At 33.1% G+C, this 72,089-nt stretch overlaps 2 protein-coding genes and 2 pseudogenes across 4 annotated transcripts; 1 reads left to right on the forward strand and 3 right to left on the reverse strand.

Moving 5' to 3' along the window:
• Positions 1–20,637: 20,637 nt before the first annotated feature.
• On the reverse strand, positions 20,638–21,685 carry LOC149575566 (heat shock 70 kDa protein 5 pseudogene; annotated as a pseudogene).
• A 3,022-nt stretch (positions 21,686–24,707) lies between these two features.
• On the reverse strand, positions 24,708–38,398 carry LOC149575567 (jasmonate-induced oxygenase 3-like). Its single transcript, XM_089812236.1, has 5 exons — positions 38,005–38,398; positions 31,978–31,982; positions 31,845–31,921; positions 31,417–31,747; positions 24,708–24,953 (listed from the first exon to the last, which is right to left on the reverse strand). The coding sequence occupies exons 3-5, from the start codon at positions 31,877–31,879 to the stop codon at positions 24,708–24,710; spliced, it is 612 nt and encodes a 203-aa protein (XP_089668362.1). The 5' UTR covers positions 31,880–31,921; positions 31,978–31,982; positions 38,005–38,398.
• A 25,092-nt stretch (positions 38,399–63,490) lies between these two features.
• Positions 63,491–65,527, reverse strand: LOC149575568 (jasmonate-induced oxygenase 4-like). 2 transcript variants are annotated; one of them, XM_089815314.1, is made up of 4 exons: positions 64,938–65,527; positions 64,505–64,835; positions 64,098–64,157; positions 63,491–63,800 (listed from the first exon to the last, which is right to left on the reverse strand). In XM_089815314.1, exons 1-4 carry the CDS (start codon positions 65,393–65,395, stop codon positions 63,555–63,557), a joined length of 1,095 nt encoding a protein of 364 aa, XP_089671440.1. In that variant the 5' UTR covers positions 65,396–65,527; the 3' UTR covers positions 63,491–63,554. The 2 variants fall into 2 exon arrangements, with proteins under 2 accessions (XP_089671440.1, XP_089671441.1); XM_089815315.1 differs by lacking the exon at positions 64,098–64,157 and having other exon boundaries at positions 64,938–65,520.
• Positions 65,528–66,678: 1,151 nt separating this feature from the next.
• On the forward strand, positions 66,679–68,317 carry LOC149575569 (leucoanthocyanidin dioxygenase-like; annotated as a pseudogene). Its single transcript, XR_016360180.1, has 3 exons — positions 66,679–67,206; positions 67,329–67,659; positions 67,836–68,317. The product of XR_016360180.1 is annotated as a leucoanthocyanidin dioxygenase-like (transcript).
• Positions 68,318–72,089: the final 3,772 nt, after the last annotated feature.

Here is a 72,089-nt window from a genome sequence, read left to right on the forward strand (position 1 = left end):
TTAGATTGATTTTAAAGTCTATCCAAAGTCACTAGTATTTGGATCATAGTAGTGGAATTTTAATGCTTTTGCAATGTCATGTGATTGCTAAGTATTTTACTAAAAAGTAGGTGATATTTTCTACAAGTGGTCAAATTGTGATATTGCTATTAGGATTTAACTATGTAGTTTTGAGTCAAATTCATTGACCCATGTTTCATGTGTACTGATTCACATGAGTCCATATTTCATGAGAATAAATGGAACACTTAGCACTCATTGGATCTAGGTGATACTCACAGAAGTAAAGTATTTAGATCTTATAGATCTCCTATCAATAAACATTTAAGTTATACTTATTACATAAAATATTATAGCTTGCTAGTATAGGCAAAACTTCTACCAATCTCTGTGCTTTTGGAAAAGTGGGGGGCCCTATAAAACCATTTTCCTCTATCCTTTTGCCACTCCTATGATTCATTTGGAAAAGAAGTGTTAGAATGTGAAATTTATTTTTCTACGAAGGGCTTAATATGTATATAGATTTAAATTTTGACATTTTTTTCCTCTTTTTTCACCATTAGATTGATGAAGTTTCAACTTCTATAGTTGCGGGTAAAATGGAGTTGTACTCTTTAGCTAGAGGTTTCTTCATGTTTTTTATTTCAATTATAAAGATGATAAGAGATTTTGTTGATGGTGGTACTTGGAGTTGGGATTCACATCCCCTCTCAATGATCCTCCCATTTCCTTACTTTTTCCATTATTTCCAACATGATAAAGTTTATGAGGTTATTGGACTCTATGACTAGAAACACCTTAGACATGTTTTATTTGCATACATTTTAGTTGCAATTGATCTTACAAAATATTTCCTAGTAAGGTCATTCTATAAGAATGATAGATCTTAGTGTTCATTGGTGAACTAGGTGGGATCCATGTTCACTAAAAGCATTATTTTGCTACCAATGATTTGGGTCAATTATCGTGTTTAATAATCTTGGTCTTCTATTTACAAATATCATATTTTCTTCTCTTCATTCTACTATCTAGATTTACTTTCTAGTACATTATTTGCCATACTAAATTTTCTTCTAACTTTCTAGAGACCAAATTTGCTTCTAACACTAAAATGGAAGATATTGTGATCAAAGTTTCTTTCTTTCCTCCCCAACTCATTATTTCTAGATTAAATCAACTTTTTTTCTAAGGTTCATAATGGAATTAAGGATTGTTTTATTATTTCTTATGTTGATACAATTGTCCTTAATAATGCTTTTAAATCTCATTGTATTTTAGTGACCCACCTTCTTCTATGGTTTCCCTAGATTTGTGGTTGTAAAAAAATGTTTCATTTTCCTCTTCACCTAGATCTTTAAGTGTTGATGAAACATATGGTTGGATAGTAGTAGAAAAGAGGAAGGAAAATGTAAATTTGGATAAGGTTATTTTGAATCTAACTTAGTGTAAACTCTTGTTAAACCTCTTGGGTAACTTAAATATTCCCTTTGTAACATGGTTAAAGCCATGTCAAAAACACACTTAGTCCATGTGGTGTGTGTGTTTTCTTGATTTCACTCTAGTCCCTTGTTTAGGTCATTTTTAATACTAAATAGTTGGAGCCATTCCCTATTTATATTATTTAAAACAAAAAATCTACCAGTTAAGATAGGCATATCAATTTGAAACACTTCATGTTTATATATTTAGGAATATTGTTTCTGTACTTTTTTATAGAAGGATTAATTTGATATGAAACATAAATGATTTTGTTCATGATATGTGAAAAAATAAAAATAAATATAAAAGAGATATTATATATATTTATATAAACTTCATGAAATATCGAAAATAACAATGTCATGTCATTTTGAAATTCTTAATAATTTGTTTGTTATGAGTAACATGGAGAATTTTTTTCATATATCATCTCATAATAAATGACAAGCATCCTGATATTTGTCCCAAATATACCCACCTATTTCATACCTTTAAGAAAATCATCAAACTTTGAATATTAAAATTTCTCCTTTTTATCATTATCTTTATACACAAAATATAGCACATTTTACTATATATAAACCTAAATTCTTTGACTCAATCTCTTTTTTTTAAAAATTTATTTGTTTTTGTATCTACCCTTCATAACTTTTTATAATTAACAAGAATATTATATTATCTTAAAATATAAAACTTCTTTATAAAAAAGATATAAAATAGCAATTAATAGAATCCAAACCCTATAACAAAATGTAATGACAGGCGACTACTTTCCTGAGGTAGAGCACAATGCCATGATTTCTAAAAGCACGGAAAACACATTAGAAAAAATGAATTCCCTGATTGACAAACCTATAAACATCCCTTCACAAGGGAACAAAAATCTGTCTAGAAAGTAGACAACGAGCTCTTGCTTACAAGATGCCCGTCACATATTAACTATATATAGATAGATAGTTTATTGGTGTTGATGGTGACTCTTTAGCAACTTGATTATTCAGATTCAGAGGGATTTGAAAGCCTATCCGCAGCTACTGGTATTTCAATTTTAAAGCGTCTGTGCTGCTATGTGTTTGGCAAGTATTTTATTTTATTTTACTTTCTAGAGTAAAGTTGTTTTAGTTTCTCAAATTGTTTCAGATTCTCTGGTGTGATGGTAAATGCAAAACAGTCTTTTAGACCGACAAATAATTCATTCTGATGTGTCAGGTGAGGTGACCATTCATAGCTGGGTTTACAAACTTCAGGGGTCTTGTCTACATATCAATTCTGTATTGTTTGTTTACTATTGCTAACCGGCTTATAAGATTCTAAATTGATATAAATCTGCATTCAAAAAATACAAATATCTATAATATAAAATAATATATATTTATCATATAAATATTATGAAATCATATTTATGTATAGTATTGAATATTAATAAGTTACCTATAACAAATATTGATGGTTTAGTAATAAATTTGCTTGTCATATTGACAGTTATCTATGAAATTAGCCTATCAAACCATACCATACGGTCTTACAATTTTAACTTATCATATACGGTTCAAAAGTGAAAAAAAGGATCAATACGGACATCAAATTCCAGGCCTGATTGGATGTAGCAAGATTTGACCATCACTTTAATGATTATTTTATTTTTTATCGTAAGATTGGTATTTTTGCAATGACCTTTAAGTATTTTTTATTTGTAATTTTTTTAGATAATGTAAAGTTAAAAGCTTTTTTTGATCTGTAAAGGTTCATTTTTTTTAATTGAGAGAAGCAATAATAAATTAGCAAAAATAATTTTTTTTACAAAAATATGACAGTAGATACACTAGCTTATATATACCTCTATATATATTATGCCAGAGTAATCGTTCTCGAGGCGCCTATTTTCATTTAATCCCAAGGTTATTTAAATCACAGTTGGGATTTATGAAAATGAAAATAGGTGCCTCGAGAATGATTACTCTCGGCGTAATATATATAGAGGTATATATAAGCTATGGCAATCGCAGCGCAATAGGAAAAGTATTTTTAATTTTTTTTTCTTTTTTTTTAAGGTAAGTGTTGAATTATTTATTTCTTTTTAAATACAATTGTATAAACTTACTATAAAAATGTAATAGTGTAAACTTACTATAAAATTATTCTTGAATATTTTATTTTTTAATTCTATATATGGTGTTTATTTGCAACACTTTAATTCAGTTTTATTTTAAGCATATTGTTACGTAAAATGTTATATTGAAGAGTAGAGTTATAGTTAGGGTTAGGGTTAGTGTTAGGGTTGGGGCTATTGTTAGGGTTTGAGTTATGGATAGGGTTAGAGTTACGATTAGGAATAGAGTTACAATTAGAGTCAGGATTAGCATTAGGGTTAGGGCTAGGGTTATTTTTAGGATTATGAATCTTGTTAGGGTTATAGTTAAGGTTAGGTTTAGAATTAGAGTTAGAGTTAATGTTAGGATTAGGGTTAGAATTTGGGTTACAAATATAGTTAGGGTTAGAATTAGAGTTAGGGTTAGGGTTAAGGAAAGGGTGAGGGTAAGAATAAGGGTTTAGGTTAAACATATACTTAGGGTTAGGATTAGAATTAGAGTTAGGGTTTGAGTTAGAGGTAGAGTTAGAATTGGAGCTCGAATAAGGGCTAGAGTTAGAGAAAGGGGTAGAGAAAGGGTTAGTTTTAGGGTGATGGTTAAGGTTAGGTTTATATTTAGAGTTAGGGTTGTATATACAGTTACATCAGGAGTTGGGGTTAAGGTTAGGGTTAGGGCTATGATTTTCATCTAGATTAAAGTAAGGGTTAAGGTTAGAGTTAGAGTTTTGAGTCAGGGTTAAGGTTAGAGTTAGGATTAGGTTACGGTTTTAGTGAAGGTTAAACTAAGGATTAGGGTTAGGATTAGAGTCTAATTATGGTAGAGTTAGATTTACAGTTAGGGTTATATTTAGGGTTAGAGTTAGAGGTAGGATTATGGTTTTAAAAAAGTAATTTTTTTTTTTGGCATATTGTAATTTAAAATGTTATAGTCAAACATAGATATATGGTTAGGGAAAAAGTTACCATTACAATTGATGTTAACCTTAGGGATAGAATAAGGGTTAGGGTTAGCATTAGGGTTAGGGCTGGAGTTAGGGTTAGGGTTTGAGTTATGGTTAAGGTTAGGGTTAGAGTTACGGTTATGGTTATTGTTAGAGTTATGATTAAGGTTTGGGTTAGAGTTATGTTTATGGTTAAGGTTAGGGTTAGAGTTATGGTTATGGTTAAGGTTTGGATTAGAGTTATGTTTATGGTTAAGGTTAGGGTTAGAGTTATGGTCATAGCTAAGGTTAGCGTTAGAGTTATGGTTATGGTTAGGGTTAGTGTTATAGTAAGGGTAGGGTTAAGGTTTGAGTCAAGGTTAAGGTTAGAGTGAAGGTTAGGGTTTGAGTCAAGATTAAAGTAAGGGTTGGGGTTAGGGTTAGAGTTCAATTATGGTCATGTTAGATTTAGGGTTATAGTTATGCTCATGGTTAAAGTTAGGGTTAGGTTTAGGGTTATTATAGGGCTCGAGTTAGGGTTATTGTAGGGATAGGGTTAGGGTTTGAGTCAGGGTTAACGTTAGGTTTAGGATTAGGGTTAGGGTTTTAGTTAGGATTAAAGTTAGGGTTAGGGTTAGGGTTAGGGTTAGAGTCTAGTTATGGTAGAGTTAGATTTAGGGTTAGAGTTAGGGATAGAGTTATGTTTATGGTTAAGTTTAGGGTTAGAGTTATGCTCATGGTTAATGTTAGGGTTAGACTTATGGTTATGGTTAGGGTTATAGTAGGTCCAGGGTTAGGGTTAGGGTTAGGGTTAGGGGTTGAGTAAGGGTTAAGGTTCTAGAGTTATGGTTAGGGAAAAGTTTTGAGCCAAGATTAAAGTTAGGGTTAGGGTTATGGTTAGAGTCCAATTATGGTAGAGTTACATTTAGGGTTAGAGTTAGGGACAAATTAATGTTCATGGTTAAGGTTAGTGTTACAATTAGGCTTAGGTTTAGTGTTAGAGTTAAGGTTAGGGTTAAGGTTAGAATTAAGGTTAGGGTTAGTGTTAAAGTTAGGGTTAGGGTTAGAGTTAAAGTTAGGGTTAGCATTAGGATGAAAATTAGGGTAAGGGATAGGGTTTGAATTAGAATTAGGGTTCTTGTTAGGGTTAGAGTTATAGTTAGGGTTAGAGTTAGAGTTAGGGTTAGGGTTAGGTTTAAAATTAGAGTTAGAGTTGGGATTAGGGTTAGGGTTAGAATTAGGGTTAGAAATATAGTTAGGATTAGAGATACAATTAGGGTTAGGGTAAGGGTAAGAATTAGGGTGAGGGTTAGAATTAGGGTTACAAATATAGTTAGGGTTAGTGTTAGGGTTAGAATAAGAGTTAGGGTTAGGGTTAGAGATAGAGTTAGAATTAGAGTTCGAATAAGGGTTGGAGTTAGAGTTAGAGTTAGAGTTAGGGTTATATTTAGGGTTAGAATTAAGGTTAGGATTAGAATTAGTGTTAGAGTTAGGGTTATAGTTAGTGTTAGGGTTATGGCTAGGGTTAGCATTAGGGTTAGGGTTAGGGTTAGTGTTAAGGTTATGGTTAGGATAAGCATTAGGGTTAGGATTACAATTAGAGTTAGAGTTAAAATTAGAGGTAGTGTTAGTGTTAGTCTTCATATAAGAGTTAGAGTTAGAATTAGAGTTAGAGTTAGGGTTCAAGTTAGAGCTAGAGTTAAAGTTAGAGATAGAGTTGTGATCAGGGTTAGATTAGGGTTAAGGTTAAAGTTACTTGATTAGATTTAGGGTTAGGGTAAGAGTTAGGGCTAGGATTAGGATTAGAATTAGGGTTAGTGTTAGAATTAGCATTAGATTTAGGATTATAAAGGGTTAAGGTTAGGGTTAGGGGGAGAATTAAAGTTAGAGATAGAGTTAGAGTTAGAGTTAGGGTTAGGGTTAGGGTTAAAATTAGAATTATCTAGTTAGAGTTAGGGTTTGTGTTATTATTGTTGTTAAGATAATTTTTTGATTACTAATCATATTATAGCTAATAAAATTATAATTAATAAATACTATTACTCTAAATTATAATTATAATTTAGAGTTAGGGTTAGGGTTAGGGTTAATTGTAATCACACTCTCTCACACATGTCCCATTCTATAATTACCCCCCCCCCCCCGCCTCAATAATGTATACCCTTCTCTACATATATATATCTCTCCCTCCATAATTATTGTCATTGTCTATCACTATTTGTCATACTCTTCCTCTCCCCATCATTGTCTACATCTCTTTTGGGCCTTATATATTCTTTTTCTTATTTAGCTCATCTCTCCCTACTCCCCTTCTATATATCTACATCTCCTGCCCCCTCTAATCATCTCTCTCTCTCTCTCTCTCTCTCTCTCTCTCTCTCTCTCTCTCTCTCTCTCTCTCTCCCCCCGCCCTTGCCCCCACTGCATTATTTCTCCCTCCTTATTTTTCACTACATCTATCTATGCCTACCTCATGTCTCTCACTCTCTCCCCCTTGTCTCACTCTTTCTCTCTACCACATCACCTCATGTGATCTCTCTCTCTCTCTCTCTCTCTCTCTCTCTCTCTCTCTCTCTCTCTCTCTCTCTCTCTCTCTCCCCCCCCCCCCCCTTGCCCTTGCCCACCCCTCGGGCACCCCCACCCCACTCTTTCTCCCTCCTTATTTTTTTACTACATCTATCTATGTCTACCTCATGTCTCTCACTCTCTCCCCCTTGTCTCACTCTTTCTCTCCACCAAATTACCTCATGTGATCTCTCTCTCTCTCTCTCTCTCTCTCTCTCTCTCTCTCTCTCTCTCTCTCTCTCACACACACACACACACACACACACACACACACATCATCTTCATGTTTATATATCTCTAAAATGCTCTATGTATGTCTACCTCATTCCTCTCACCCTCTTCCCCTTCTCTCTCTCTCTCTCTCTCTCTCTCTCTCTCTCTCTCTCTCTCTCTCTCTCTCTCTCTCTCTCTCTCTCATGGCCTCTCTCTCTCCACCATCTCCATCTCCATCTATTTTGGACCCTTCTTATGCTTTTTCTCTCCATGGCTCATCTCTCCCCCTCTCCCCTTTTCCTTCTACCCCCTCTAAGGTTATCGTCTCTCTCTCTCTCTCTCTCTCTCTCTCTCTCTCTCTCTCTCTCTCTCTCTCTCACACACACACACACACACACACACACACACACACACACACACACACACACACACACACACATTGCATCATGTTATTTATCTCACTCTTTCTCTGTATCATGTCGCCTCATGTTAATTCTCTCTCTCTCTCTCTCTCTCTCTCTCTCTCACACACACACACACACACACACACACACACACACACACACATCACCTCATGTTTTTTGTCTCTCTTTAAATTTGACTTCATTTCTAAAGTTTGTCCCAATTTATAATTTTTGTTTGTATTTATATAATATAAAATCAAGTGCATTTAATAGAACTTAATTATCTTTAATAGTTTTTTATATAATCAATAAATTTAGGTAAAATTTTATAATTTTTATATTTGATTTAAGTAACAATTTTATTATCTTTGCTTTCTTTAATATAAATATTATGTTAAAATTCATTTGTAAAATCTAAAATAATTTCTAAACTTCAATATTTTACAACCTCCAAAATCTTATTATTTTAATAATAAAATAAAATTACGTATATAAAAATATTTATTTTTAAGATTTGAAAAAATAATAAACTTTCATATAAAATGAAAATTGCAAGCGAAACAGTAACCAAAAAAGATTTATAAAAAGTTTTTCCTTTCTACTTTACAATTCATTACCAAAATAATAGCAGATTGTCAAAAGAAAGAGAATATTTGTGAAAATAAAAACTTTCTGCAGTTATCTCAAACTGTTATTACTAAGTTTTCCTAGATTTAGTACTATTCTCTGGATGAACTCAGAGATATTAATAATCAATATTTGTAATAATAAAATTAAAAACAACATCAAGACTAACAATAATTATAAAAAAATTAAAAATAGCAGCAACAATAATAATAAGAAAAGAGTAATTTCTTTTAGTCTTTTGTCTCTTCCACGCACCATTTAATCTAATAGCCATGCACCAATTCACCGAATAAGGAAGAGAATGTAACATGTAGTTTTAACTTTGAGTTTTTAGAATCATGAATTTACGCATGAAATAGGGAGAATCAAGTAGTTATAAATTATTAATCACAAGTTCTACAGCTGTCTATGTTTGTTATAACAACAGTTACATAGGAATCTTGGGCCAATCTCATTCGATAAAATTAAATTAAATACAAAGTTAGTCTTGATTGTAGTGTAGTTAAATAAGCATGTGAAAGTCCATATGAGGCATTTATCAATATAAAATATGGCAATTGTAATCTATTTTAAGCAGACGAATTAATACAAAAATTGAATTTTTTTTCTCCATTCTCGTTTTGCTGTAGCAATTGTGTTTTTGATATTTTTGATAAGTGTTGTAGCATGTTATATTTAACATTAAATTAATCTGTATTATTATATTTAATAGTACTTTCAAAAATTATTAAAAAGACTCTAAATACAACCAAATCACATAATCTAAGAACTAAAACATAAGTACCCATCACACGAATAGTTAGAATGCCCAAAATTGCTAAAATAATTGCACCTGCAACTGCTGTTACAGAAGCAATTTTGTTCCTCCAATCTGTTATCTTTCTTAGACTAAAGGAGTACAAGAAAAAGTGAGATTGATATTATGAGTTACAAAAGAAATTTGAATGTATTTATAAGCATTTCTGCTCAGAGATTTCCTATAACATTGTGTTAATACCAGATTTCCCTTTTTTTTCAATTGTATTGCTAAGAAAATCACCATGACCGCACTCTATATCCAGAGAAATTATCACATTGGACAAGTCATTTAGCATTGAAATAATTATCTGAACCATTTTCCAATGAAGAATCCCATCAGAATGCCACACGCTAGACATTGTGACAAAATTACAAACCGGTGGGAATGAACCAGAACCTCTCAATCAGCACTTAACCAGATTAAACCACCGAAAGAATAGGTAGCAGGAAGGAACCTATAAATTGGAGCCGCAACAGAGCCAATTCCAAATGCATATCCAGATCCAGAGTCATTCGTTTACATTTAATCCATTCACATTCAGTCCCAGCAACGTGCTAATAGCATCAAGAAGCTCCATGCATGAATCTAAAGAAAATGGATAGATCTGGTTAGGAAAGTACATATTGGACCAAAATATTTCAAAAATAAAAAAGAAGACACCCCTAAAACACTCCCATCAAGCACCATTAACGATGAAAAGTATTATAAAATATATAAATAAAATAGATTTTGAATACAAATCTAAATCTAAATCAAACATGCAAGACTAAACTATTAAATGCAAGCCTAAATAGTTATGAACAGAATTCTAAATCTAAATGAAATTAATTAAAATTGAAATCTAAATCAAAGTAGAATATTATAACTAATTTTGAATTTTGATTTACATCTACATCTAAATCTAAATGAAAATGTAAATAAAAAATAGAAATCTCACCTGCAAAAATGTTACTCCAAAACTTCAATCTACTCCTATTCAAAAACTCCAATCTAATCCTCCAATAACCTCCACCTCTTCCTTCCTGCAAAAACATAAAATGAAAATGAAATGAGGAGCCTTGGTTTTATAACTTCTAAGAGGCTTCTCATATCCCCCAACAGACGTCTCTTCACATTCCACAAATTTGTTTCAAATTCCTCCACTCCCTGCAAAAAATAAGCATGAATGTGCATGTAAAATTATATTTAACAAAAAAAACAATCATATTGAAATTATTTCGCCCCTTTTTTTTGGGTCCTACTTTAACGAGCCCTATTATTTCAGGCCTATTATTTCGGTCTCCATTTGGCTTCCTATTATTTCGGCCAGCTATTATTTCGGGAATTCTTTTTTAATATTTAATTTGGAAGTTTGTAATCGCTCCCAATTCTTTTTTATTGACAAAGAATCTTGGCATATTCCTGTGCTGTGATTGTATAAAACGCCTCTCGGCATAAATATATGATAATTTAGAAGGGCTTTCATAGTATTTTTTATTCTTATTATCAAGGAACAAAATAACAATATATGATCATTTATAAGGGCTTTGATAGATTTTTTATTTTTAGTATTTAGGAAGAAAATTATGAATAACATTCTTTTTAAAACTTTATAAGATTTTCATAGTCATTTTGATTTTTATTATAAGGAACAAAAATTATGCATGACAATCTTTTCTAAAATTTATATTTGTTGGATGCATAAGAACTTTTATAGTCTATTTGTTTGTACAGAAGATATTTAAAATGAAAAAAGTTTGTATTATCATTTTTCATAATATATGTTAATCAATTTGTTTGAATCTATAATTATCCATTTAAATTACAAAAGTATTAATGTATTGTTTGAATTTTTTAAAATAAATTTAAATAAAAATATGTTAAATCTTTCATTTTATTTTCTTAAAAATTATAATGTATAATTGAAGAAGTGATACTATATTCATGAAAAATTAAATAATTTGTATAGAAATTTATAAAGAGTAGTATATTAATATATAAAAACTAATATACTAAAACTTCAAAAAACTAATAAATTAAACAAAAATTTCAATAAACATCTTAATTATAATATAATTAAACAAGATTTAAATTTTAAAGTTTTTTAATATTAATTAAATATGTATAACTAATTTTAAAGTATATTTTTAATTAAACAAAAAAATAATCTCAAATGAAATGACATTGTTAAATGGAGAAAAATATATAAATAAATATACTAATACTTTTAGAAATTTTATAATTTTAATTACAAAATATATATAATAGATTTTGATAATGTATTATCATTTTTTATTAATATTATAGTAAACTAAGATGTGAACTAATATTGTTTAGGGTTGACAAAACTTTAAACTTTAATCCTTGTTTAATTATATTCTAATTAAGATGTTTGTTGATTTTTTAAAAAAATTATTAGTTATTTGAAGTTTTAGTATATTAGTTTTTATATATTAATTGAAACAATACATTAATACTTTTGTAATCTAAATGGATAATTATAGATTCAAACAAATTGATTAACATATATTATGAAATTTGATAATACAAACTTTTTTCATTTTAAATATCTTTTGTATAATCAAATAGACTATAAAAGTTCTTATGCACTCAACAAATATAAATTTTAGAAAAAGATTTTCATTCATAGTTTTTGTTCCTTATAATAAAAATCAAAATTACTATGAAAACCTTATAAAGTTTAAAAAGCAATGTCATTCATAATTTTGTTCCTTTATAATAAAAATAAAAAATACTATGAAAGCCCTTATAAATGATGATCATCTATTGTTACTTCAAATATTGTTATAAAAAAGAATGTCATTCATAATTTTGTTTGAAAGCCCTATGAACCTTTACAAATAAAAAAACTATTAACCTTTACATTATCTAAAAAATTACAAATAATTACAAATATACCAATCTCAAAATAAAAAATAAAACAAGAGCTCTTTGTGAGCTGTAGTCCCCCTTTGGGTAGATTGGTATTTTTTGGAATGTTACAAGGCATGAAAGTTGGAAAATAGATTGGTATTTTTTTTGGAGGTGTATTGCTAAAGAAACATGTAGTTATTTATGAACCAATGAACATGCAATTATTTTATGAACCATCTGATCTAAGTTTGGCTTAAATTGATAGTTGAAATATAAATTATCAATCATTCTTATTGTTGAATATTTTGGAAAATATTTATTTAGATATTATATTGCTTCAATTTTATTATAATAGTTTAAAAAATTAAGATATTATTATTACTATTGTTCACATAGTTAGGTTAAATAAGTAATAGTTTAATTTGGAAATTTTATTAACTTTATACCATAGTACTTTTATATATGATTTTTTACATTATAATTTTATTTTTCTATACATGATATGAATTATTTTTTATTATTTCTAATATTTAAAAAAATAATTATTTCAATATTAAATTTTATTATAATAGTTATTTTCTTCTTGAAGTAAAACATCACAAACATTATAAGTTTAGATTTTTATAATTCTTCAAATTAAAATTATATTTTTGTGATTCTTCAAATGTAATTAATAATAAACAAAGGAAAATGAAAATTTGAAAATATAAGGTGCACAGATCAAATATCTAATTCCTAAAATTTGTTGGGTGCACAAATCAAATGTCATTAATAAAGCTTGGTGGGTGCACAGATCAAATATCTAATTCCTAAAAATCATTATGGTATACTAAAAAATTAAAAATCATTTCATAAGACTTGATTAGTCGAGTCAAAAAAAAAAATTCAAGGCAACACAGTTTAAGTGCAAAAACCGCTTGTGCTGAGAATGCCAAGCTGCAAATAGATTATTCCAATGGATGAATAACAACGAAGGGAACACTTTCATTCCATGCTACGGATATCGAGTTTTCAGGCTATAGATGTATCAAATACATATGCCATGTGATTAAAGATTTAAAGCCACAAGAAATTGCAATCAGTCATGAATTAAGGGTGAAGTACTGAAAAAGTAATCTTCAAAGTTCACATATATGTCCATTAGATTGTTGCATAGAATCAAAACTGCTCTAGTCAAACAAGAAGATATATGTATGATCCTGCCTTCAAAATTCATTACGCATCATATCTTTCAAACATAAATAAGAAAAGGCATTGAAAACTGATGTGGGTATGATTGTAACAACACATAAATGTGATCACATTTTTCCTATAGAAAAATGAAGTAAAGATCAAACTTTTTTCCTTCACTTGGTAACAACATCATCATCTAAATTGTAATAAACTATTCTCTCTTGTATTCTGAACTTCTCATCAATTCTCATATTTGCACTTTCCATAATAGTCTTAGTTCTCTAATTATAACATCTATGAGCCTTGGTTTTCAATGAATAACCAAGAAACATACCTTCATCACTTCTATCATCAAACTTACCAATGTCATCATCTATCTTTATGTAACACTTACTTCTAGATATTCTGAAATACTTAACTATAGGTGAGTGACCAACCACAATTCACAAGGTGTCTTGTTTGTGTCTTTCCTCACTTGTACTCTATTCATAGTGTAAACTTCTATATTCATAGCTTCTCTCCAAAATGTCTTGGATACATCATTCTCTACTAACATAGAGCTTGCTACTTCTATAATAGACTTGTTCCTTCTCTCTACAATGCCATTCTGTTCAGGGGTTCTCAAAGCTCATATCTGTCTTTTAATTCCATTTTCTTCACAAAACATGTTAAACTCATTTGAAGTGAATTCTCCTCCTCTATCTAATCTCAAACATTTAATCATCATACTAGATTCATTCTCAACTCTATTTTTGAAAATTTTAAACTTGTCAAATGCCTCAAATTTCTCTTTAAGAAATGCAACCCACATCATTCTAGAAAAATCATCAACTAGAATCATAAAATACCTCTCACCATAGAATCCTCTAGTCTTTGTAGGACCGCTAAGATCTGTGTGTATAATCTCCAACTTCATTGTGGTAGTAAACTTCTTGCTAGAAAAAGAAATTATGTTATGCTTTGCAAAAATGCATTCCTTGCAAATTGTGTTAGTAGGCTTTACAATCTTCAACAAATCTCTAACAACAAACATTCTACTAGCCCTCACAATACTATCAAATTTTACATGATAGAATCTCTTATGCCATAACCAATTGTCATCTACCTTTGCAACCAAACATGTCATTTCAATATGATTCAACTAAAATGCATTACCTCTAGATTTGGTTCCTATACCAATTACCTTTCCATCTTTATCTCTAATCATGCATGTCTTTTCTATGAACTACAACTGATAGCATTTGTCTACTAGTTGTCCAACACTCAAAAGATTGTGCTTCAAACCATCAATAAAGTATATATCCTCAGTATTCATTTTACCACCAAGAGTTATAGATGAAATACCTTAAACTTGGCATGTTGCATTATTTCCAACTCTAAAAATTCCTCCATACTAACTTTTGAAGTCAACAAACTTGTTCGTATCACCAATCCTATGATGTGAACAACCATTGTCAATTATCCAATTAGATTTCTTCTCAACCTGTGATACCAAAGCTACCTCCTCTGTACTTTCTTCTTTAATTGCCACAAATCCAATTTCATAATCACTAGCATGTAATTCTTGTTCTTTAGAATCATTATCTTCATTTGCAAACAAACAATCTCTATCTTTTCTAGGCTTATGATTTCTTTTATACTTTTTCTCTATTTTACGACACTTAGATGCATAATGATCATATTCATCACAAGTCCAACATTTAAAGATTTTCTTACCCCCTTTTTCTCTTCTTACTAGAAGGGCTACTCCTTCAAGCTTTGTCTTCCTCAGATCTACTACTGCTAGCAAAATCTTCTCTAGCACTTGTGCTCCTTGATAAGTTAGGTCGAATATTCAAGGCACTGAAAGTTGTTTCTATTTTGGTCAATTCTTCAGATTGTCTAAGTTTATTCTCAACTACTTCAAGTCTTCCAAGAAATGTCTCCTTTGTAAAATATTTGGTACATGATATCAACAATTTTATCATCTAAACTACTGACTTGAATGATGCCCATAAGATGATGTACTAATATGATGCCCATAAGATGATGTACTAATATAAATATTCCTTGTTAGAGGATGGACCCTATTAGGATTTGGTTACAACATTTAATACAATGAGTCCCTGTTAAGAGACTTTGAATCCTTATTAGGAGATTCCAACCCTATTAGGAGTTGTCTTGTAATCTATGCAAGAAGAGACCACTACCCAAACATGCAATTTCAACTATAGGAAGAGCTCACTGCTCAAACAAGTAATTTACTATTATCTTCTTCTTTCCTCTATCCTATCAACTAGACCAATCAACGTCAGACATTGTAGACTAGCTCACAAACCTTGAATCCATATACCAAACCTTGAATCACTTAGCAAAACCTTGGCAATGAAGTTTCCTTTGCCTCCACACTACTCTGCTCAACATCGCATTCCATACTCTCTACTTGTTTCCAAAATTCCAAATTCTTGCATATGATAAAAGAAAATGTCCTTCCTTTATATCAATTCCATAAAAAAATTCCCCAATTTAATTGCTAGACCTTATCAATTAATTATTATAGGAGCACATCAAGAACATGTTACAATCAGTGATAACCTCAATCTTTTGCCTTGCAACTTGAATAACTTTCCGTATACACAATATTATGATGAGTGACCTTAGACATATCATTCTCAACATGTCTTATCCATGTCCTCAACCTTGATCCTCAAGATATCAAATCTACTAAGAGATATGAAAAGTTTACCATAACATGCCTTTGTAAACTCTATCTTAGAACAAACATCACCAAAACTTACATAACTTCTTCTAGACTTATCCTATATTCTTTTGACATTAACTTTATAGACTAGATACTCAAAAGTATCTCTCATAACCTCAGGTGGTTATCATGCTCAACTAGTCATCCATACCAACTTGATTTTTCCACTATTCTTATGTCAGATAACACAAAAAATTGCTATGTAGAAATAAAACATGCTATGTTGACATCAATGGCAAACTTAGTCATGAATGTAACATATCATCATATTAGTACTCCCCCATAGGAATATCATCAAAATTCATGCTTCTAACCAATCTTCTAACATTAACATCACATTTGACAATAATTCTTATGATCCTAGGGATAAAAATCTTATATGCCTTTGAGGTTTCATTGTACCCAACAAAGTACCCCCTGTTCGCAATCTGATCTAACTTGGTACATGTATCACTTGGAATACGATAATATGATAAACTCCCAAATATTCTAAAGTGGCCAACATCTAGCTTCTTTCCTATGAAAGCTTCCTCTAGTGTCATCTTCCCTAGCACCTTGTGTGGAACCCTATTCTAAATTTAGATTGTTGTACTACAGGCCTCTACCCATAAGTAGTGGGGCACATCCTGATCATGTAGTATAGCCCTTACCACCTCTGTATAGAATGGTTCTTCCTCTTAGAAACACTATTCTACTATGGATTGTAAGGAACAATCCACTCTCTCTTGTTTCCTTCTCTGGTACAAAACTCCTGGAAGTTATTTCCTTTGTACTCGCCTCTATTGTCTAACTGAAGAATCTTTATCTTCCTTCCTCTCAAGTTCTCCACAAGAGCCTTGAACTCTTGGAACTGACTTCAAACCTCATTCTTGGTCTTTAAGAACTATATCTAGGTCTTCCCAGAGAAAATATTGATAAAAGTAACATAGTACTCATATCCTTTGAGATAGTTTGTTGACACTGATCTAGATACATCTAAATATACTAGATCAAGAACACCTTCAGATCTAGTGTCACTCCTTGGAAAAGATGCTTTCATAAACTTTCCCAACACGCATCCCTTACATACATCATCATGCTCTGTGATCACCTTTGGAACATCTATCATGATCTCACAAAGCAATTTGAGTTCTCCATGATGAATATGGCCCATCCTCCTATGCCATAGCTCTCGAAGATCTCTAGAATCATTGTTGCTCATGAGTGCATTAGGAGAATCAAACTGCAACATATAAAGGTGACCACTCCTAACTCCAATAGTTATGGGTGATTTCCAATCCTTGTGATTTATCAGTACATGTGTCCCTCTAAAGAGTGTATTATACCCCTTATGTTGAAGAATAGATACAAAAATCAAATTCATGCCTGATCATGGCACATGCAAACATCTTGAACTAGAATTATCTTTCCATTCTCCCTTTGAAATTGAACAATCCCTTTCCTAACTAGGTTGAGTTTGGACAAGTTTCCCATAAAAATATGAATATTGGTGTTCTCCTTATAACTCTTGTCACACGAAATGACACCCCACTATCTATATACCAAATAGTCTATGAGGTTGAGCTCACCATACAATCTATAAGTGCAAACTCATCTTCTGTTCTATTGGAGAGTTCTTTTGCACTTGCTGAAGCTTCCACCTGCTTCTTTGCCTTCTTCCTTTCTAGAAAATTATAGACATATTGACCATACCCATGACATCCAAAGCACTTGACCTTACAAATGTCCTTCTTCTTCTTCTTGCTTTATGAATTTGATTCTTTTCTTGACCCCTTCTTTTCTTTCCCTTTCCCTGATAGGGCAACATTTTCCTATTTCAGCTCACTTTTATGACTGTTGTTGGCCCCATTTATAAGACTTAGTCTAAACTCCTGTTGAGAAAAATTAGTCCATAATCGATCCCAACTCGGTGAGGTATCTCGTCCACTAAAAACTTGAACAAAGACACTCCATAGTTTAGAAAAACCATGTAGGGCTATTCTCACTAGCTTATCATTACTGGGACTATCTCCAATAGTTGCTAACTCATTCTTGACAAGTCTAAGTCTAGTGAGGTAGCTTGTAACGTCTTCTCCCTAGTTCATCTAGGTATTCTTCAACTTCTCTCTAAGAATCATCTTCCTATTGGTGGTAGCATTCCGGTACAAATTTAAAATGACATCCCATATCTTCTTTGCTATATCTAGCTCTAAGATATGTGAAACAATATGATCCTTAACACAATCAAGGATAATCCTCCTCACCTTGGCATCATCCTTCTTATATGTTGCAAGCTATGTTGTATCTATTGGTACAAAGTACTTGTAACATAATCCTTGATACCATTCTCTTCCAAAAATAAATAAATTCTAACCTTCTAGACACCAAAATTCAAGGGACCATCCAATTTGTCCTAATCTCTCAAACCAGCTAAAGCCGTCTCAAGGGATTAAAGCAATAATAATTTTGAAGAGATCAACCCTTAATTCTTTGCTAGGGAAAAGCTTTTCTACCCTCAACACTGCTCTAATACCATGTGAAAATTTACACTATTGTAGACATTGATTATTAATCTTTAATCGTAAATGATTATTAAACTACCAAAAAAATAATTTTTGGGCCAATATAAAAAATAAGACAACTGCAAGTACACCAATAAAATAAGGAAAGAAATTCACAACACAAAGAACACAATATTTTTGGACAAATTGTCCCTAGAAAAAAACCTAAGGGAAAACTAGTTTTGCAGATGGAAAATATATTAACTTCAACAAATCAAGAGATACAAAATTCCTTGCCTCTCACTGGTAGAATTCAGACAACCTCTTAATTTCTCCTATTAATATTCCCCATTGCTATCCCCAATACTATCACTGTGCCCTTGCTAACACTGTAAGACTATTTTCTATCACTACAAATGCTTTTACAACTTATGTTCCCCTGCTACTCTATTCACAAAATTCCTCCCTTGACCCCCCTTTGTATTCTACCTAACCAAGAGGGTTCTAGTTGCTTCTTGATTTAGACAATCTAACCAATAAGTTTCTAGTTGCTTCTTGATAACAACCTAATGAAGAAGTTTCTAGTTGCTTCTCGATTGAAACAACCTAACCAATAGGTTAGTAGTTGCCCCTAGAAGGAGTCAATTAATTAACAAATATTTGCTAATTAATCACTTATGGATGAATAGTTGTCCAATCTACCTAAAAATAACAAGGATTAGGGAAAAAAGTTATGGTTCAAAGAGAGAGAATGAAAAATAGAAAACATTGACTTCAACTCGCAAACTCTAACTTTCCAACCTTAACTTTTGGAAAGTTAAGGTTGATAGAAAGAGAGAAGGTTTTTCTACATGGAGAGAGAAAACTTTAATACATAGAGAGAGAGAGAGAGAGAGAGAGAGAGAGAGAGAGAGAGAGAGAGAGAGAGAGAGATAAGGTTTTAGTATGGGGAGAGAGAGAAATTAAGCACTTCAACTCTACTCTCATTTCCAATTTAACCTTCCCTTAACTTTTTAGGTAAAAATATCAAGGTAACAAATAAACTTTATTTCTAGGTCATATAAATAAAAGATAGCAATAAATGCTTAAGCAATGAATTTTAGATTACAAAATGAGATAATGAAATCTTGGTTTTCTAGCTCTAAAATAGCCAGATGGATGAAAAAATTATATCTCAACAAAATAAGAAGACCCTATTAAAAAGGATATATGGATGATTTACATTTAGATACTATCACAACTCAATAAAGAACAAATACTACATAATGGCCTTCATTTGGCGTAAGTTATAATAGTTTAGCATTAAAAATTTTAAAAACTTAATAGAAGTTTTAATAAAAATATTTAATATAATTTAATCAAATTTGATTAACATTAGAAATTATCATTTTGTTGGTAAATAGATTTTTCACAGTAGAATTTTGCCCAATGGAGTGTGTGGCAAACTATTCACAACAGTTGGATAGGTCCTTGGTATGCGACCTTCCTCTACATTTAGAGGGGCAGCTCCCTCATATGATATAATTTTGAAGATTTTCAAATAAAATATGGAATCAAACTTTTAAAGATGAGAAAGCTCATGATGACGAATGCACCACACAACTCCAAGGCTTTCCCGAATACTAAATTAAAACCACTAATAACAACAATCAAGATCTACGCTTGAAAACCATTACTAGCACAATGCTGATCCACAGATTCATAAACATCTACACCATACCGTGAGAATGCTCACTACAAAGAGAATCAACATTCCTAACAATTTAGATTTGGAAGAAGAGAACTCAAATTGTAGTTTCCTTTATTTTCTTGCACCAAGAACTCAAGAGCAATTTCTGATTACAAAGACAAAATTTGTACATGCTTTCCAAATATCATCTCCTAATCAAAATTTTAGCATAGTGCTCCCTTTCTCCAAAGCCAAAAAGTCCCTTTTACAAAGCCAATAGGTGTCCTTATATAGACATAGAGGTTAATAACTACCTCTTCGTGGTTAATAACCACCTCCAAAATACATAATTTTGCAGAGGTTAATTAACCTCAATAAAATTAACCTATACAAGGAAACTTGCCAAAACAAAACTTTAGCTAGAGTTCCTAAAGATGTTTACATATACAATCACTAATCCTTCTAGCTACTAACTCTATCTATCTAGACACAATTGATCTATCCCGAAAAGCCCTGTAAGTATTTAGGATGATCATCATTGATTCATAGTTCAAAATGAGCACATTTCCGTCCTAAGTTTGGCTATGAAGTATCTATCTTGAATTTCTTCTAACTCGTGATCCCTTTTATGCAGCTGATTTGTAAGCATGGGAGATAATAGGACTACAAACATTTTCTAGTTCATGCAACTTCTGTTCATACTCACAAGAATCTGCCAGCTGATTGGCATCTAGCCATTCAATTGTACTCTTTATATTTTTTTGTATTTTGTCCCTATCACTATAACAGATCGTCTTACTGAACTTCTCATCCTTGATAGTATTCCTCATGTTGTAGACATAGTTCTCCAAAATGTAAATAGCATTTGATCTCTTTTGCACATGCTCATTTCCTTCCTTGTATTTCTCTTCTTTCTCCACCATTCTCTCAATCTCAACTTTTCTCAGCCTGCCCTTATCATTGTTAATGGTGATGGTATTCTTAATCCCTGCAGTCTTGTCTTCAGCCCTAACATTCAGGATTCCATTAGCATCAATATGAAAACATTCATATCTCTAAGCCTCTTCACAACCAAAGATTCACCTATTTCAAGCACTGCCTTGTATGTGCTCCCAAAGTTTTCTCTTCCAAGAAGCTCTATAGATGCCCTGGGCAAATCATCAATATTGAAACTAGGGAGATCTAACCTTGATGTGAACACCATCTTTCCCTTATTCTTTAGCTCCACTTTAGTCCCCAAAGAGCTAGACTAGAATGTTTCCGTTATCTCTGCATTTTTTTTTGCATTTGTGGGGAACCTTTTGAAGCTTCTTTCTTTGCCTTAACTATAAGCAATGATCATTGAAGTCCAGGAGACGATACTTCAGTGGCACATTTTGTCAAATACTATTCGAGCATCTTTTTTTAAATTTCCACATTTAGTATACATATGTAAAAATGCACATGCTATGAAGACATTTTACTCAAAACCAACCTCAGTTATGTCACCATGAACCTCCTTACCATGTCCTAGAGCTACCATCTTAGCGCAGATGGGTATCGTGCTAGAATAGTTGAATTGATTGGGTTGGATCCCATTTTGCTGCATTTTAAATCTAAGTCTTCTTTACCAAATCCATACCCAGCATAACTTGATATCATGGTAGTCCAAGATACCACATCCGGTCGAGGCATTTCTTTGAAGATCTTTAAAGCTTGATTAAGATCACCGCTCTATGCATATCCTACAATCATTGCATTCCATGAGATCACATCTCTTTGAGACATTTTGTTGAATAGTTGACATGCCATGTCTAGACTTCCACATTTTGTGTACATATCCATAAAAGTACTTGCAAAGAGAACATCTGACAAAATCCCTTCTGCAGTGTTTAAAAACTTCTCTACGGTTTCCTTGAAGTAGTCCACGAGTTTGCTTCTCAGGAGATAAGTTGTAGAAGGGAACAATTCTCCGTAGAAGGTCCTCAAAGAGATGATCTTCTTTTCAGGTTCATCGCACTTCTTTCAGATAATTCAAATGGATTAATTCATGAAGATTTTCATTTAGAATATCTTAAAAAGTTCAACGGCATGATATATATATATATATATTAAAGAGGGAAAAGGTGGTGATTTTTTGTTTAAGCAAGTGAACATACTACTTCTGCTGCTCTCTCATGGTTTTTCTAGCTTCTCTCTTCTCATCCAACCGCGGAGGATGCCATTCACGCTAAAATCTTACATGTATTGGGTAAGAGATCATCACAACCGACAAGTGCTGATGAAGAAGAGGTTAGTTTCAGCTTCGAAGAGTTGAAAGATAAGAAATATCTACATGCTGCTTTGCATGAGTCAATGTGGCTTTATCCTCCTGCGCTACTGACTGAGAGCATTTTACTAGCAACAGCAGCTCACATGGCATTGTTGCCATCCTCGAAACCATCAACCTCAGCTTAAAAATTGTCGGGTATTAAACCATCAAGAAGGGGATAAAAGATAAGTGAAAACATTTATTTCTAATTGCTCCCATTGATACGTCTGATTTCTTATGGAAAATTTTTAAATAGGTTAATAATTACTTCATAGAGGTTAACAAATACGCATTTTTGGAGAGGTTAATTAAAAGTTATCATTAATCTATTTGATAGGTTAAGAAATATGCATTTTTGAAGAGGTTAATTAACCTACTCCAAAATGCATGATTTGAAAGTTATCATTAACTTGTTTGAGAGGTTAATGGTCAATGATAAACTTGAAAACACGTAATTAGGGTCTCTCCATTAACCTGCAATAACTTGTGGCTCAGAAGTCAGATTTTGAAAATTTCAAGTGCTGGGTGGAGCTGGAAACAAGCCGAAGACATGAAGATTCAGAAACTCACAAAAACTCAGAGATAAAATGACCATTCCAATGATTGAAATGGGACGTATTTCACACATAACAGGGGATTAATAGGTTCAAAAATTGAAACACTTTATTACCAAGTAACACATTTAAACGATATACATGTTTAAATATTAGAGAAATAATATTTTTTAATATAAAATATTTATAATTTTAAAAAAATTAATTTATCAAATTAAGTAAACATTAAAAAATTTAAAACTTAAAAATATAAATATAAATATTTATAGTTGAAATAACTAAGATTACTCACTAGTTTAAACACAAGTGATTAGCCTACATTGATATGACATCAAATGAATTGTGTTCCTCTATAATTAAAATAATAATAATTTATCATATGTTACTATGATAAGTGAAATATTATGGGTTTCCTATTTATATATATTTTATCCTCAAATATTGACTTTACAATAGTAGTGGTTCATCTATAACACCCAAAACTTATGAGCCAATTGAACAAAAGAAAAATCTTACATATAAAATTAGAAAAATTGAAACTTAAAATAAATAAATAAAATAAGAACTATCAAACTATATTATCTAATAATAAATGTTGTTGAAAGTTATAATTAAACTAGATATTTAAAAAGGTGAACACATGTACCTAGTGGCATGTGCTTGCCCTCATAGTTTTTATACTAATTAGAAATTAGAAATAAAATATTGAATTTAATATTTCAATTACAATATTGTATTTTTTTGAAAAAATTCTATATAAAAATACCACCTAGACTTTACACTCATAATTTCATTCTTAACTTTTAGCAAATAGTAATTAGATATATTATTTATATATTTTTTTTAAAGTGAGATCAATGGGATGTCACTACATAAAATTTAAAAAATTATATAAATTTTCTACTTAGATAAGTTGAAATGGTACAACATGAAGGAAAAATAATTTGTGATGTCTTATAAATATGAAGGAAGCCTCCTTGAAGAATGATACCTAATGCCCTTAGATTAAATTTACTTTTTAGATTTTCCACATCTTGAAAAGGTTGCCTTTTTAGTAATCTAGTTGATTGGGATTTTGTGTTGGAACTTTACTTTGTTAAAGGACAAGTTAATGGGTCAATGATAGACTCATGACACCTTGATATAAATTTACTCTTATATGTAAGACCTTCTAGTTTAAAAGTTTGTTTGATGTATAGTTATGTATTCTATACTTGAAATCTATGATACTAATAAATATCTTGCTAGGTTGTCATGTAACAAAATTATAAAACATTGCTGTCACACAACAAAATTATAAGAACATTGTATCTTGAATAAAATAATTGACATTGAAACAAATAATAAAATAAATATATAACCATAATTCATTATTTTATTTTCAATACATTAAATAATTATATATTGATATTGATTATTCTACATAACAATCCAAACTTGATAGCTAAATAATATCACATGAATATACTAAATACTTTTAAATACTAATATATAACATCAAACCATATAAACTAATATTTGATCAATTAAATAGTAAATTTTATATTTTATATTTTAAATTAGATAAGATTAGTTTATAACCAAGTAATGATTTCATAATAATCAAACATAAATGACCAAAACCAAAATGAGTACATAGATAGAAGTATCATATATAATTAAAAAATGCCTTTAGTGATAAGTTGTGACCAAGGATAACTAGGAGTCCACAATCCAACAAAACGTCAACATACAGGAAAAGAGCTCTTCAGAGTTCTAAAAGCTTTTCCACCATTATTGTGCAGCCGACTCTTATTTACTAAGTCTTATTTTCTACACATTTACAGCCAGCCATGGGGAATAATAATGGAGATTAGTTTTTTTTTAGCTCTTGAACATGGCCCTTTCCATCCAAACCTTTGCTAAAAAACTTTTGCAAATACTCTTTCCAAGGTGAACTTCCATAAACAATGGGATGGTCTTTGTCAATCAGTGCTGAAAGAGGCGAAATAATGACTTCACCATGTGGAATACCAAGGAGAGCCCATGACAACCTTGCTCTATCCTTGTGAACTAAACTCCTGTGCTCAATGCTTTTGTATATCCCATTGCTTATTACCTGTTTGTATTCTTCCAATTCAATATCTTCAACATAAACCAATATCAATATAACCTAATGAATTGCTTATTATCTGTAATTTCAATCAAATAACAATTGTATTCTTATGATTTGATATCTTCAACATAAACCAATATCTATAAAATCTAATGAATTGCTTATTGCATGTAATTTCAACCAAATAACTATTATATTCTTATGATTTGACATCTTCAACATTAACCAATATCTATATAACCTAATGAATTTCTTATTACATGTAATTACAACCAAATAACCATTGTATTCTTATAATTTAACATCTTCAACATAAACCAATATCTATATAACCTAACAAATTGCTTATTAACTACACTTTCAACCAAAGTATTCCTTATACTCTTCATGATCTAAAATCCTTGGATCTAATAATATCTAATAATAATTCTTAGACAAAATTAAAAGTTTGTGAAAAGAGGGGTAAAAATTTATTAAGACAGAAAGGAATACAACAAGGAGAGCTCAACAAGGAGCTCGATCCTGAGCTACAAGATCATCAAATTCTTGCACCATCTCAAAGGATAGTTGTCTCCTATCCATAATATTCCAACTCGGATCATGACTAGAAGCCCATTTGGCTAAACAATCAGCAGCTCTGTTCTATTCACAGCTCTGTTCTATTCACGAGGAATATACGTGAACCTAATGAACTGAAAAGAGGTAGAGAAGAGAATAATCTACTTAACAATAGTGGCCAGCTGCCAACTAACATCCTCAAGCTCCTGCGAAGAAAGCATGTTCACCACCACCTGGGAATCAGACTCACAGATAATCTTACTCCATCCCCACAAGAAACATTGTTCCATGGCATATAAAATGGCCTAAGCTTCCATGAAATTGTTAGTGTAATCACCCTTATGAATTGAGAAGAAAAATTTAACATCCCCAGAACTACAACGAGCCACTCCCCCAATACCAATAGGGCCAGGATTCCCACGAGAAGAACCATCAGTGTTAATTTTTAGAACTCCACAAGGAGGAGGAGTCCAATGCCCATCTCGGTTAACTCAACCCTTCCTCTGATGCTGAAGGTGCCTGGACACAAAAGGAAACCTTTGAGCTATAGCCCCATCCTGAAGATGAAAATTGAGGCGATTATAGATAGCAAGATCAACCAGATCCATACCCCCATCAAGCTCACACTTCACATGAATAGTTTCCTGAAGAGAATGTGATATCTTCCACCAAAGATGCAAAACACCAAGCCGAACATCTTGGAATATGTGACGATTCCTCTCCAACTAGATATGCCAAAGCATGAAAGATGGGCCAGCAATCCAAGTAGAATGGAGAGAAGAAGACTTGGAGGGAGCACTGCCCAAGCGGGCCCAGAACTCAAGCAAAGAGGAAGTATGCCTACAAGAGCAACCCCAAGTGCTCCACCAAAGGTGCCATATCTGAGTAGAATAGGAGCAATGGAAGAACAAATGGGAGACAGACTCCTCTCCATTACCACTCAAAACGCAATAAGAGGGGCCCTGAAATCCACGTTTACAAAGATTATCCCAAGTAAGACAACGGTTGTGAGCCACTAGCCACATGAAAAAATTGCACTTGGACCAAGAAACTTTATTCCAAACTTGCTTCCACCAAGGGACCTCAGCATCCCCAAATAATTGTCTAGTTATCTCCTGATACCCAGCAGAGACATGATATTTACCAGACAAGGTACCGCCCCAAGCCAAAACATCTGACCAAGCAAAGAGGAACACTCTCTAGAGGCCAGAGTTTGAGAAAGCTCTTGACAATCCATGTCTGTACCTCTAGGAGGCCAATCAGAAGAATGCTTCCATCTGTAACCAACAACAGGTCCCAATTGATAAGGAGTCTTGTAATGAGCCACTTTATCCCATCTAGCAGCAAGAAAAGAGTCACAAAGAGACTGAAGATGAGGGTACATGGATAAAATGGAAGGGAATCCATCCCAAGCATCAGACCAAAACAAAGCCTAAGAACCTCCTTTACATATCCAGAACAAACCCCTCTTCACCAACATCGCACCTATCTTCAAAGTATGCCAAACCATTGAGCCACGACCTTCAAGAGGAAGTGCAGAAATAGAGCAAGGATCAGCACCATGAAAATATTTATGAGTGATAATACGAGCCCAAAGTTGATGTTGTCCAAAGCACCATTGCCAATAAAGTTTAGTAGCCAAAGCTTGACTACTCAAGAGAGCAGATCGAAGACCAAGACCACCCTCCTTTTTAGGCCTACAAATAGTTGCCCAACTAACCAAGCTCCATTTAGTACTATGCAAATTACCACTCCAAAGGGATTTTCGGGAAAGAGCATCAAACTCCTTGAGAAAGTAAATAGGAGTAGCCTGAAACATGCTTCTATAAGTAAACAGAGCTTGGATAACAGCTTGAAGAAGAGTAACCCGGGCAGTAGTAGAAAGCCATCTATGAGTCCAATGATTTAGCTTATCCTGAAGCTTGGTAATCAAATTTTTCCAGAAGAGACATGGCTACCTAGAAACAGCAATAGGAATGCCAAGATAAGTCAAAGGAAGTGACCCAATTTGAAACCGTAGGATACCAACAATCTTGTGTTGAATAGAATCAGGGGTGTTAAAAAAGTAAATGGAAGATTTGTGCTCATTAACTTTCTGGCCTGAAGTTGCCAAATAAACATCCAAATCATGTCGAAAGGCTTTAGCTTCCTTGATCCTAGCAAGACCCGCAAGAGCAGAATCATCAACAAATTGAAGATGGGAAAGAGAAGGTAAGCCATTACCCCACCGCCAGCCTTGAATAGAATTCTGGGACACTTGATACTTAATGAATCTGCCCAAGCCTTCAACCATGATGATGAATAGATATGGGGAGAGAGTGTCACCCTAGAAGAGGCCTCTAGAAGCACAAAATAGTTGAGAAGGTTGACCATTAATAAGAACAAAAAAAGAGGCAGAAGTAACACAACTCATAGTCCAACTCACCTAGTCAGAGCTAAATCCAAAAGAAAGAAGAATACTCCTTAGGAAACTCCATTTAACTCTATCGTAGGCCTTAGCCATATCCAACTTAACAAACATTTCTCTCTCCTTTGAAGTAGCCATAGAGTGAATAGCCTCAGTAGCAATAACCACCCCATCCAAAATTTGTCTGCCAGCAAAAAAACCACCTTGTTCTTCTAAGATAATAATGGGAAGCCACCTTTTCATTCTCTCAGCAATCAACTTAGTAATAACTTTGTAAACCACATTACATAAGACAATTGGTCTGAAAAACTTGAATTGATTAGCACCCTCTCTCTTAGGAATAAGAGTCAAGAATGTAGAGTTCAAAGCTTGAAGCATCTGCTTGCTAGCATAGGATTCCTTAACTACCTCCAACAAATCATGATTAATGATGTCCCAAAATTCCTAAAAGAATTCAACTGGAAAGCCATTAGGACTAGGAGCCTTCCCCTTAGGCATGCCAAAGACCACCTCCTCTAGCTCTTCCAAAGAGATTGGATGCATGAGATAATCATTCATTTCCTGAGTGATAAGGGAAGGAATACAAGATAAAATAATATTTTCTTCATTATCAACAGGAGGAGAGTCCTCAGAGAAGAGGGTAGAGAAGTACCAAGTAGCCTCCTGGAACAAAGCTGGCAAGGAATTTAGCTGGATACCTTGAGAATTAACCAAAGAAGAGATAGTTCTCTGATTCCGATGAGATTGCACTGTTTTATGGAAGAAGGCAGTGTTTTGATCACCTTCCTAGAGCCAATAAACTCTAGCCTTTTGCTTCTAAAAAAATTCCTCTTGAAGTTCCCATTCTTCTAGAGCTCTAGAAGCAAGGGATTCAGCCTTGCCAAGATCCTGTGAGAAACCTCGATCTCTAATTTCTCCCTTGTGATGACATCAAGATCTTCTTGAGAAAGCTTCTTCATAAAGTGAAGGTTCCCAAAGTATTGCCAATTCCATATCCTGAGCTTCCTTTTAACATATTGAAGCCTTTTAGAAAATGAGAACATTGTAGTACCATATGCAGGAGCACCATCTTTCCACCAACAGAAAACAAAATCACCAAGAGAGGAGTCATGAAGCCACATCAACTAGAACTTAAAAGGAGGATGCTTCAGAACACAAGCCCCTATAGCAAAAAATTTGATTGGCTAATGATCTGAACCCCTCCAATCAAGGATTTTTGAAGAGATAGTAAGGGTGCCACTAACCCAGAAGCAAGAAACAAGAAATCTATCCAGACAGGGAGATAGCAGCAACACCAATCCTACAATTATTCCAGGTATAGAGACCATTAGAAGGCTTAACATTAGAGAGATGCAAAAGAGATATATGTTGCCAAAGAAGAGCAAAAGAAGGCCCCAATCTAGCCAAACCACCATGCTTCTCCTACAGACTTAAAACTGAATTGAAGTCCCCTGCTAACACCCAAGGATGATAAGGGTGACAATTTCTAACATATTGAATATGTTCCCAAAGTTCCTCCTTTCTCGCAAGATCAATAGGTGCATACACATTAGTAACCATGATTACCTCTCCTGTGTCTAGAGAAGAAGCTACCATAGAGAGAGCTGAGCGAGAAGACACCCAGCCAAAGGGAGAAATTTTTTGAGGATCCCAAAATATAGCTAAACCACCAACACTGCCTGTTGCCCCAACACACTGGCTTTGGCCACGAGACCAAATACTAGAGGCATGTTGGACCATAGACTCCACAGAGAGCTTAGTCTCTTGGATACAAAAAACATTAGGACTATGATCAACCACCAAGTTATGAATAGCCTTTTGTCTAGGGATGTTATTCAACCCCCTAACATTCCATGAGAGAATAATCATCATTAGGTAGAATTGGGAAAATGAGAATCCAAAGGTTTCACTGAACCAGACTCAATCAATATATCTCCTATGAGTTTAATCTTCTCTTGGTCTATTTTGCGCCCACTCCTTAGAGGGGGAGAAAAAGAAAATCGCTCAAAGGGTTGAGGCATCAACCCCAAGGGTCGAGGAGATCCCTTGCCCTTACCTGATGGTAGCACATCCTTAACCAAGTCAACCAGAACAACATCATTATCCTCCAACACTGTAGGAGTCACCAGAGCCTCTATCACAGGAGCTATAGGGACCTCACAATTCTGGTATACTACAACTTGGGATGCCCCACAAGCGTCATTAGGAATAGATCTAGGTGCTCATCTGGGAAAACTAGATCAAAAGAGATAGGAGGAGGAATACCCTCCTCTAAAACCATACTATCCAGCACCTCAAAGTGGTTAAAACTTGAATCAGATAATCTTTCTTTCAAAGGCCTCTTTTGACCATGTCCCTTAGCTCATGGGCAAATAGGGGTAAATCCATCCTTATTCTGCATTTGAGCCTTACCCTTACCTATAGCATCTTGTGAATTCATCCCCTTGGTAGTATTAGCCATCTGAGATTGTCCTTTCCCTGTAGTATCTGCCAAACCACCAGCATTGCCAGCTGTAGAACCATCCACTCTTTTGGAAGTCAAGTTACGAGGGCACTGACGTTGTAAATGACCATACTCATGAAAAATCCGATAGCAGAAAGGGAGGGATTCATAATCTAACTACTACACCCAAGAAGAAGCCCCAAGACAAATTTCCAAAGAATCTGGTAATGGGTTATTCAAATTAATTTTAACACAAATTCTAGCATAAGAAATAACCTTTTTATCGAGGGATTGATGTGCGATCACAGTTGGCTTCCCCAACAAAGCAGCAATTTTTTGAAGGATGTCTTCCCGCCAAAATTCTGAGGGAAGGTGAGGCAAGCGAACCCAAACTAGCATTGTTGAAGGGATATCCTCAACAGAATTAAATCCTGAATGCCAAGGTTTGACAAATAACCACCCATGGTTGTAAAAATAAGGGCCTCCTTCAAAAACATGATCACAATCAGACATGCAAGAGAATACAAAAAAAAAAAACTATTCCCTGCCAACATAATCTCCATATTGCCTTACACCTGCCATGAGCGGCAGATCCATGCCTCAAGAGTGGATAGGGAAATTCGGATTCCAAGAAATTTGCATATCAAAGCATGCTTGGTCCAATATTCAATGTCCTCCATTACAACCATTGGAGGAATAACCAGAATAGGGCAATCATGGCTACGTGGAAAACAACCATTAACTTTTTTCAACTTAGAGTTCTCCCCTGAATAAAATGATTCAGATCGCATTGCATGCGTAGTTGGAGAAGAATCATCTATTCTCACCAATGCAGAAGAAATCCCAGGCCCTGTAATGCAAACAATAAAAAACCCAATCCAAAATTGACTGCAGAAGATTTCCAAAAATACCCACGCAAACTATGTCCAGCAACTAGCAATCCAAACAGAACAGAGAAAAATAGTAAAGATCAAACAACAAGAATAGGCTAGGGGAAGAACCCTAGCCCAGTCGACAGCCAAGGCTTCTCCAAACCAAATGCATATATATTTGTTTACCTCAAGCGTATCAGCAATGTTAACAATGAGGGTGCCTGGAATACTTTGAACATCAACCCAATTTCCATCCTTTTTGATTTGTAGCCCTGAGGTTTCATCATGTAGAAGAAACATGAGAATGTGGGGATCAAAGTAAGGAGAAATTCCAAGTACCATTTCTAGCTGAGGACAAGGTGGACAATAATTCATTCTGATGTGGATTTCTTTCTTTTCTCCACCCACTGCCTCGTTTAGTACATTTTCATCTTCCAATCCTAACCCTCTGCTCAAAACCTTCATCAAAACCTCCCACAATTTGTACATCTCTTTTGAATATTCATCCATAACTTTCCTGCAAATAACAAGAATTAAATACCCATAAGAATTTGTTACACATAAGAATTATAAACCTCCACAAAATGATGTTTGAAGAGATGTAAATAGTGTACATGAAATCAGAAGGCTGTTTGGGCCATTTAGACATGTTTCTTCTGTGGGGAGGCAAGATAACATTGTAATAGTAATCCTGTTGGAAAATTAAATGCAATGGCCATTTCTCCCTGGAGCTAAACACTCACCTACCCCCCGACGTTTAGAATAGATAGAAAGATAAATACGGTGGGTGAGATTTTTTGAAATCAGAAATGACGGGGAAAATGGAATGTGACAAAAGGGAATGTTTATACATTCATTTTAATTTTTAGTTAGATTATTTAGATATTCAGTTCAGTAGAGCAGAGAAAAGGAAGAAGAAGAAAGTGGTCAGCAGATCCACTTGTTGTAGAGACAAAAAGAAGTATGTTCAGTGTCTCCAGTTGCACGTGACTCCTCTATTCATTCTATGAGTTAGTTGTTTTATTTTGTCCTGGTGAAGCAGTGACTACTCCAAGCACCATTGTATGCAGCCATTAGAGCTGCAAGTTTAATGGTTTATTGAAGTTTGAAGTATTATCAATTTAGGGTTATTTTAGGGTTTTCTGGTTGAAGCTGAATGCTCCTAGATTTTGTAATGGTTTAATCAAGTTGAATAGAAGGAAAGCAACATACTTGAATCCATTGCTCTTCCCTTTGTTTATTGCATTTGACAAATTTGTTTGGAAGTTTCAAGTATTGGCTCTCTAGTTTTAATGGTGAAAGCATTCACGTTGAAATTTTATAAGTTATAATATTTTTTTAGTTGAACAGAAAACTCGGCATCCTCTTTCTCAGTTGGAGCCAAGCTCACTCGGCATTTATTGTTGCTAAGCATTCACTTTGTGTGCCGAGTATCCTGTCACTTAGCACCTGTTGCTTGTCACTCGGTACCATCAAGTGTCGAGCAATCTATGATTCTGCACCTTCATGCACTGAGAAAATTGCCACTCAGTGCCTTCATGTCCCAAGCAAAACTGGCACTTGACAATAGCTTGTGCCGAGCAATTTTTTTAGCTTTAGGGTTGTGAGTTTATGATTTTGATTTCTATTTTCTCACATGGTATCAGAGCTTTGAGGCTCCACATCCCCAGTGAGTTAGGATATTTGTTTTCTTGGGATATTTGACATGGCAACAAATACAAGAAAGATATGGCAGCAACCACCATCCTTTAATGGGAAAAATTATGATAAATGGGCAAAGAAGATGAAGACCATTATGGTTGCAAATGATTTATGAGAGTTTGTAGTTAATGGGTTCAATGATGTGATAGACCCAAATCAATATGTTGCACTCAAATATGCACAAAAGACTCATTTGAAAGAGTCACATAGGAAGGATGCTAAAGCATTAAGTTTGATTGAAGCAGCAATTACAGAGACAGTATTCCCCAAGATTGCAGCAGCAAATTATGTAAAGGAAGCTTGGGATATCCTTGAGACAAACTTCAAGGAGACTGATAAAATTCATACTGTAAAAGTACAGAATATAAGGAGAGAGTTTGAGAGCTTTCAGATGAAGGAAAATGAATCAGTTGCAGACTTTAGTTCAAGGACCTCCAATGTGATTAACCAATTGAAGTCAAATGGAGAAGACTATCAAGAGCAGAGGATAGTGGAAAAGATATTGAGGAGTTTACCTCATAAATATGACAATTTGGTCATGACCATAGAAGAGGCAAAAGACTCACTGTTTTGACAATGGATGAGTTAATGGGTACACTTCAAACCTATGAGCATAGGATCAATAGATCTACTTCTTCATCTTCCCAAGAGCAAGCATTCAAGGCTCAGTCAAATCCAAGAGGAAGGGGGAGAGGAAGAAATTTCTCAAGAAGAAACTCCAAAGGTAGAGGCCAAGGTAATGGAGGACAAAGAAATGCTACAGCAGAAAGTTTAGGAAGGGCAGATGGAGCAAGTAGCTCACAAAATACTTCAAGAGGAGGTAAGAAAAACTACAACTCAAATAAGAGTAATGTAGAATGCTACTACTATCATAAATATGGGCATTATGCAAGTGAATGTTGGAAGAAGCAAAATGATCAGTCAGGACAAGCAAATGTGACTAATGTGAACATGGGAAGTGAAAACAATGCCACAGCTTTCATCATGTGTAATGTTGGTAAAGAAAGAAGCCCTAAGGTTTGGTATCTCGATAGTGGATGTAGCAACCACATGAGTGGTAATGAAACTTTTTTTTCATTCATTGACAAGAGTTTCAAATCAGAAATTAGGATGGGTAACAATGGAACCCTACCAATAGTGGGCAAAGGATCTATTATGGTCCGCACCAAGAAAGGTGAGAAGAAGGAAATACAAAATGTGTATTTTGCCCCTGGTATGAAGCACAATTTGATGAGCATTGGTCAGCTCATTCAAAATGGATACAAAGTGCTGATGAAGAATGACACGTGTGTCATTCATGAAAAGGATGGGAGCAAGAACTTACTTGTAGCAATTCAAATAACAAAGAATAGAATGTTTCCTTTGAGGATAGAGACATGTTTCTCATCTCAAGTTGGTGTTGCACCTCACACACAATCAGCTCTAAGGAGTGTGATTCAAGACCCCTCATGACTATGGCACCTTAGGTATGGTCATCTTGGCTATGCTGGTTTAAATTTGTTGTCAAATAAAAGAATGGTAGAAGGTTTGACATGTATAGAAAATTCATGTGACAAGTGTGAGGCTTGTATTTTGGGTAAGCAACATATGCTTCCCTTTAATTTTGAAAATTCTAGGAGGGCTAGATATCCATTAGAGTTAGTGCATACTGACCTAGTAGGTCCTATGCAAGTTACTTCTATTGGGGGGAGTACTTATTTCATGACATTCATTGATGATTTCAGTCGTAGGATGGGTGTATTTCTAAAAAAATAAATCTGAAGCATTTGATAAATTTGTAGAATTTAAAGCCGAGGCTCAAAAAGAATGTGGACACTATATCAAGGTCCTAAGATCAGATAGAGGAGGGGAGTATACCTCCAATTTTTTTATAAATTTTTGTAAAAAACATGGCATAAAGAAAGAGCTCACAACCAACTATACACCACAACAGAATGGAGTGGCTAGAAGAAAGAACATGACAATTGTTGAAATGGCAAGGAGCAGTATGAAAGAGAAAGGTCTCCCAACTAAATTTTGGGGAGAGGCTATGGCAACAACAGTTTACCTAATTAATAGGTGTCCTACAAAGGCAATCCATGATAGAATTCCAATGGAAGCATGGTCATGAGGAAGATGGACAGTTGAACACCTAAGGGTGTTTGGATGTGTTGCATATGCACATGTGACTAAAGAGCAAAGGCAGAAGTTGGATGAAAAAGGTGTAAAGTGCATCTTCATAGGGTACAACTCAGAATCAAAGACATACAGGTTGTATGACCCATTGAACAACAAGATGACTCTTTCAAGAGATGTGGAATTTCTTGAAAATCAGTCTTGGTATGGCCCAATTGATAAGTCGCTGAGCACTTCAAGTAAAATGTCAATTATGAGTACCAGTGAAGACTGAGCAATGGATTAGGCCTTCTATTCAGTGTCGAGTACCAGTGAAGACTGAGCTAGTCGACAATGCAGCAATAGTGAAGATTCTAATCCCACACTCTCCTCCCTATTACCAAGAAAGACTAAGAGTCTTAGGGAGATATACCAAGATGAAAGGTATGAAGATTATGATGAGAGTGTTAATTTTGCATTATTTTCTCATAGTGATCCAATATATTTTGAAGAAGCTATTAAGGAGAAGAAATGGTGTAAGGCCATGGATGAGGAGATAGATGCTATAGAAAGAAATGAGACATGAGAGCTAATTGAATTGCCTCCCAAGAAGCAAGTGATTGGAGTGAAATGGGTTTATAAGACCAAATGCAATGCTGAAGGCAAGATTGATAGGCATAAGGCAAGGCTGGTAGTCAAGGGCTACAAACAATAGTATGGAAGAGACTATGATGAGACATATGCCCTTGTTGCAAGAGTGGAAACCATGCATGTTGTCATAGCAATTGTAGCTCAACACAAGTGGAAGGTATTCGAAATGGATGTGAAGTCCACCTTCCTAAATGGTGTATTGAAGGAAGAAGTATATGTCGAGTAGCCACCTGGTTATGAAGTTGTAGGTGAAGAGAACAAAGCATATAGATTGAAAAGAGCTCTTTATGGGCTCAAGTAAGCTCCAAGGGCATGGTACAGTAGGATTGACTCATATTTGATGAGCAATGGCTTTAGCAAAAGCAATGGTGAGCCCACTCTTTACATCAAGGCAGCAGATGGTGAAGTATTGATTGTTGTCTTGTATGTAGATGACTTAATTTTTACTGGAAATGAAAAGAATCTAATTGGTGAGTTTAAAGAGGCCATGAAAAGTGAATTTGAAATGACAGACCTAGGTCTCTTGAAATATTTTCTAACCATAGAAGTAAAAAAAATGCATGATGGCGTCTTTGTCTCTCAAGAAAAATATGCAGGGCAGATCCTGGAGAGATTTAAAATGTAGAATAGTAAGGTGGCCCCCACACCAATAGCAGTAGGTCTGAAGTTGAGCAAAGAAGACAATAGAAAAAGAGTGGATCTAACACTATACAAGAGTATGGTTGGAAGTTTAATGTACTTAACTACAACTCAGCCAAACCTAATGCATGTAGTAAGTTTAATTTTCAGATTTATGGAAACACCAAAAGATTCCCATTGGCAAGCAGGAAAGAGGATCCTAAGATATGTGAAAGGTACCACGGGATTTGAAATTTTGTATACTACAAATGATGATTTCAAGTTGGTTGGATACACAGATAGTGATTGGGCTGGAAGTATAGATGATAGGAAGAGCACTTCTAGATACATGTTTCATATGGGATCGGGTGCAATTTCATGAGCATCCAAGAAGCAACCTATTGTTGCTCAGTCTATAGAAGAGGCTGAATACATAGCAGCAAATGTAGCAACATGTCAAGATATTTGGTTAAGAAGGATCTTGACAGATTTGAATGAAAGGAAAGAGGATGGAACTACAATTTATTGTGACAACATCTCATCAATTGCATTGTCCAAAAATCTAGTCTTCCATGGAAGAAGCAAGCATATTGAGATTAGATATCACTTCATCAGAGAGTTGGTGGAGAATGGGGATATCAAGATGGAATTTTGCAAGTCTGAGCAACAACTAGCAAACATCTTTACTAAGCCTTTAGGCATTGGATCTTTTGTACACCTAAGAGAGTGTCTTGGTGTAATTGATTTGGATCAGCACTGATCCTTGTTTTTTTGGCTTGGGACAAAGGGGAAGTGTTGAAAAATTAAATGCAGTGGTTGTTTCTCCCTAGAGCCAAATGCTCACCCACCCCGCTAATGTCCAAAATAGATAGAAACATAAATACAGTGGGTGAGATTTTTTGAAATTAGAAATGAGGGGGCAAATGGAATGTGACAAAAGGGAATGTTTCTACATTCATTTTAATTTTTAGTTAGATTATTTAGAGATTCAGTTTAGCAGAGCAGAGCAAAGGAAGAAGAAGAAAGTGGTCAGCAGATCCACTTGTTGCAGAGACAAAAAGAAGTATGTTCAGTGTCTCTAGTTGCACGTGACTCCTCTGTTCATTCTGTGAGTTAGTTGTTGCTTTGTTTTGTCCTATTGAAGCAGTGATTGCTCCAGGCACCATTGTATCCAGCCATTAGAGTTGCAAGTTTAAAAATTTATTGAAGTTTGAAGTATTATCAGTTTAGGGTTATTTTAGAGTTTTTTGGTTGAAGCCGAATGCTCCTAGATTTTGTAATGGTTTAATCAAGTTGAATAGAAGGCCATGAATCCATTGCTCTTCCCTTTGTTTATCGCATTTGACAAGTTTTTTTGGAAGTTTCAAGTATTGGCTCTCTAGTTTTAATGGTGAAAGCATTCACATTGAAATTTTAGAAGTTTTAATATTTTTTCAGTTGAACAGAACACTCGGCATCCTTTTTCTCAGTTGGAGCCGAGATTACTCAACAACTATTATTGCTGAGCATTTACTTTGTGTGCCGAGCTTCCTGTCACTCGGTACCATCAAGTGCCGAGCAATCTATGACTCAGCACCCTCATGTGCTGAAAAAATTACCACTCGGCAGCTTCATGTGTCGAGAAAAACTAGCACTAGACAATAGCTTGTGCCGAGAAAATTTTTTAGGTTTAGGGTTGTGAGTTTATGATTTTGATTTCTATTTTCTCATAGTCCAATTTAGCATCTTGGGTGTATCCTAATTTGCTTCTATAGCCAATAGAGCTCCCAGCTTGTTCATTTCTATACACTTCCTTTTCTTCAATGGGAAGATTGAAAAAAACTTTGCCCACTTTTTGTAATCGAGAGATCAGGGAGTTTGGGACTCCATGATGGATGATCTAAAAGAAACCACTATTTTTTGTAGCTTTTAAGATTTCTGCAATGGTTTCTTGTTCTAAATGTGAGGCTCCCAAACCAAGAAAATCAATGACTGGAACATTGGTGTTGTGTGGTTTGGAGGGCTCAAGATTAGGTCTCACATATTGGAGAGGAAATTTTTCAATCCCACTCTCTGACAATGTTTGAACTCTTGGTAAGCTTCCCAGTTCACCCATTATCGATGCATTCAATCTTCACAATTTGAGAGATTTTGTGGGTATATTCAGAACTTAAATCTTATTAAAGATCTGTCTTGTCAAAGGGAAAGTTTGTATTAGACATCTGTCTTGTCAAACAGAAAGTTTCTAGCACTTTTGCATTTACTAACAAACCGTTACGGGCCTACTATAAAGAAAGATAGATTCTTTCAACTTTCTTTATATCAATTGTATCTCACCATCAATCAACTAGATAGGAAAATATGTTCCATAGATATACAAGATGTCTAGATGATAATTATAGTATATGTTTATTAAAACATTAAAATAACTCGTTGATACAAAATAACTTAACTTTAAATACAAAATTCGTAACAGAGTTAAAGTAATTAACTAAATGAATATATATTTTTTATATTCTTCATTATGTGTACATAATGACATAAGACTTAACTTTAAATACAAAATTCTTAACATTCAAGTTAAAATAATTGCCACATATAATCTAAGAAATAAAGATTAAAGTATTAAAAAATGCCACCGTAGAAACTGAAATTTTAGTTTTAGAAAATTCAAAAAACAAAGAAGATAAAAGTGTTGTCTACAAAATATGGAATCATACCTTGATTTAAATCCACGACATAAAATAGATTGATTTAAATTATTTAAAACTCGAATACATTGAAATAGAATGATACCTAACATGATAGAATTTAAAATTTTGAATTATTATCCACATCAGAATGAATTATTATCCACATCTGTCTTCTCAAATGAAAGGTTTGTTGGTCTAAAATACACCCAAGACTTTGTTTTGCATTTACCATCACACCGGGGAATCTCAAACAATTTGAGAAACTAAAACAACTTTACTCTAGAAAAGTAAAATAAAATAAAATACTTGGCAATCACACAGTAGTACAGACGCTTTAAAATTGAAATACCAGTAGCTACGGATAGGCTTTCAAATCCCTCTGAATCTGAAAAATCAAGTTGATAAAGAGTCACCATCAACACCAATAAACTATATATATATATAGTGAATGTGTGACAGGCATCTTGTAAACAAGAGCTCGTTGTCTACTTTCTAGACAGGTTTTTGATCCATTGTGAAGGGATGTTTATAGGTTTGTCAATCAGGAAAATCAATTTTATTTTTTAATGTGTTTTATGTGCTTTTAGAAATCATGGCAGTGTGCTCTACCTTAGGAAAGTAGTGGCCTGTCATCATATTTTGTTATAGGGTTTGGATTCTATTAATTGTTATTCTATATCTTTTTATAAAGAAGTTTTATATTTCAAGCTAATATATTATTTTTGTTAATTATAAAAAGTTATGAAAGGTAGATATAAAAATAAATAAACTTTCAAAAAAATGGATTGAGTCAAAAAGTTTAGGTTTAAATATAGTAAAATGTGCTATATTTTGTGTATAGAGACAATGATAAAAAGGAGAAAATTTAATATTCAAAGATTGATGATTTTTTTAAAGGTAAGAAATAGGTGGGTATATTTGGGACAAATATGAGGATACTTGTTGTTATTATGAGATGATATATGGAAAAAAATCTCCATGTCACTGATAACAAACAAATCATTAAGAATTTCAAAATGGCATGACATTGTTATTTTCAATATTTCATGAAGTTTATATAAATATATATAATATCTCTTTTATATATTTTTTGGTTTTTTCATATATCTTGAACAAAATCTTTTACATTTCATATCAAATTGGTCCTTTTATAAAAAAAGTAGAGAAAAAGAATTCCTAAATATATAAACATGAAGTGCTTTAAATTGATATGCCTCTCTTAACTGGTAGATTTTTAGTTTTAATTAATATAAGTAGGGAATGGCTCCAACTCTTTAGTATTAAAAACCATCTAAACAAGGGACTAGAGTGAAATCAAGAAAACATACACACCACATGGACTAAGTGTGTTTTTGACATGGCTTTAACCATGTTACAAAGGGAATATCCAAGTTACCCAATAGGTTTAACAAGAGTTAACACTAAGTTAAATTCAAAATAACCTTATCCAAATTTACATCTTCCTTCCTTCTTTCTACTACTATCCAACCATATGTTTCATCAACACTTAAAGATCTAGGTGAAGAGGAAAATGAAACATTTTTTACAACCACAAATCTAGGGAAACTGTAGAAGAAGGTGGGTCACTACAAATACAATGAGATTTAAAACCATTATTAAAGGCAATTTTATCAACATAAGAAATAATAAAGAAATACTTAATTCCATTATGAACCTTAAAAAAAAAGTTGATTTAATCTAGAAATAATGAGTTGGGGGGGAAAGAAAGAAACTGTGATCACAATATCTTCCATTTTAGTGTTAGAAGCAAATTTGGTCTATAGAAAGTTAGAAGCAAATTTAGTATGGAAAATAATGTACTAGAAAGTAAATCTAGATAGTAGAATGAAGAGAAGAAAATATGATATTTGTAAACAAAAGACCAAGATTATTAAACATGATAATTTACCCAAATTATTGGTAGAAAAATAATGGTTTTAGTGAACATGGATCCCACCTAGTTCACCAATGAGCACTAAGATCTATCATTTTACTAGGAAATATTTTGTTAGATCAATTGCAACTAAAATGTATGCAAATAAAACATGTTTAAGGTGTTTCTAGTCATAGAGTCCAATAACGTCAAAAACTTTATCATGCTAGAAATAATGGAAAAAGTAAGGAAATGGGAGGATCATTGAGAGGAGATATGAATCCTACCTCCAAGTACCACCATCAACAAAATCTCTTACTTGTCTTTATAATTGAAATAAACAACATGAAGAAACCTCTAGCTAAAGAGTACAACTCCATTTTACCCTCAACTATAGAAGATGAAACTTTATGAATCTAATGGTGAAGAAAGAGGAGAAAATGTCAAAATTTAAATCTGGATACATATTAAGCCCTTCATAAAAAAATAATTCTCACATTCTAACACTTCTTTTCCAAATGAATCATAGGAGTGGTAGAAGGATAGAGAAAAATAGTTTTATAGGGCCCTTCACTTTTCCAAAAGCACAAGGATTGGTACAATTTTTAGCTATACTAGCAAGCTATAATATTTTATGTAATAAATAAAAATTAAATGTTCATTGATAGGAGATCTATGAGATCTCAATGCTTCACTTCTATGAACATCACCTAGATCCAATGATTGCTAAGTGTGTCATTCATTCTCATGAAATATGGACTCATCTGAATCACTACTTATGAAACACGGGTCAATGAATTTGACTCAAAGCTACATTGTTAAATCTTGATAGAAATATCACAATTTGACTACTTGTAGAAAATATCTCCTACTTATCAATAAAATAGTTACCAATCACATACCATTGTAGAAGAATTAAAATTCCACTACTATGATCCAAATACTATTAGCTTTGGATAGACTTTAAAATCAATCTAAATCTAAATAATCAAGTTGATAGAGTCACCATCAACACTAATGATCTATTAGAAATAGGGTAAAAGTACAAAGCTATGTCACCTTTCAAGCTGACTTGTTAGAATGACTAAATTTGAGTATTTCTATCCAAAAATCAATTTTTATCAAACATATTGTCTATGATAAATTTATTCTAGCTAAGTTACATATGGTCTCACACTTTTCCAATTGGTAATCTCTATTAAATGCATGTTTTATACTAGTTTGTATCCAATTACTAAAGAAATATAATTATTTAGAAAACTAACATTTCAACAACTCTTATTATTTTTTATGAAATTTTTTTAATAACTTATCAACACCATTTTATAGAACTCAAAGTAAGAATATTCTCATATAGAGCTTATAGTGTTTCAATTAGATATATTATATTGTAATTAAAAAAATTCTAGAAGCTCGTATTTCAACACTCAAAAAATATGTTGATTTTGATAAAGAAAAAAATATTAAATCATATCAAAAAAAATTTAAAATTATATGATGTTCTAGAGGAGAGAGTCCTCTTCTAGGATGTATAATTTTTATTCTATTCAAAATAGATTTATTTTGAAAAATGTGGTGGGAGATGAAAACTATCAATTTCAAGTGAGTTGAAATTTGAATTATTATAAAAGAGAAAATATAGGTCTAAAGCCAAATTTTATTTTTGAATGTTCTAGATATATATGCTATCGATAACATAGTATGAGATCAAAGTGAAATAAATTTATTTCCATATAGTTTTATGGTGGGAACTAGACCACTAATTTTCAACATTTTTCAGCAACTAAAACATTATCTATAAAAATTATGAAAATATATCAATTCTTATTCCAAATAATTATTAGAAATTATAATCCTAAACTTGATCAATTTCTACACATTTCATTAGTTTACTTCATTTATAAATTCTAAAGAATAATACTAGTTTTATATCATTGAAAGTGAACAACTATACTTTTGTTAGCCTTTTCATTTACAAAAGGGTGACATAGGTTTGTACTTTTACCCAATAGTAATTTTTACTTGGAATTAATCATCCATCATTAGATGTTTCTAGATTTTTAGGTTTAGGTTGTGTCAACTGAAGTATTTTCCAAAGGTTTTAGTCGACTGTAGTATTTTTCAAAAATTTGTAGATATTTTGTCTTGTCAACTAATGCTAGATTTCTCTAGAATATTATACACTTTCCTATAAAAAGGTACTATGTATTCATTTGAAATCATGATGAATGGAATATAATATATTTTTATTGTGTTGTAGCACATTGTGTTTGGTGTTCTCATTTTTTCTTGTGCCTCTACCCATCCATCAAATTAGTATTAGAGCAAGGTTAAGAAGAGGAGTTTTAAGGATTGTGCATAAGGAGGATTGTAGCGGAGAAAGGGGATAGAAATTTATAGTGAGATTTGTAAGTTTCTTATTGCCTTATTTAAGGTTTGTTATATCTGTGAATTTTGTTTATGAGTTTCTATCAGGCATGGCTTTAGGGAGTTTTCAAGCTTCAATTTTAATATTTTCTAGAAAGAATTATGATGATTGAGCTTTTAGAATGAAGCTTATATTTGATTCCTATGCATTATTAGATATAATCTTAAATGGTTATGCTGAACCTATAGATGAGTCTACATTAAATGCTAATCAAAAGAATTTTTTTGATGAAAATAGGCTGAAGAGTAAAAAAGCTTTGGAGATTATTGGACAAGCAATTAATGACTTTTTTCTTGGAAAAATTAAGTAGCTATTACAGCCAAGCAAGCTTGGGACATTCTTGAGACTACATATCAAAGTACAAGTAAGGTAAAGATTGTTAAATTGCAAGCACTTAGAAGAAAATTTGAGAATTTACAAATGAAGGATTCTAACTCTATAGAGAAATTTTAAAATCATGTTATGAATGTGGTTAATTAAGTAAGGATTAATGGTGATGAACTTACTGATTAGAAAGTTGTAAAAAATATTTTTAGAATTTTGCCTCCTAAATTTGATAATATTGTGGTTGCAATTGAAGAATATAAGGATTTAACAACATTATCCATAGATGAGGTGTTTGGATCCTTGTATAATCATGAAGATAGGTTGAACAAGTGTAATGGTAATTTACTAGAGAATGCATTCAAAAAAAAAATGGCATTTGGTAGAGGCAGAGGAAGAGGAAATTATAAATTTAGGAGAAAACAAAGAGACAAATATAATTTTCAAAAAGAAGAAGGAAAGAGTCTAGATCAAGGAGGAAGGAGAAATCAATACTTCAACTCAAGGGGATGCAATAATAGCTAGACATCATAGAGGTATGATAAAATAAATGTTCAATGTTATTGCTAAAAGAAGTTTCCGCATTTTGAAAATTAGTGTAGAAAGAAACAAGCTGAAATGAGTAAGCAAAATGCAAATTTTTCTGAGAGTAGTTCTGAGAGTTTGTTCATTACTTGCAATGTAGCCCAAGAGAGTTCAAATGATTTTTGGTTTCTAGATAGTGGCTGCAGCAATCATATGACAAGAAACAAATAATATTTTTGAAAGCTTGGATAGATCAATTAAATCAAAAGTAAATTTGGGAAACAATGAGATAGTGGAAGTAAGTGGAAAAGGTGCAATCAATGTCATAATAGAGCATGGTAAGAAATCTATTTTTGATGTATACTTTGTGCCTAGTTTGAAACATAATCCTATAAGTGTGGGGCAACATAGTAAAGAGGTCATAAAGTTATTTTTGAGAAAAATGTGTGCACTATATTTGATATGCCTGCTAGTAACTTGGTGACTGCAAGGGTAGAAATGACAAATAAAAAAATGTTTCCACTTTAGATGAAGAGCAATATGGTTGATGAAGTTGCAAAAAGTTTCAAGGCAACAAGTCAAGATTAGGCATGGATATGGCACTTGAGGTATGGTCATCTAAATCTTAAAGGATTATCTTTATTGCAAAGAAAGTAAATGGTAAGAATCTTACCCCCCCTGAAGCATCATTAAGTCCATGTGAAAGGTATATTTTGGCCAAACATCATAGAGAGAGCTTTCCAAAAGGGATGTCATATAGAGAAAGGGTACCTTTAGAAATTGTGCATTCAGATATATGTGGTCCAATGAAAATTCCATCATTAGGAGAGAGCATTTATTTCTTAACATTTATTGATGACTTTAGTAGAAAGACATGGGTTTACTTTTTTAAATACAAATCTGAAACTTTTGACAAATTTAAAAAATTTGGGACTTTTGTTGAGAAAAAAAGTGGTTTACCTATCAAGGTATTCAGATCTAATAGAGGAGGAGAGTATAAGTCAAATGAGTTTTAAGATTATTACAAGGATCACACACCATAGTAAAATGGTGTTGCAGAGAGAAAGAATAGGACAATAATGAAGATGGCAAGGAGCATGTTGAAAGGTAAGAATCTTCCTAATGAGTATTGGGCTGAGATAGTTTCTTGTGTAGTTTATATCTTCAATAGGAGTCCAACAAAGATTTTGAGGGACATGATTCCACAACAAGCATGGAGTGGTAAGATTTATAGTGTTTCTCATCTCAAAGTATTTGGTTGTATTGTGTATACACATGTTCCTAAAGAAACTAGAAGTAAGTTAGATGATAAGAGTGAGAAATGGATTTTTGTTAGCTATGATGAGCAATCTAAAGCATATATATTGTGTAATCCTATCACCAAAAGACTCATTGTGAATAGGGATGTTGTATTTAAAGAGGATAAATCTTGGGATGAAAATATAGATAAAATAGTTATAGGTGCTACAGGAACTATGAATCATGGCATTTTGTATTCTACTTTAGATAATTTTCAATTAGTTGGATATACAGATAGTGATTTTGTAGGAAATATTGAGGATAGAAGGAACACATCTAGATATACATTTCATCTTGGGACAGGTGTTATAGCCTATGCATCAAAGAAGCAACCTATAATAACTCTCTCATCAACTGAAGCAGAGTATGTAGGGGGAACAACAACATGTCAAGCAATATGATATGAAGAATTTTGAAAGACTTAATGCAAGTTGAAAATGGACCTACTATAATCTATTGTGATAATAAATCTGCTATTGCACTTTCAAAGAACCATCTGTTTCACAATAAGACAAAGCACATTGACACAAGGTATCACTACATTAGAGAGTTGGTTAATAATAGAGAAATTAATCTACAACATTGGAGATCAGAGGAGCAACTTGCATATATCTTCACCAAGGCTTTAGCACAGGAACAATTTCAGATTTTGAGGGAAGCATTAGAAATTGTAAATATTTTTTAGAAGTTTGAGTTGGCTGTAGTATTTTTCATAAATTTTTAGATATTTTGTCTTGTCAAATAACGCTAGATTTCTCTAGAATATTAAACACTTACCTATAAAAAGGTACTATGTATTCATTTGATATCACAATGAATGGAATACAATATACTTTTATTGTGTCACAACACATAATGTATGGTGTTCTGTTTCTTCCTATGCCTCTACCCATCCATCAGATTGGTATCAAAGAAAATGAGTGTAAAAAGAAACATGCTAATATGAGTAAGAAAAATGCAAATTTTTCTGAGAGTAGTTCAGAGATGTTGTTCATTACTTGCAATGTAGCCCAAGGGAGTTCAAATGATTTTTGGTTTCTAGATAGTGGTTGCAGTAATCATATGACAAGAAACAAAAAGTTTTTTGAAAGCTTGGATAGATCAATTAAATCAGAAGTGAAGTTGGGAAACAATGAGATAGTGGAAGTAAGTGGAAAAGGTACAATCAATGTCATAACAAACCATGGTAAGAAATGTATTTTTGATGTATACTGTGTACCTAGTTTGAAATATAATCTTATAAGTGTGGGGCAACTTAGTCAAAAAGGTTATAAAGTTATTTTTGAGAAAAAAGTTATAAGGTTATAAAGTTATCAAGCATGGATATGGCACCTGAGGTATGGACATCTAAATTTCAAAGGATTATTGTTATTGCAAAGAAAGGAAATGGTAAGAGGCTTACCCCTAATTAAAGCACCATTAAGTCCATGTGAAAGTTGTATTTTGGCCAAACATCATAGAGATAGTTTTCCAAAAGGGATGTCATATAGAGCAAGGGTACCTTTAGAAATTGTGCATTCAGATATATGTTGTTCAATGAAAAGGACATCATTAGGGGGGAGCATTTATTTCTTAACATTTATTGATGACTTCAATAGAAAGACACGGGTTTACTTCCTTAAATACAAATCTGAAACTTTTGGCAAATTTAAAGAATTCAAGGCTTTTGTTGAGAAACAAAGGGTTTACCTATCAAAGTTTTGAGATCTAATAGAGGAGGAGGGTATAAGTCAAATGAATTTTTAGATTATTGCAAGGATCATGGAATCACGTAAGAACTCACATTGGCATGTAGGAAAAATAATTTTGATATATTTTGCAAGAACTGTGAATCATGGCATTTTGCATTCTATTTCAGATGATTTTTAGTTAGTTGGATATACAGATAGTGATTTTGCAAGGAATATTGAGGATAGAAGGAGCATATCTTGATATGTAGTAACTCTCTCATTAGCTAAAGTAGAGTATGTAGTGGGAACAACAACAATATGTCAGTGGGAACAACAATAGCATGGAAAGCAGTGTGGATGCAAAGGATTTTGAAATACTTAATGCAGGCTCAAGACGGACCTACTACAATCTATTGTAGTAACAAGTCTTCTTTTTCACTTTCTAAGAACCATGTGTTTCACAAGAGGACAAATCACATTGATACAAGGTATCACTTCATTAGAGAGTTGGTTAATAATAGAGAAATTAATCTACAACATTGTAGGTCAAAGGAGGAACTTGTAGATATCTTCATCAAGGCTTTAGCATAGGAACAATTTGAGATTTTTAGGGAAGCATTCGGAATTGTAAATATTCATGATGTAGATAGTAGAAATTAGGGGGTGTTGGTGACGTAGGCTTCCAGCTATCCATTAATCTTCCCTACCCTTACCTACTCCAACTACTTTATTTATTTTTGTCTTCTCATCGAGAGTTCTAGATCTCTCATTTTAAACTATACTTCTAGATTATTAGGTTTAGGTTTAGGGTTTGTTCCAAAGGTTGAGTCAACTGTAATATTTTTCCAGAAGTTTGTAGATGTTTTGTCTTCTCGGCTAATAGTAGATTTCTTTAGAATATTGTATGCTTTCTTATAAAAGGAAGTTTGTACTCATTTGAGATTATGGTGGAATGAAATATAATACAATTTATTGTGTGGCAACACATTGTATTGTTCTGTGTGTTTGTTATTTTTTGTCCTCTGCCCATCCATCAGATTGGTATCAAAGCTATAGAAAATCTAGGCATTTTTTTATGGGTAGATGTCATTGTGGGTGAAGGGCAAATGAAAGCAAAAAGATCTAAGGAAGAGATCATAGTTTTTTTGTGAGGAAGGAAGAGAAAGGGTTTATAGTTGTTACAAGTTAGAAAGCTTTACTGTTAAATCATGGCAAGAACTAGGGGAAGTATTTCACAGCCACAAATTCCAACTTTTAATGGCAAAAATTATGATTATTGGAGCATCAAAATGAAAACACTTTTTCATTCTCAGGATGTTTGGGATTTAGTTGAAAGTGGGTTCCCTGAACCAACAAACTAGGAGGCATATCAAGCTCTTTCACAAGCTGAAAATGATTTATTAAAGGAAAATAGGGAAAAGGATGCTAAGGAATTATTCTTTATTCAATAGGTAATGGAGGAAGCAATATTTCCAAAGGTAGCTGCTGCCACAAGCTCAAAGCAAGCATGGGACAACTTGCAATCAACATACTAGGGCGCATCAAAGCTAAAAACTTCAAAGTTACAAAATCTTAGAAGAGATTTTGAAAATTTACAAATGAAAGATTCAGATTCAATAGACTCATTCTTCACTCAAACAATGGGGATAGTAAATCAAATTAGATCATATGGAGAAACTCTTGGGGATCAACAAGTTGTAGAGAAAATACTTAGAAGTCTACCAAATAAGTTTGATTCAAGAGTTGCAACCATTGAATAATCTAAGGATCTCTCCTTGCTAACAATAGATGAGTTAATGGGTTCTCTCTTATCACATGAACAAAGGTTGAATCATTCGGGAACTTCATCATTGGAGAATGCTTTCAAGACTCAACTTTGATTTGGAAGAACAAGAGGAAGATCAAATCATAGTAGAGGCAGAGGACATTTTACACCAAGAGGAGGAAGAGAAAATCCACAGTTTGACAGTAGAAGGCCGACATCAAGCACACAAACCAATTTCACATCAACAAGACGATCTAACATCCAATATCATTATTGTAATAAATTTGGGCATTTTACATATGAGTGTCGAAAAAGACAATATGACATGAATAGGCAAAAGAAACATTTTACAAATGAAAGTTAGCCCAACACTAGTGAGCAAAACACTATCTTAATAACATACAATGTTGCACAAGAGAGTTCTAAAGAAGTATGGTTCTTAGATAGTGGTTGTAGTAATCATATGAGTGGGTTTAAGGAGATATTCTCAACAATAGATGAATCAGTAAAATCAAAGGTTAAGTTGGGGAATGATCATCAAATCTTAGTCATGGGAAAAGGGTCAATTAGCATTAGAACTAAGAAAGGTGAAGAAAAGAAAATTCTTGATATATATTATGTTCCTGGATTACAACACAATCTCATAAGCATTGGACAACTAGTACAAAAGGGATATAGAATATATTTTGAAAATGGTGAATGTGTGATTCTAGATAAAAGACCAAGCAATAGGCTAATTGCAAAAGTTGAAATGACACAAAATAGAATGTTCCAACTTAAAATCCAAAGTGAATTATTCTTTGAACCAAATGAATTGCAAAAAGTAGCTGAATCTGCATTCAAAGCTTTACACAAAAATGAATCTTGGCTATGGCATTTAAGGTTTGGTCATTTAAACTTTAAAGGGTTACAACTCTTATATAAGAAACAAATGGTCTATGGCTTGCCATCAATAGAGCCACTTAAGACAACATGTGAGAGTTATATTTTGGCAAAGCAACATAGAGAAAAAAATTTAGTTGGAAAATCTTATAGAGCAAAACATCCACTTGCAATAGTCCGTTCAGATCTTTGCGGGCCAATGCAAACACCATCCTTAAGCGGAAAACTTTATTTCTTGACATTTATTGATGATTTCAGTAGAAAAGTTTGAGTTTATTTTGTGAAGTATAAATCAGATGTATTTTCTATTTTTAAAGAATTCAAGGCAAAAGTTGAGAAAGAAAGTAGACACTCTTTTAAAACATTAAGAACCGATCAAGGTGTAGAATACATATCAAATGATTTTTTAAATTTTGTAAAGAAAATGGCATATGGAAACAATTTATAGCAAGGTACACTCCACAAAAAAATGGAGTAGCAGAAAGAAAAAATAGAACAATTATGGAGATGACAAGGAGTATGTTAAAGGAAAAACACTTGCCAAATGAGTATTGGGCTGAAGCAGTTGCATGTTTAGCATACATACTAAATAGATGTCCAACAAAAATAGTAATAAATAAAACACTAGAAAAAGCTTGGAGCAAAAGGAAGCACAATATAACACATTTGAGAATATTTGGTTGTGTGACATACTCATTGGTACCTCAAGAAGATAGACAAAAATTGGATGATAGAGGAGAGAAGTGCATATTTGTGGGATATAGTGAACAATCTAAGGCATATATGCTATACAATCCCATCACAAAAAAGTTAATAATAAGTCGTGATGTTGAGTTTGTAGAAGAAGAAGCATGGGATGGTAGCTTGGATAAGTCAACTATAGTTGCAACTAGTGTTCCACAAGAAAATGAAGAAAATGAAACTCAAGATGTGCATTCTACAACACAAACAAATATTTCTAAAACACCTACAAGGGAACCTACGACTCAAAACACTACTACTCCAGCAAGCACTAATAGTAGTGAATCATATAATCCAACACTTGTTTCATTAAGATCAAGATCTATAAATACTTCAAGGAAGACACGAAGTCTTAGAGACATATATGATGAATTACAAGAGGCTGAAAATGATGATTTATGCATTAATTTTTCACTCTTAGCACATGCTGATCCAATTTATTTTGAAGAAGCTATTAAAGATGACAAATGGATTTCAGCCATGGATGAAGAAATTCAGTCAATAGAAAAGAATGATACTTGGGATTTAGTAGATCTTCCTAAAGGCAAGGATGTGATTGGAGTTAAGTGGGTATACAAAAAAAAATATAATGCTGATGGAAAAGTAGAGAAACACAAGGCAAGACTAGTAGCCAAAGGCTTCACACAACAACTGGGTATAGACTACAATGAGACATTTGCACCTATGGCAAGATTAGACACTATTAGAATGATTTTATCCATTGCAATGCAAAATAATTGAAGGTTTATCAAATGGATGTGAAATCAGCATTCTTGAATGGCATTTTAGAAGAAGAAGAGTATATAAAACAACCACCGGGATATGAAATTTTGGAAGAAGAACATAAGGTATACAAGCTGAAGAAGGCACTATATGGCTTGAAGCAAGCTCCTAGAGCTTGGTACAACAAAATAGACTCTTATTTTGTGAATAATGGTTTTAGTAAGTGTGGCTATGAACCAACTTTTTATGTCAAAGTGGACAATGAAGGAGAAATATTGATAGTTTTCTTATATGTAGATGATTTGATATTCATTGGTAATATGTCAATTAATAATTTCAAGGCAGCCATGAAAAATGAATTTAATATGACTGATCTAGAACTTATGAGGTATTTTCTTGGGATACAAGTAAATCAAAATGATCAAGGCATTTTTATTTGTCAAAGTAAGTATGCTACTAATTTGTTGAAAAGATTTAAAATGACAAATGTGAATTCAACCCCTACACCAATTGCATTGGGTATAAAACTTAGTAAGAATGATGAAAGTCCTAATGTAGACACAACTTTATTCAAAAGATTAGTTGGCAGCCTTTTATATTTGACAACTACAAGACCAGATATAATGCATGGAGTTAGTCTCATTTCTAGATTCATGGACAAACCAAAAGAAACTCATTGGAAAGCTGGAAAGAGGATTTTGAGGTATATAGTTGGAACAAAGAACTTTGGGATCTTATATGCACATTCAAATCATCACAAGTTGATTAGCTATATAGATAGTGACTGGGCGGGTAGCTTTGATGATAAAAGAAGCACTTCAAGACATATCTTTCACTTAGGATTATAATGTAGGTACGCTCTGATACCACTGACGAAGGGCCACACCACCCTTACCAACTCACAACCAATAATGCAACAATATGAAGACAATTTTATTATACCTAAAAATTCAATAGCAATTACAATAACATTTTTCCAAGATCTCTCAAGATCCAACCCAAACCCAAGCTAGTCCAGATCCACACTCTGGTAGAAACCTCTGAGATCTCAACTTGTGCTCGCAAACCATCAAGCAACCTCCTTGTTTCTAAACTGCAGTCACTAGCTCTTCTCCAACCTTATCCAAGATCCAAGTGTAAACTGCCTCACATTCAGCGCTCTGTCTACACACTCACAATTCCACCATAATCCTGCTGTAAACTGCCTCACGTTCGGCGCTCTATCTACAGACTTAGGAAAAAATTCTCCTCACTTCCTCCTCTTTCACACTTTCCAAGCTTTCCTTCCAAAGCTTCTACTTCCCAAGCTTCTCCTTCTCAAGCTTCTCCTTCTCAAGCTACTCCTTGAGCTTCTCCAAGCTTGATTTGAAATGCTCATATGCCCTGCTTAAATAGGCACTTACCACCCCATGCATGGCTTATCCACAACCTTCTAGAATTCCTCCACAACATTCTACAAATTCCATAACCTTCTACAATATCCACAACTTTCTACAATATTCATGACTTTCTAGAATTCTACCCACACACCTCGATAAACGAAATGACAACCATTTATTATTTTTTATTTTTTCTATTATGCCACCTATGCACCTCGAAAATAGAAATCCTCTTTTCCTTTCTTTTCTCCTTTTCCCCTTTTTTTATTTTTTTATTATTTCTTCTTTAATTTTCATCACTTTCTCTCTCCTCCAGATTTTTTTTTTTTTTTTCCAATTTTTTTTTACCAATAATTTTTTTCATGCAAGATGCTCCTGCATCAGACTCCCTCGGTAGATACAAAAGTGTGTCCCACACTTTGACGCCAAAAGAAAGATCTACCACCATCTTCATCTTCACCAAAGGCTTCCACCTCAATAGGGACAAAAAAACCACCATGCAAATCTTCCACATCTGCATTACTCTATCAAACACTCGAATCTCAACCATCCAATCAGCATGCTCACCCTTAGAAACAAACTGAACATAATGCTTCATTACCAAACTTCCATTCACATCAACAACTAGTGAATCCATACCAGCAATAACAAGCTCTACATCAGCATCAACATGTAGATCTCCATCAACACATTCCACACTCACAACATCAGCAACCTCATTGCTCACAACAAGATGCTCTGCAACATACAAGTCACCACCAACAACAGCTGGTTCATCCACAACCAAGTGCTCCACAATCTCCATGTCAGACTCAACCAACTGATCATGAAAACCAACCTCTATCCCAACATCAACAACATTAGGAATATCTTTAGCAACAACCTCTAGTTGCTCTGCAGGTTCTACATCAGGCTCCACAAACTGATCAGCAAAACCATCCTCTTCCACCTTGACCTTCTTAGCTTGATCAGCCAATCTAGCATCCAACCAAGCAAACATCTTAAAAAAATTCCTCTCCACTATATCATGGATTTTCGCAATCATCTTAGGGTCCAATCCTCTCGGAGCCATCTCCCAAGATCTTCGTAAACCCTCTGCAACAAATCCTTCCCACACTCCTTGTGACAACCAAATTATTTGCAAGTCAGATCGCAACCTGCCACCTTGCACGAACAATCAGGAACCAAATCACAAGTCTAGGACAACGGATTTGTAATCCACAAGCTCTGATAAACTTTGCACAACCAAGGTCTTGGTACAAACTGCCTCACACTTCGGCGATCTGCTTGTACACTCAGGAACTCCTACTCTGATACCACTAATGTAGGTACGCTCTGATACCACTGACAAAGGGCCACACCACCCTTACCAACTCACAACCAATAATGCAACAATATGAAGACAATTTTATTATACTTGAAAATTCAATAGCAATTACAATAACATTTTTCCAAGATCTCTCAAGATCCAACCCAAACCCAAGCTAGTCCAGATCCACACTCTGGTAGAAACCTCCGAGATCTCAACTTGTGCTCACAAACCACCAAGCAACCTCCTTGTTTCTAAACTACAGTCACTAGGTCTTCTCCAACCTTATCCAAGATCCAAGTGTAAACTGCCTCACATTCGGCACTCTGTCTACACACTCACAATTCCACCACAATCATGCTGTAAACTGCCTCACATTCGGCGCTCTGTCTACAGACTTAGGAAAAATTTCTCCTCACTTCCTCCTTCTCTTTCACACTTTCCAAGCTTTCCTTCCAAAGCTTCTACTTCCCAAGCTTCTCCTTCTCAAGCTTCTCCTTCTCAAGCTACTCCTTGAGCTTCTCCAAGCTTGATTTGAAATGCTCATATGCCCTACTTAAATAGGCACTTACCACCCCATGCATGGCTTATCCACAACCTTCTAGAATTCCTCCACAACATTCTACAACTTCCATAACCTTCTACAATATCCACAACTTTCTACAATATTCATAACTTTCTAGAATTCTACCCACACACCTCGATAAATGAAATGACAACCATTTATTATTTTTTATTTTTTCTATTATGCCACCTATGCACCTCGAAAATAGAAATCCTCTTTTCCTTTCTTTTCTCCTTTTCCCCTTTTTTTATTTTTTTATTATTTCTTCTTTAATTTTCGTCACTTTCTCTCTCCTCCAGATTTTTTTTTTTTTCCAATTTTTTTTTTTTCAATTTTTTTTTACCAATAATTTTTTTCATGCAAGATGCTCCTGCATCAGATTAGGTGTTATTTCTTGGGCATCAAAGAAGCAACCAATTGTGACATTATCATCAGCTGAAGCAGAATATGTAGCAACAACATCAGCATCTTGTCAAGCAATGTGGATGAGAAGAGTACTTTCAGATTTGAAGCATCCACAAGAAGAACCTACAAGATTATATTGTGATAATAATTCTTCAATTGCTTTATCAAAAAGTCATGTCTTTCATCAACGTAGTAAACCTATAGATATAAGATATCATTATATTCATGAATTAGTGAACAATGGTGACATATGTCTTAAGTTTTGCAGGTCCAAAGAACAACTGGCAGACATTTTTACAAAGCCTCTTGCAAAGAATGTCTTTGAACATCTTCGAGAAAGTATTGGTATTACAGACGTACATGGCAGTGAAGATTAAGGGGGAGTGTTGGTGATGTAGGCTTTCGGCTATCCATTTAATCTTCCCTACCCTTACCTACTCCAACTACTTTATTTATTGTTGTCTTCTCATTGAGAGTTCTAGATCTCTCATTTTAAACTATACTTCTAGATTATTAGGTTTAGGTTTAGGGTTTGTTCCAAAGGTTGAGTCAACTATAATATTTTTCCATAAGTTTGTAGATGTTTTCTCTTCTCGGCTAATAGTAGATTTCTCTAGAATATTGTATGCTTTCTTATAAAAGGCAGTATGTACTCATTTGAGATTACGGTGGAATAAAATATAATACAATTTATTGTGTGATAGAACATCGTATTGTTCTATGTCTTTGTCATTTTTTGTCCTCTTCCCATCCATCCATTAGGGGGGAGTGTTAGAAATAGTAATTTCTACTTAGAATTAATCATTCATCATTAGATGTTTCTAGATTATTAGGTTTAGGTTTAGGTTGTGTCGATTGAAGTATTTTCTAGAATTTTGAGTCTGCTATAGTATTTTTTAGAATTTTGTAGATATTTTCTCCTATCAGCTAATGCTATATTTCTCTAGAATATTATACACTTTCCTATAAAAAGGCACTATGTATTCATTTGAAATCATAGTGAATGGAATACAATATATATTTTTATTATGCCACAACACATTTTGTTTGGTGTTTTATTTTTTCTTGTGCCTTTTCCCATCCATTATGATCTATCTATACATGCGTGTAAGACAACTATTAGATGATGTTAATATGTGATAGGCATCTTGCAATCAAAAGTTCACTATCAACTTTCTAGATAGAGTTTTGATTTGTTGTGAAGGGTTGTTTATAGTAATTGAAGATAGGAATCCTTTCTAACAGTCTCAATACATCAAGTTGGAGAGGGATTGAACCATGTAACCCTGCACTTCATATAAAAAATATTAAGAATAGAATCAGATCCCAACTCAATAATTAAATATATTAGCTTTAGAAGATTTTCTACAAAAATATATAGTTATAACACAGATCTCAAACTACATTAAGAAAAGTAGTTGAAAGAAACATATATTATTATTATTGGTCTAAGATAATAGCCAAGGGAAATTATAATGACATTAAGTTAGGATGCTTTATTGAGGATTGTTCTAGCTGATGAACATGGACCCTTTCATCTAGTCCTTTGCTCTAAAACTTTTCCAAGTATTCATTCCAAGATGATCCTTCATAAATAGGAGGAGGATTATTTTTGTCAATTAATTCTTATAGAAGTTAGATTGTCAGAAAAATTCAACATTGTCATATGTAAAATTTTAGTGAAGTTCATTTGATGTATAGTTATGTATTCCCCATTTTCTTAACATTTTGGGATCCATTATACTAATAAATACTTTATTGGATTGTCACACAACAAAATTGTAAGAATATTATGCATGAATGAAGTCACTAACATTGAAACAAATACCAAATGTTTATAATGAGGATTCTTTATTTTATTGCTATTACATTAAATCATTATATGTTAGTATTAATTTCTTTACAAAGAATTCAAACTTGATAACTAGATAATATCACATGAATATTAAATAATAAAATATAATAGTAAACCATCAAACCATATAAATAATTTTTAATCAACTAATTAATAAGTTTAAACTAGATAAAGATAAGTTCACTACCACATAATTACATTTACATTAATGATCATATAATAAATCTAAATGATAAATGACCTAAACCAAGATGAGTACATAGATAGAAGTGACATATATATTAGAAAATATTAAAATACTTTTACTAAAACACTCTAACAATAAGGGCTAGCCATGAGTCCACATCCCAACAAACCATCAACATACAAGAAAAGAGCACTTTAGAGTCCCAAAAGCTTTCAACCGTTAGTGACTTAGTCCTATTTTCTACACATATGCAACTTAATTCTATTGTAGCTGATGAACATGGGCCTTTCCATCCAGTCATTTGCTAAAAAACTCCTACACATACTCTTTCCAAGGTGAACTTCCATACACAAAAGGATGGTCTTTGTCAATCAGTACTAAAAGAGGCAAAATAATGACTTCGTCATGTGGACAACCAAAGAGAGCATGTGACATCTTTGCTCTATCTTTATGAACTAAACTCGTGTGTTCAATGCTCTTGTACACTATTGCTTATTAGTACTTATATTTTCAACCAAATAACCATTATATTCCTATGATTCTATATCTTTAACATAAGCTAATATCTATACAATCTAATTAATAATTGCTTATTACCTATACTTTCAACAATAACCACCATATTCTTATGATTCAATGTCTTCAACACAAACCAATATCAATATAATCTAATGAATTGCTTATAAGATGCACTTTCAACTAAAATAATTCTTACACTATTTATGATTTAGATTTAACACAAGACAACACAATGGTAGTTCTAAGTTTTTCATTTGAGAAGTCTTAAATTTATATCTATTTGAACTTGATACATAATAATAATAAATCTCAACAAATAATAATTACTATAAGTTGTTGCTAAATTAATGCAGATCTAGGTACCTCAAGTGCATCAACAATGTTAAATGAATACAAATCTAGGTATCTCTCTTGATTATTCATCCATAACTTCCCTGCAAATAACAAGAATTATATACCTAGATAAAAGTACAAAGTTGTGTAACCTTTCAGGCTGACTTGTAAAAAATGATTGAATTTGAGCATTTCTATCTTTAAAATAATTTTTTTCAAATATATGATCATGATAAAATTATTCTAGCTAAGTTATACATGGTCTCACACTTTTCCAATTGGAAATGTCTATTAAATGCAAGTTTTATACTAGTTAGTATCCAATTGCTAAAAAAGTATAATTATTTTAGAAAAATAACATTTCAATAACTTTTACTATTTATTATGATATTTTTTAATAACATATAGACACCACTTTATAGAGCTCAAAATCAAGAATATTCTCATATAGAGTTCATAGTGTTTTAATTAGATATAGTATATTGTAATTAAGAAATTCTACAAGTACATATTTTAACACTCAAAAAGATGTTGATTTTGAGAAACAAAAAATTTTAAACAATTTCAAAATAAAATAAAAATTATATGACATTCTAGAGGGGAGAGTACTCTTCCAAAATCTATAATTTTTTTTTTGGTTGGAATAGATTTATTTTGAAAAAAATTGTTGGGAGATGAAAACTATCAATTTGAATTAGTTGAAATTTGAATCATTATAAAAGAGAAAATATAGGTCTAAAGCCAGTTTTATTTTTTATTATTCTAGCTACATATATTATCGATAATATAATATAAGATCAAAGGGAAATAAGTTTATTTCCATATAGTTTTGTGGTGGGAACTAGACCCCTAATTTCCAACATTTTTCAGCAACTAAAATTTATCTTTAAAAAATAGAAAAATATATAATTTCTTGTTCCAAATAATTATTAAAAATTATAATCCTAAAATTCATTCATTTCTACACATTTCATTAGTTTACTTCATCTTAAAATTCTAAATAATAATATCAATTTTACGTCATTGAATGTGAACAACTGCACTTGGGTTAGCCTTTTCCTTTGTAAAAGGGTGACACAATTTTGTGCTTTTACCCACCCATAAGAGTCTCTTACACATAAGATGCACCCACAAGAAAAAAAATGATGATTAAAGAGAAGTAAACAATATACATGAAATCAGAAGGTTGTTTGGGCCATTTAGACATGTTTCCTTTGTGGGGAGGCAAGACAACATTGTAATAATAATCTCCCTAGTCTAATTTAGCATCTTGGGTGTATCCTAATTTTCTTCCATAGCCAATTAGGGTTCCATCTTGTTTTTTTTCTATATAATTCCTTTCCTTCAATGGGAAGATTAAAAAAAGCTTTGCCCAATTCTTGTGTTCGAGAGATCAAAGAGTTGGAAACTCCATGATTGATGATTTGAAAGAAACCCCACACTTTTGCAGCTTTTGAGATTTCTACAATTATTTCTTATTATAAATGTGAGGCTCCCAAGCCAAGAAAATCAATGACTAGAACATGGCTTCTATGTGGTTTGAAGGGATCAAGATTAGGTCTTACATAATGGAGGGGAACTATTACCATCATAGTATGGTGCTTTAGACTGCTAAAGGGATTACATAATGTCCAAGTGGATGAAATCTTCACCATCGTGGTCTCAACCTCTCCGATGGTGCCCTCTACAACTAGGTGGTGTGCAAGAACGTTCACACTCCCGCTCTTCTCTATTATCTGACATAATGGAATCTCCATGATGAGATCCATCTATAATCCCCAGTAGCAAAGGCATCAATGCTCCAATGTCACCCCAATCATTGTTACCTTATTATTCCCTACCACCCTAATGTTCCTCCTCATGGTGGTCTTCTTCATGGTTATTTCATTAGTTACTACCCTAACCGCCAGGTCTACGTGCAGGAGGCATCACTAAGGAATCAACAAGATACAATTGAGGATCATGTGTGACAATCATAAAAGTCACAAATATAAGACAAAATATGATAACAATACACGCAAAGAAAATAATGTCATAAAGGGAGCATAACACAGAGATCCCAATGTTGCAACATGGGCTCTAATACCATATGTAATGCTTCACTTGGAGATCCTTGGAACAAGGATAAATAAAAGCCAAGATATTTTTATTTTTAGAGCATGAAACCAAAACAATATCAACATGCCACCAATCATAAGATCACAATAGAATACATAACAACCAATCTAGGTTTCCAACGAATCTCTAAGTGACACAAGAAAACCAAAATGACAAAGCTACAGAGGCTAAGAATCACAGTCAAATCCAAAAGCCTTCAAATTTCAAAAATTCAAACTCTAGAGATCAAGAACTCTGAAAAGGGTAGCCAAGTCAACTCTCAAAAAGTTTTGATCAAATGAAAAAGTGTCTGATGGTCACCTAAGTAGGTTTTCTCATAGACCCATGCAATATTTCTCACTATAACCAGGCAATATTTCTCATAATAGCCAGGCAAAATTTCAATACTGCCATATGATACTTGTCCATTATTGTACAAAATTTTTAGCAAGGTCGTGCAATACTTTCAGGAGCCATACAATAGAGTTGGCTATAGCCATGCAACATCTTCTAGTATCGCACGATAGATCTCCATAAGGCATGTGATACTTTCCAGTATCATATGATAGAACTCCTCAAGGTGTGTGATACTTTAACAATATCACCCAATGCTGAAGCACTATTGCCCAAGGATGCAAGGAAACATTTTAACAAACATTAATAGGGAAAGGAATGATTTAGAACCTCCACACAGGGGAGTACCAGATCCACAAATTGAGACTTGGACACTTGAACACAAGAATAACATGATGAAAATGAGATTATCAATGCATTCAATGATCACAACTTCATTAGAGAATGAGATTATAATACGAAAACTAGAATCAATCACATGGGAAATGTCTATGGAGGTGGTTTGACATTTTTCTTGTTTACTAATGAAATTAGAATTTAGAATGCAATTATGTGCTAATATTAACACACCTTGTCAGACATTGAATTTTTTTATTATGGGTATGACATTTTGATCACATGGGGTACACTCATTCTTGGGACAACTAAGGGTAGGTAATCATGTGATTGTTAAATAGTAAGTAATTAATGCTTTCAAATTTTTGGATTTGATTGTGTATAGGTTTTTTACATCAATTGGATTATACTACATGATCCATCATCAAGATGCTAGAGAGAAAAGAACATAAGATGGTAGAATACAGATCCATCAAACCATAAAGGAAGGGGGGATGGGTGGAGAAAGGGGTAGGGGAGGAGAGAGAAAGTATAACACAAAGTTGACAAGACCCAACCCCAAACATAAATAAAAATAATAGACCATGGGGGACAACAAAGCAAAAGGAGAAAATTCAAATAGGTTAAATAATAAACTAAGTGAGCTTGAGTGTCTATAAATATACACCTATATCTGTAAACATAAGTTAAAAGAAAGAAAAAATATGAAGATAAAAAATAAAGATGAGTAAGTAATTAATTTTTAGCAGCAATTTACATAGTTGGTGGCATAATGATTATGAGAATTGGATGCCCAATTTATTTTTAATCATCCTTTTGAATAAAATTAGTAGGAATGTTTTTTAGAGATAAAATTGGAGAAAATAAAAAGGGAGTATTCCCACATTATTTTATTGCTTAATTCAATTCAATTAGAATTTATCATTTTCCTATGATTGAATGATTTCAAGGGAACACGCTAATTGTTTAAATTTAAGTAGAAAATGTAGTTAAGCTCATGTAGTTGTATGGAGACATGGAGTAGGGAGGGTAAAAGAGGTAGGTGGGTATTAGTCAATTGAATGACATAGCATTCAGTGTAAATTTTTTTGAGTTATATTGTGTGAGCTCTAAGTAGTCATAGGATTGTAATTTTTTTTATGTCATGTTTTATTTAAGGGATATAAATTATGTTCATTATCATTTTTGTTCTATAAAAAGATTAGGTATTAAAACTATTAAGTCTGTGTATGTGTATATAAGTAAAGTGTAAAATTTAGATAAGAATAAGAAGATGAGAAAATAAATCATAAATCTTATTGTTCTAGAAGTATAAAACATATGAGAACACTTTCTAAATTATTGGAATGTTGGTCAAGAACCCCTAGTGTGAGAAAGAATGTGTGGAAATCGCAGGCTAGGACTTAAGTGGATTTTTGCCTTGTTTGCATATTCTATGGAATGACATGTGAATGATCACATTTTTTTTTCTTATTTCAAGAGGGATTTACCTTATTTGGTGAAAGTAGCTATAATTCCATTTCAGCTAGATGGTCCATCTTCATCATATCTCAAATTATGTACTCTAAAAGTAAAAGACAATTTCTACCTAGATTATTCAACCTCTTCACAAATAGACAAATGGAAATCTGTTGAGTTCTTAAAAATTACTTCAAATTTTAAAAAAAACATACAACCAAGAAATGGAAAGAAATAACAATCATTTTCTCCAATTTAGGAGATGAACTCAATTAAGCAAAGTCAAAATTAGGAAATTATACAATTAAGAAAGAGTCATGAGTATTATAGACATTTCTAAGATGATTATAAGTTCAATCTCTTTTTTTAAATTTTTATACATGATATATATATATATATATATATAACTACAGAAGTGAGAAAAAATTGTTTGGAAAATTTATTATAATTTCAATATTTTTTGAAGGATTTCAAATACTTTGTTGTGCATAATAATTCATAAGGATCATGGTTTGAACCATCATTCTCTACATTTCTTAATTGATATTTTATATATAGAGTGTGAGCTTGAGTTTAAGAATAGAAGAAAGGTTGATCAAGCGTTGTATGTCCTCTACCTCCTCAAAAAGATAGAGGATAGTCATGTGTTATATTACTTTTTTTTATGACTAATATGTTAAAAATCTAAATTATTTTATTAATTGGCATGTCTATAGGGAAACCCATCAAGTACAATATTAATTTTTTTAATATTAGATTAGCTTAAACTAAATTTAAGGAAAGTTTATATTCCTTTGCAAATATTACGTTTTAAATAATATTATAGCACAAATATCTTAATGTGTGACTAATAAAAATAAAGCTTCATATAAGCAATAATGTTTGATATCACATTTATTTTTAAACAAATTATTATTAATAATTAAAATTTAATTTATTTGAATAATTACAAAATTTTGAATTGAAATATTATAATCATTTAATTATTTGATATAAGAACATAAACTTTAAATAAAAACATTTTTAATTAATAACTAAAATCAATAATATTAGACAAGAGCCTACAACACAATGGTAAGATTTTGACTTCTACCTCTTAAAAAAATAAAAAAATAAATTTTAAAAAAATATAAATAAATTTAATTAACATACAATCCTTTATAGGTATATAACTTATCCTTCAAATAATAATATCTACATGATACCAACTCGGAACAAATGACCTTTCCATATTTTTTAATTAATGGTATCTACTTACTTCATATGAGGATGCCAACTTGAACAAGGAACTCAGTCTTGTACGTGAATGTATCCACTTCACAAAAGTTGAAATTCACTTTATAAATTGGCATCCACTATCTCTATAAATTGACATCCACTTTGAAACATGAAAGGAAATACTATTTCAAAAGTTTAAATTGCTTTTAAAATAAACTTGCCGATAAGAATGGCTGACAATGAGCTAGCAAAACAAACCAATCAAACCAGGCATCACCATTTAAGAAAGTAATATATATATATATTTTTAAAGAAATAATGGTAGAGCACATTTATGCAGAAGTCAAGATTGTTGCAGTTGATGAACATGCCCTTTTCCATCAAGACCTTTGATGAAGAACTTTTGTAGATACTCTTTCCATGACGAACTCTGATATAAAGCAGGATGATCTTTGTCAATCAAGGCTGGAAGGGGCGAAAGAATGATTTCATCATGTGGATTACAAAACATGGCCCATGAAATCCTTGCTCTCTCTTTGCTCACTACACTCCTGTGCTCCACGCTCTTGTATATTCCATTGCTCACTACCTGCAACAAAACACATTCTAAATGTAGAATTATGAAAAACTACTGGTTTTTGCTTTTAAATGGTAGAATTCAATAATTTGATTGATTTAATATTGAAAGTTATTAGATTTCTACTATCTATTTGTATCATATGTTGCTTTTTGCTTTTTTGGCAAAGGTGGGTGGAGCTGCTAGATAATATTTATTAATATAAAAGCTAGTTCCAGAATTCCATGAGTAAAAAACTAGCAAGAAAATCCTATATCATCAATCTGATACAACAAAAGCAAATGTGTTCAAATGTAAGATCAGTCATACAAGTATTTCCCAGAACAGCCATAAGCTCCCAATTGGGAAAACATCCATCAAATCTTCCCGCTGCAAACATTCAGCCAACCAGCAACACAACAAACTCCGCATATAAACAATTTTTATCATAATTATTTTTCAAATCACACTCTATAATCTATCATCAAAATACAAGGAAAAAAGAAAAAAATTATCTTTTTGAACTTTTGCAACTGCTATCTTAATAATAGATCACAAAGTGTGATCTTAATGTTATTAAAAATTTTCACACAATAGATATCATAAACATTAATAACTATTCTTATGAATTGTAGAAAACTGATACTAATATAAGAACTAATTCTCAGCAAAATATAAGAACTAATTCTCAACTTCAATATAAAAGAAAAAGAAAACTCAAATGCCAATCTGGGTACCTCAAGTGCATCAGCAACGTTAACAATGATGGCGCCTGGCTCACTTTGAACATCAATCCAATTCCCATCCTTTCTAATTTGCAGTCCAGGGGTTTCATCATGCAGAAGAAATGTAACAACATTGGGATCAGAGTGAGGAGATAGTCCAAGTACCAAATCTGGCTGAGGACATGGTGGATAATAGTTAATCCTGATATGCATTTCTTTTCCATCTCCACCCACTGCCTTGTTCAATGTATTTTCATTTTCCAATCCCAATCCTCTGCTCAGAGCCTCCATCAAAACTTCCCACAATCTGTATACCTCTCCACCATATTCATCCATAACCTCCCTGCAAATAACAAGAACTACACACCCATTAGAAATATTTCTTAACACATAAGATATAACACCCACAAATAAAATTATGATTGAAGAGAATAAAACAGCGTACATGAAATTAGAAGGCTGTTTGGGCCATTTGGACATATTTCTTCTATCAGGAGGCCAAGCAACGTTGTAATAATAATCCCCCCAGTCTAGTTTTGCATCCGAGGAGTATCCTACTTTGCTTCCATATCCAATATGGCTCCCAGCTTCTTCGTTTCTATATGTTTCCTTTTCTTCAATGGGGAGATTGAAAAATGCTTTGCCCAAGGCTTGTACTTGAGAGATGAGAGAGTGTGGGATTCCATGATTGATGATCTGAAAGAATCCCCAGTCTTTTGCAGCTGTTGAGATTACTGCAATGGTTTCTTGCTGTAGATGTGGGATGCTCAAGCCATGCCAATCAATGATTGGAATATGGGTATTTTGTGCTTTGGCAGGCTCAAGATGAGATCTCACATATTGGAGGGGAACTGTTTCAATCCCACTCTCTGATAATGTTTGAACTCTTGGTAAACTACCCATTCATGCTCCTAAAATGAGATAACACAAATGTTTTGGGCTGCTCATGAATTGTCTTCTCAGGATCTTGTATTCTTTCATTGTGACCCACAATCACAACTTAGGCCTTTCCAAATTTGGGTTTAGTTATTTTTGCCGCATTCAGCTACAGTTCAACCTTATGTTTCCAACTACAGTTCAACTTTATGTTTCCAAGGAGGTGTGTCATTATCAATTTTAGAGAAAACATGAATATTCATATAAGTAATAGACAACCTAGTATTTTTGTATCGAGGAGTGAAACCTAAAACATGTTTTTTAGTGCTATTTTATCTGGTTTCGTGGTCTTTCTATTTTATATTATTTCTCTATTGAATAACATAATTTATTTTCAGTTTTGGGTGGTGGAAATCTGAAAATGTCTCCTGTTGATATAAAGTTTTTGGCATCTTTGAAAGATCAAGCTTGAGATAATAAAAAAATTCAGGTTGAATGAATTTTTTTTACAAGAAAACAATTTGATACCTTTCGAATTTTTTTTCACTATTGTTACTTGATTAGCTACCCAATACAAAAGCAGTGTACTAAATTCAACCCCAACCTCATTATTTATTTTGATGTTGGAGTCTTGCACAGGTTACAAGTCTTGATATATGATAAGCTCAATAAGAATAATTCAACTATACCAATAAACTAAGAGATCATTGAGAACCCACCATCAAGAGTCAGTGAGATACAGCTGTTATAAGTTGTTCCCACTTACTTTCTTGATTAGCAGACATCTTGTCATTTTCTGATAGCTCAAAACATTGGAGGAAGCTCTCGAACTGTTTTTTTAGGCAGTCACATTTGTCTTGTTGTCTGCCTCTTCTTGAGATCTTTTCAAGGTTTAATTGTATTCTAAGATCTGAAATTGAAATGCATGAGGGAATGTTAGTGCATGACTGGGCTGATTGGCCTTCATGGGGGAGACTGTTGGAATATGAAGTCCAACAGTCATATGACTTTTAATTTTCCTTCTTTACACTTTGTATTGGTAGAGCTTTATATAATGTTTGTGTGTAGTCTATGTAATGTATTAGTTGATTAATACAAATAATTTCTTGCTGAAATGTGAACGTAAACAAGTTTTGCCGAACGCGTTCTTGTAGATTTGTGTTCGTTGTACATATTTGGCTCCATTTCTTTGCTCATGAAATATTTACACAAATTCAAACATCATATTTTTCAACGAGTACTAAAGTTATGTATACTATACACTATTGGAATAAAGAAAGATATACATTATTCCAATGAAGAAATAGAATGGCACTCCCAAGTCAAATGCTTAAAGCCTCTATCTACACGCCTCAATGTGGAAGCAGTCCTTGGATAATGGAGAGGCAAGATAGTTTACCAAGAGTTCAGACGCTAGCAGAGAGTGGAATCCAAGCTGTTCCTCTCCAATATCTAAGATCTGATCTCGAGGCATCCAAGCCATGCAACACACACATTCCTATCATTGACTTGCAAGGAGCCCAATAACATCTTCAACATGAAACCATTGCAGCAATCTCAACAGCTGCACAAAACTGGGGTTTCTTTCAGATCATCAATCATGGAATCCCACTCTCTCTCATATCTCGCATTAAATCCATGGACAAGACCTTCTTTGATCTTCCTCTGCAAGAAAAGGAAGCATACAAAACAGAACAATCTGGAAAACCTGGATATGGAAATAAACTAGGGTATTCCCCGGATGCCAAATTAGACTGGGCAGATTTTTATTGGAACATTGCTTGGCCGGCTGAAAGAAGGGATATGTCCAAATGTCCCCAAAAGCCTTCTGATTTCACGTTCTTCTCTTCAAATCATTATTTTCTTTTGTGGGTGTTAGCTTATGTGTAAGAAATTCATATGGGTATATAGTTCTTAAAAATAAGAAGCATACAATTTGATAGTTTTGATATGTTTGCAGAGAGGTTATGGATGAATACTCAAGAGAGATATACAAATTGTGGGAAGTTTTGCTGCAGGTGTTGAGCAGAGGGTTGGGATTGGAAGATGAAAATCTAATAAACAAAGCAGTGGGTGGAGAGGGAAAAGAAATGCATATTAGGATTAACTAGTATCCACCATGTCCTCAGCCAGAAATTGTACTTGGACTTTCTCCTCACTCTGATCCCAATGTACTTGCATTTCTTCTCCATGATGAAACCCGTGACCTGCAAATTAGAAAGGATGGGAATTGGGTTGATGTTCAAAGTGCCCCTGGCGCCCTCATTGTTAACATTGCTGATGCATTGGACGTACCAAAATTTGCATTTGATTTTCCCCTTCTTTCTTATATTGTAGTTGAGGATTACTTCCAAGATTTTGTTTTAAAAACAAGTATTGAATGGAAAAATGTTAGTTATCAGATTCCCCCCATTAAGAACAAAATTGCATCTTTTTTTTTCCATTTAGATTGTTTGTTTTGTTGCAGATAGTAAGCAATGGGAGATACAAGAGTGTGGAGCACAGGAGTGTAGTGAACAAGGAGAAAGCGAAAATTTTATGGGCCATGTTCTGTCATCCACATGATGAAGCTGTTATTTCTCCTCTTCCAGCATTGATTGATAAAGAGCATCCTGCTTTGTATCAGGGTTCCTCATGGAAAGAGTACCTGCAAAAGTTCTTCATCAAAGGTCTTGATGGAAAGGGGCATGTTCATCAACTGCAACAGTCTTGATTGCTCTAAGAGAAAGGTTTTTCTTAAAAAATTATGTCTGATTTTTATTATTCATTCCTTGTTTTGTTTGCGAACTCATCCAGTCATCCGATCTTATCAGAAAGTTTATCTTCAAAGCATTTAAAATTATTTGAATATAATTTCCTTCTATGAGTTGAAAGATTTAAATTTGTTTAAAGAAAGTTGGCATCAATTTATAAAGGAAGTGGATACACTGCTTATTTTCTACCCTCTTATATTTTTTTCAATGCTTGATTTCAATTGTTAAACTATAACCACTCCATTAAAATAGGGAAAACTTTCATTTCTATTTTTTTAATGATTGAAAAGTTGGACTGGAACACTATTGTTTAAATTTATGTAGAAAATATGAAGGGACATAAGGCAAGTAGGCTAGAAATGGTGGGCATCAGTCAATTCATTTAAGGCAAGTAGACTAGAAATGGTGGGTATAAGTCAATTCAAATGATAGGCATAGTATTCGTTATAGGCAAAGGCTATACAGGCACGAATTCCGTCACTCATACGAAGGCAACACTTCATCGTTTTTTCATTGAACTTCTAAATGATAGTGCATAAAATACCAAATTCATGGCTGCATAACCATTACCTTCATTATAAATATTTTTGGGGTATTGTGTGAGCTTTGAACAATCATAGGATTGGACTTTTTTACGTCATAATTTTTTCTTAAAGATTTTGAATTCTATTTATTATCATTTTTGTTAAAGATTTTTTTTCAAATTGTTAAAAGATATAAAGAAGCATATGTAAAATTAAATAAACTTTTCATAAAAAGATTTAATATAAAACTTAATCAGTATGTGCATGCTTATACTTGAAATGCAAAATTTATATCTTGTATAGAAAGATAAAAGAATAAGAAAATGAGAAAAGAAATAACATAAATTTGATTATTTCAAAAGCATAAACCATATGAGAATACTCTAATTTATTGATATAGGGATGAAAATTTTGAAGTGATGGTTAAGAATCTCTAGTGTGAGAAAGAATGTGCACGAATTGTAGCAATGCACTCAATCTGTAGGTTTTGTCTTGGTTGTAGATTCTAGGAAATGACATGTGAGTGATCACACCTTGTACTCTGATAGCCAAGAGGGATTTCCATTATTTGATGAAAATAGCTTTAATTTAGCTCAACTAGGGCTCATCTTCATCTCGGTCTCTTAATTTATTTGCTATAAAAGTAGAAAGCTATTGTTTCTAGAATTCTCAAACTCTTCACAAATGGTCAAATGGAAATCTATTGAGTTCAAAATCTATTGAGTTCTTAACAGGGTTTTCAAATCTAAAGAAAGCATACAACATAAATGTAAAGGAAAACAATCATTTTCTCCAATATGGAAGATTGAACTCACTTGAGAAAAGTCAATTTTAGGAAATTATATGATAAAGAAGGGGTCATAATAGCATTATAGATTACTCTAAGATGATTATATGTGTAATCTTTCTGTTCTTTTCTTATTTGGAATTTCTTACTATTTCAAGAATTTTTGAAGGATTTTAAATACTTTGTTGTACATAGGAATTCATAAAAGTTGCTGCAGTGGCAGAGCAGAAAAATGCTACCAGAGGCAATATCGTTGAAATGCAATAAGAAACTAGTGTTATGTTTTATGTTTGTTTTAATTTTTAATGTTTTCAATAATGTCTACGCCAGTATCGAATTCTTCGTTACTGGGGTGACAATTTTTTTAAGAGTCCAAAAGACGTTGGTGGCAGTTTTTTTGGTGAATGTCCAGAAGATGTTTTTTTTCTCTTCTTGGACAAAAGACGTTTTTTTTTTAAACTCTTTCTGGATGGGAAGAAATGGTTTCATTTATTTCCTCCGGTTGAAAAGAGGGAAAGTCGGGTTTTTAGAGAGAGGCTTGTCTTGCGGATAGAAGAGCAAAAAGGATTGGAGAAAAAAAAAAGGGAAAGTTTCTATGTTTGTTGATTCCCGGTTTTCTCTGGAGTATGAATTCATTATTGGTTTTTTCCTAGCTTGGTGAGCATTTTAGCTTTTCCTTTCCAAGGATCGATCCATGTAACAAGAAAATGAATCTCAGTTTTGGATAAGCCGAGAGACAGGTTTATTTCTTTTCATCAGACCGGCTAAATGTTGATATGATTTTATATTGATATGGTATTCTTTATTGTAAGGATTGAATGTATGAACCAGTTGAATTTTGATTTTTCTTACCCGTTTTCTGTCTTTAGTAGCCGCACGGGTTTGCATGTTAGAATGGAGTATTTGGTGATTTGTTCATCAGAATTGGATAGTTAGGTTTTGATCCATGTTTTTTTATAGTAGAAAAAAAAGGATATAACTACAGTATCAGGAGGTCCATGAAGTTTATGTCGCAGATTTTCACTAAAAGTACATATACATAAAGAGATGCAATTTTTAAAGGATTGAGCTTGGTTTCTAGTCTGATCCTGGTAGTGCATGCGTCCCTTGAAGCAACCCAGTTGAGTGAGTTATTCCTCCTGAGTTTTTCGAGGTGTGGCTCTGCATCATTTTTGGTATCAGAGCTTGAGAGTTGTAGGTTGTGAAATTATATGTTGAACGCCCCTGATCAAGATTCTTCAATAGGGTCAAACAAGATGGTGACCAATGCAGAGTTAGCGAAGAAGGTTGAGGAGCAAGAAGAACTTTACCAGAAAGAGAATAGTGAACTGAAGGGGATATTGGTAGAATTAGACAGTAAGTTGGAACACATGAAGACTGTGGTTGAGAAGAAAGAAATGAAAGAAGAAGTAGAAGAGGAGGAAGAAGTACCCAAGGATGAGGAAGATGAAATATTTGAGAATGAGAAGCCATTTTTTAAAGCTTTAAAGGCTTTGGGAGGAAAACCCATTGAGTTACCTATGTTTACAGGAAAGATGGACGCTGAATTAGTATTGGAATGGATTGAAGCCTTAGATAATCATTTTGAATGTGAGAAAGTTTCAGAATCACAGCAAGTTAAATTGGCTAAGTCCAGAATGAAAGGAGTAGCCCTTACATGGTAGAATTTTGTACAGGAAGAAAGGGTAAAGGAGGATAAAAGGAAAATTTGTTCGTGGAAGAAGATGGTCTCAATGATAAGAGAGACGTATCTTCCTGAAGACTATGAAGTACAGTTACATCAGAAAAGGCAAAATATCAGACAAAGGGATATGGATGTTTGCACTTATACAAAAGAATTTCAGAAGTTGAGTCTGAGATCAAAATTTGCAGAACCTGAGAGTATCAAGGTAGCAAGATACCTAAATGGTTTAATGATGAACATACAAAAGGAGTTGCAATTACTGAGTCCTAATACCATAACTAAGTGCTATCAGCTAGCTTTGAAGGTGGAAGAGAAAATAAAAAGAAGACAAGAAAATAACAACAGAGGCAGAGGAAGGCAGCCATTTAGAGGAAGAAGTACATTTAGAGGAAGAAGTTCAAATTTTCAACCACAAACAGAGGTGCATAATGAAGTTAACAAATTTGATAGTTTCAGAGAAAGTTTCAGGGGTAGGAGGCCAAATTTTAGAGGAAGATCACCAGGGAGAACAAATGGACCAATAAGATACTACAATTGTAATCAAGAAGGTCATATGGCACACAAATGTCCAGCAAAAGCAAGCTCTAGTACTCATGGTGAAAAGAGAATACACTTGACACAAGAAACTGATTTACAAGAAGATTCCGAAAGTTATGGTTATCCAAAAAAGGGGGAAGCACTTATGATGAGAAGAACACTATTGAAGATGACTATCAAAGAAGAACCACCACAAAGGAAGTCCATTTTCAGAACTACCTGTAAATCTGGAGGAAAAGTTTGCAAGGTATTGGTAGACTCTGGTTCTACAGAAAATTTCGTAGCTCTTGAAATGGTGGAAAAGTTAAAGTTACCAAGAATACCACACTCGTATCCTTACAAAGTATCTTGGCTAAATAAAGGGCAGCATACTATAGTGGAAGAGCAAGCTTGGGTGGAATTTCAGATTGGAACCTATAAAGATAGATTATTGTTT

This window comes from Cupressus sempervirens, chromosome 2, assembly GCF_028749045.1.
Source record: "Cupressus sempervirens isolate cs-2001-9-10 chromosome 2, ASM2874904v1, whole genome shotgun sequence".
Classification (NCBI taxonomy): Eukaryota; Viridiplantae; Streptophyta; class Pinopsida; order Cupressales; family Cupressaceae; genus Cupressus; species Cupressus sempervirens.

Excerpts from the sequence above, each read along its gene's own strand:
- LOC149575567 (XM_089812236.1), bottom strand. The coding sequence starts at position 31,879 with ATGTCTAAATGGCCCAAACAGCCTTCTGATTTCAT. Across the intron at positions 31,748-31,844 it reads AAACAGCCTTCTGATTTCAT|GAAAGTTATGGATGAATATT; the intron begins GTACACTATTTA and ends TGTTATTTGCAG. Across the intron at positions 24,954-31,416 it reads ACATTGCTGATACGCTTGAG|GTAATAAGCAATGGGATATA; the intron begins GTAAACAAATAT and ends GAATACAAACAG.
- LOC149575568 (XM_089815314.1), bottom strand. The coding sequence starts at position 65,395 with ATGGGTAGTTTACCAAGAGTTCAAACATTATCAGAGAGTGGGATTGAA. Across the intron at positions 64,836-64,937 it reads AAACAGCCTTCTAATTTCAT|GGAGGTTATGGATGAATATG; the intron begins GTACGCTGTTTT and ends TGTTATTTGCAG. Across the intron at positions 64,158-64,504 it reads ACGTTGCTGATGCACTTGAG|CGGGAAGATTTGATGGATGT; the intron begins GTACCCAGATTG and ends GAATGTTTGCAG.